We start from the raw sequence: 72,089 nt of genomic DNA, 5'->3' as shown, positions 1-72,089 counted from the left end.
GTTTGTGGATGTATTTCCTGATGAATTGCCTGGATTACCTCCAGATCAAAGAGTTTGAGTTTGCTATTGACTTGCTATTAGGTACTGCCTCAATCTCCATTCCTCCGTATCGCATTGTACCAACAGGAAATAAGGAGTTAAAAGTGCAGTTACAAGATTTGGTGGACAAAGGGTTCATACAGCCAAGTGTGTCACCCTGGGATGCGCCAGCCCTGTTTGTGAAGAAAATGGATGGTTCGTTTAGATTGTTTATTTATTACCAACAGTTAAATAAGGCCTACCATCAAGAACAAGTATTCTTTACCTAGAATGGATGATTTGTTTGATCAGTTGCGTGGGACAAGAGTGTTTTCGAAGATTGACTTTCTGTCAGGTTTGCCATCAGCTAAAGATCAAGGAGAGTGATGTGCCAAAGATAGTGTTTTGTACACGATATGGGCATTATGAATTTCTGGTCATACCTTTGGGGTTGACTAATGCCTTGGCTGCTTTTATGGACCTACTGAATAGAGTCTTTAGACCATATCTCGATAAGTTTGTGATTGTCTTTACCAACTATATTTTGATCTACTCAGCAACTAAAGAAGAGCATGCGCAGCATTTGCATACAGTATTACAGATCCTTCGAGAAGAAAAGTTGTATGCTAACTTGTGAAGGTGTGAGTTTTGGTCACAGGAAATGGCCTTTCTTGGACATATGGTACCTGGAAAAAGGAATTTGTGTGGACCGAAAGAAGGTTGAAGCAATCATTGTTTGGGGTGAGAAATGTGAGAAGTGTTTTCAAGAGTGATAGAGCTGCCTAACTTCAGTGCTAGTGCTTATTCTGTCTACCAGTGGCAAAGAGTTTGTAGTGTTTAGTGATGCTTCACAATAGGATCTTGGTTGTGTATTGATGCAAGATGGGAGAGTGATGGCTTATGCTTCTCGACAGTTGAAGAAGCACGAGTTAAATTATCCTACCCATGATTTGGAGTTAGCGACAGTGGTTTTTGCCTTAAAGGTCTAGCAACATTATCTCTATGGAGAGAGATGCTTGATTTAAACTGATCATAAGAGTTTAAAGTATTTGTTCAGTCAGAAGGAGCTAAACTTGAGGCAGTGTAGATGGCTGGAGTTGATCAAGGATATATAGTGATTGACTACCCTCCAATTCTTCCAGACATTAATGTCAGGATTAAGAGTGAGCCAAAAGGGGTTCTGTTGTCAACTTTGTAGTAAGACTGTCGTTACTTGAGGAGTGTCAAGAAGCTCAGAGAGTAGATGAAGAGTTAATGAAAGAAATACAAAGGTTGGAAAAAAAAGGTGGTCCTAGTGAATTTAGGCTTCGCAGTGATGCTATTATTGTTTTTTAGGGAAGGGTTTGTATTCCAAAGGACGCAAGACTTAGTAGTACCATTTTAGAGAAAGCTCATTCCTCAGCCTACGCAGTACATCCAAGCAGCACTAAAATGTATCACACGATCAGGGAAATTCTTTGGTGGTCTAGAATAAATTGTGAGATTGAAGAGTTTGTAACAAGTTGCTTAGTGTGTTAGCAAGTAAAAGAGGAGCGTCAGCAACCAACGGGACTATTGCAACCTTTGCTTGTCCTAGAGTGAAAATGGGAGCATATTACTATGTACCGCGTACTCTTTAGGGGTATGACGCTGTGTGGGTAATTGTGGACCATTTGATGAGATCAGCCCATTTTCTGGCCATTCATAAGAAATATTCTTTGGAAAGGTTAGCGAAACTATTTATAAGCGAAATGGTTAAACTGCACGGAGTACCTGTTTCAATTGTGTCAGATCATGACCCAAAATTTACCCCTCAGTTTTGGCCAAAGTTTCATCAGGCTCTTGGGACAACTTTGAGACTCAGTACTGCATACCATCTTCAGACGGATGGCCAATAAGAGCGTACAATCCAGACACTTGAGGATATGTTGAGGGCTTGTGTTCTCGATTTCCAGAGAAGTTGGGACAAGCATTTACCTCTTGTGGAATTCGCTTACAATAATAGTTTTCACGTAAATATTGGTATGGCTCCTTATGAAGGAAGCTTTATATAGCCGTAAGTGCTGAACATCTCTTTGTTGGAGTCAAGTCGGTAAAAGAATGTTGCAAAGTGTGGTATTGATTGAAGAAACTACAGAAAAAGTGAAGGTAATTCAAGACAGGTTGAAAGTAGCCTAGGATCGACAAACGAGCTATGCTAATAATAGGAGAAGAAATTTAGAGTTTCAAGTGGGTAATAGACATTTTCTGAAGATATCACCTTGGAAAGGGATAATACGGTTTCATAGCAGGGGAAAGCTAAATCGTTGCTACATTGGGCCATTCTTGATACTTGAAAGAATTGGGCCATTGGCCTATAGATTAGAGTTGCCACCAGAGTTAGAGAAGATCCATAATGTTTTCCACGTCTCGTTGTTGAAGAAGTATGTACTAGATCCATCACATACACTTGAAACACCCTAGTGGGACTTCGAGAAGATTTGACATTTGAAGTGAAATTTGTTTGTATCCTTGATCGGATTGAAAAAGTGCTTCAAGGAAAGGTGGTGCCATTAGTAAAAGTCCTTTGGAAAAGTGATCGGATTGAGGAGTTGACCTGAGAACCTGAATGGTTCATGAAAGAGAAATATCCTGATTTGTTCATTGAGTCTGGTGAGTAGAAATTTTGAGGACAAAATTTCTCTAAGAAGGGTAGAGTGTGGTACCTTGTCCTGATTTTTGACCTCATGCCTTTTTAGATTTTTGTGCATGCATTAGGGGTAAAATGGCCATTTTACACAATAGGTTATTGTGAAAAAACAGGCCAAAAACCAGGCACAGGACGTTCTTTTGGACCCTTTTTCATTTTATTTCCTCTTATAAGGCCATTTTGGTAATTTCTCCTTTTCTCCAAAAAAATTTTGAAAATTTAAGGGATAAAAAGCAACGCGACTGCTCTCCCTTTCACTCATTTTCACTTTTCTTTCTTGTTCCTCTTGCTTTCTTTCTTCGGCCAAACACTTGTTTTTGAAAAAAAAATTCATCGGCGAGCTTTTTCTTCGAATTAAAGCCTCAAACTCCTTCCTCCCAAGCTCGTGTGGTAAGGCTTCGATCCAAGGTTTTTCCTTCGTATTTTCCTCGTATTTCATTGTTTTTGAAATTTTCAGAAATCCTAAACATAAACTTTGCTTTGAGTTGTTTTTGGGCTCAAATCGAAGCTAATGTTGTTGATATTCAATTGTGTGTATGTTTGTTAAGAAATTTTGTGTTTTGATGTTGTTAATCGACAAGAAACCATTGAAACAAGGATGGTTTACTGTAGCAAATCTGTGGTGCCGTAGCAAATCCGAAACTACTGTAGCACAGACAAACCTTGGCCTTTTCTTGTATTTCTTTGGTCCAAATCGAAGCCCTTCTTTCTTGGAATTCATTGGAACTTGTTTTACTTTGATTTGAGATTGTTTGGTTCCAAAATGACATCGTTTTCTCCTAAAACCCTTCATTCTTGTGTTCATTGGTTCTTGAATTCCTTGTTTGACTCTAGGGGCGAAGCTTTCTCCAAGGGGAAGGAAATTGCCGACCTATGAGCGCGTCCCAAGGCGAGCCGATTGGTTCAGTGGGTGGTTTACTTGTTAATTGCATAGATTTAATAAGAGTATGATAGTATTTCTTTATATGTTTTATATCGTAAATTTTGATGATGGATCAGATTTCATTCGATATAAATATAGAGAGAGGTATTTTGAATAATGAGTTATTTGGAAAAATGATTCTAGTATACTTATGCATATTTATTTTGAAAAAAAACATGTTTACATGTAAATGTATTTTACATGCAAATGAAATATGTATTAATGTGTATTTCCATATTTACACATGTTATGCTTGATTCCTCGAGTTGAAATTGGAAAGAATTGCATTGTGGCATTTAGATTTTGAAGGTGACAACGGACTTAGGTCCGACACTGCAATGTGAGGTTCTACTGTCCAGCCTAATGGGAGGCAACGTGGTCATCCTGAGTTTAACCTGGTCAAGAGGTGCACGAAGCCATTGACAGGGGGTCACCACACGGGAATCTTAGTGGCCAACACCAAGGAAGGCAGTATTGTAAATTTTAAAAGTCTTAAAACACCTTGGTGGTCCCGTAGCTAGTTACAGCCACGATTAGCTGGGGAATTGTTTGAGTCCAGCCTATATTTTGAGCGGTGCTCAATGTGTTGGAAAATGTTGTGACTTGTACCATTTATGAATTATTGTGTTATCTATTCACTCGTTGAATACTTGGATCTACTTTTATATGTTATACTGGGTGATGTTGGGCAGGCAGTAGATTGACTGACCCTTTTCTTCTTGTCTAGGTTAGTTTGCAGTGTGGATGTAAATTTTATGGATCCACTAGACTTGACCTTGGTGTACTATTCTTGTATTTGTACTTTCTGGCTATATTTGGAACCCCGGCCGATTCTATAGTGGAGGTGTATCCCTATTCAGTAAGTTGTGATAACGTGTTTGTTTTGAGCCTTACGATGACTAGGAGGTAGGATACTGTAGGGTGCACTCCTTGTTGTCGTAGTGATTGCCACGTGCTCGGCTAGGGTCGGGGCGTGACACAACACCTCACACTGTGTGGGATTTCTTGGATCAAACCCTTTGGTCCAAGCGAAAGATCCCTAATCACAATTAAGCCCCAGCACTAAAGATTTCTGAACACTTCACAATGTCGATCACGCCACTAAGCTCCAATGGAAAAGATCTATTAGCACTTCACTCTATCATGATTGCAAAGAACCCTTGGAATATGGAGGTAGGATAATCACATTGGAAGAGAAAAGGGTGTTCCGCTACCTCTCGACTCACCCTCCTAACTCTCTTCAATCTTGTTGAGTCTAATCTAATGCAGTGTCACTCATTGAAGAGATTACCTAGATAAATTCTCAACCCTAGTGTCACTCTAAAGGAAAATTTAACCAACAAGTACACAAGATTGAAACTCAATAAAAACATCAATTAAAGAAACATAATAGAAGTTAATGAAACAAGATCATCCAAGGGTTTACAAATCCAAGTACCCACTAGGGGTTTAGCTCTTCATGGAGCAATACAAAATCAAAGATGAAATCAAAAGTGAATGCAAAAACTCCATATAGATAACCCTCTTGCTTTCCGTGGTGATGATCTTGAGGAGCCGCTTCTTCTTCTCCGAAGATCCCTCCGTCGAGCCTAGGGCACACACCACTGAATCAGAGCATCGGAAGCTCCCCCAATAACTCTCCTTCAAAGGAAATCGATGTTGAATGCCATAAAAATGCTCCAAAATCCCAGCAAAAACCTCTCCCAACCCGAGCTGCCCTCTCTAAAAAAAATAGGCCAAAGATCCCCAAAACAAAACATCAAAGCGGTATTTAAAGGGCTGAAATTAGGATTTCCAGGTTCTTCATTTTCTGCGCACTGTGAATAGTAACTTTGCAAAAGATCCCCAAAACAAAACTTCAAAGCGGTATTTAAAGGTCTGAAATCAGGATTTCTCACGCCCATGTGGAAATTCCACACGGGCATGTGAATTTCTAGGTTCCTCATTTTCTGCGCGCTGTGAACGGTAACTTTGCTACAGTAAATTACTACAGTAAACTGCTATAGTACTCTCAAAATCTTCTTCTTCCACTGAGGCCGCATGGTTGGGCACACATCCACGTGGTAAATCATGTCACATCTTCACTTTCAAAAACATTGACGAAGCTCTTGAGAATATTACACAAGTTGGAGCATATGTTTGTGACTGCCTTTTTGCCTCTCCAATTTGTAAATTCATTTACACATTTTGGAGGTTGGCACACACCCATATGCCTATGCTTGATCCTTGTTTGGTACAAGAGATTCCTCAAAAATCATGTCCATGATTTATTTTTTCCTTCCTTTCTTCCAAACTTGTCTTAACAACCCTAAATGCACAAAAGAACAAAAATACACACGAATGACCCATAAAACCTAATGAAAGTGATAGTAAATGTAAGAAAAGTATACTCAATAATACTTATTCACGATCACTTGTCAGTGATGCACTCATCTTTTCTTTTGTGAGCGACGTGAGACTGCTTGAGGACAAGCAATTATTCAAGTGTGGGGGTATTTGATGAGTGTAATTTATATCATGTTTTATGTACCCCCCAATTCATAATTTTCCTCGTCATTTAGTATATTTTGTACACATTTGATGCTATTCTAGGTATGTTTCATTCATGGTGCAGGATTTTATGGTTCAAAGCAAATAGGAGTGAAATCAGGGACAAAACCAACTAAAGAAGATAAGTTTTCTAAGTGTTCAAGCAAAGCATAGCTAGAGCACGGGAGTGTTCTATGGCCATGATTATTACTATTTGAAGAAGCTTGAGTAGCCCACTGAGCATGGGGGTGCTCTCAAGGGGAGCATGGTTAGAGCATGTTCGTGCTCCCTCCCCAAAGTTATCACTAAATTGGAGCCCCATCTGCTCACAAGGAAAGTATGGTTTGCGTGCTCCTTGCACGAGCCTACTCAAGCTAAGCACGGGCAAAGCACAACCGTGCTTTCCCCATGATTTTCTCTGGAGGACACTTAGCCAATTCGCTTAAAAGTCCCAAGAAGAGCACGGTTTGAGCACGACCGTGCTCAAACCATGTTGAGCTTGAAAAGTCCGTTTTATTTCCCAGATTTAGGTTTTTGAGGGTATCTTTTGGTTGCAGGTTTTCTTCTCCACTTGGAGAGTATTGAGGAGGATGATGATTAGCCTTCACCACACCATCTAAGGGTACCAAGGTCTAGTCGAAGTCACTAGAAAAGTGGAGTTAGATCATCCACAAAGCTCTTGAAGCACAACAAAGGAGATTTAGAAAAGGTAGTCATGATTTCTGACCTTAGTGCATTTATTTCTTCTTCTTAGTTGTATGAATTCATGAGGGGCTAACCGTTCCATGGTGCCCCGAGAGCTTGAACTATGAAGCTTAGTGTACTTTGAATTACTTGTTTTTAATGTTTACGGAGTTCTAATACATTCTTCTGTTAATTCATGTGTTGCATAACTTGGCGTGCTTGATTTGCGCAGTTGTTTGTGTAAAATTTGGCGTGCATGGATTACCATAGTTGTGCTTGCCTTGTGTACTTGCAAAACTAGGCTTGTATGAAGCCCGTAGTTACACTTGCAAAACTTGGTGTATTTGAGAGCCGTAAATGCAACATTGCTTTTGAGAACCCGCAAGAATCTTAGGATGTACGTGGTAGACATTAAAAGTAAGAAAGAACATCAAAGCACATAAGGACTCTCCCAGGGTATTTCTCTCTTGTTGTTGAAAACTCCATCCTAGCCTAGTCTTCCTATTAGTTCCACCATTTATCTTTTCATCTTTTTTTGTTAATTTTCTTATCAACCTTTCCTTAACCTACTAGAGATTAGAAGATTAATTAGTACTAGAAGTCCAGTCCTTTTGGCTCAACAACCCTACCCTCATAGGGTACCACTCTATTACTTGTTACGATATGTACACTTGCAGATAGTGCTAAGTAGGGTTGTCGAGCCTCATGGATTGGAACTCCTAGTACTAATTATTCTTCAAATATCTAGCCAATCAATAGTTGTTTGGAAATGATTAAACTAGAGTAAGAAAAGGGAGAAAGATTAAAAGGACAGGAGGATAAAGGATGAATTCTTGCAACAAAGAGAAGTAATGCCCCGGTCTAATTTCCAAGTGCATTAGTGTAATGACTTGCTTCCAATAACCATCAAGTACATTTTACGGTTCTTATGTGTGCTAATGAGCAATGTGATATCTATGGCTCTCAAATACGTCGAGTTTTGCAATTATAACTACAAGTCTCATACATGCAATAAAACTCCATAGCCATTGAAAACAAGTAAATCAAAGTACACTAAGCAACATGGTTCATTAGCCCGGGGTACCATGAACGGTTAGCCCCTCATAGGTTCACACAAATGAGAAATGGGAAGAGATACAAAACAATAAGAATTCATGACTCCCACTTCAAAGCAAAATCCACACAAATGTGCTCCAAGGAACTTCTTCAGTATCTAAACTTCACTTCTCAATGTGCCTTCAATTCTACCTTGATCTCCTCCCTAGAAAGTATGGTAAAGATTGCTCATGGCCTCCTTTGATTTTCTAGAAGTGAAAAAGAAAACCTTGGCCAAAGCTTCCTCAATTGTCCTAGATTTGGTCTTAAACGCACTTTTCTGGCTGAGCACGGACTAAGAACAGCCAGACCTAAGCCATGCTTTTCTCATAAATTCAATAAAAAATTACTAAGTGTCAGACAGTGAAAAGCACGGGTAGAGCACGGTCATGCCAACTCATGCTCTCGAGAAGCACACCCATGAAAGGAGCAGAAAAACCGTGCTTCCCTTTGGAGTACACCCATGCTTGCTTGCATTGTTACTCAATCCTCCTTAAACCAGCAATAAGCATGGCCAATAAGCACAATTATGCTTAGGCCGTCCTTAGGCCATGCTTATCTCAAATACTTAGAAATTGATGTTCTTTTACCAATTTTTTCTTTGAAACCTCTTCTATTGTTCTAAAACCTGTCATTCTCCACAACAACAACTAAATACTTGGAATAGCACCAAAATATACACAAATAATGCTAAAAGATACAAAAAATGTAAATTAGAGGTAAATAAAATATAATATGAAATGAACTTGTCAAATACCCCCACACTTGAATCATTGCTTGTCCTCAAGTAATTTCTGTCAGCTCTCTCAAAAAGAATATGAGTGCATAACCCCTGATCTCATAAGAATAAAAAATTCCATAGTAAACATGGACCATTGGTGGTTAGTGTAAAAATCAAGAATGCTCAAATAAAAGACATCACTCTTATCTCTAAATCCTTGTGTGTGTGTGTGTGTGATAAACCCTAAGTTGTGTGCCCCATGTATTTTTGGATTGACCCAGTCCAAACAGACCTTATTCCTAACTCACTAAATGAGTAGTAGCTTAGTACACCCTAGAGGTAGCCATTTCTCCCAATAGGTCATCAAATGTACACTTGTAATGCCCAAAATTCGAGTACTAAAGAGTGTTTTCACTATTCTAAGGTGATAGCCCTTTCTACCATCTTTTACACAATATTTATAAAAAACTATTAGGGCATCCTTAAAGGAATCCGACTTTCCATTTTTCTTTTAAACATAAAAGTACTCAAACCTAGGTCTCTAAGCTAGGTTTTATTCCTAAATACAAGTAGCTCCAAAGTTTGTGTGACATGACCGAACTTAGGTTTTCCAAAGCAAGAGGGAGTCTACAATTAGGTTGAAAATAAGGACACTAACACACACATGTCCCCCTAGACTTAGGAATTTCTATCAAAACCAATCATAGATCATCCTAAATCCTGTAATCACCATAATAAGCAAAAAGAAAAACCCTACCCCATACTTGAACTGTACATAGTCCTCAATGTACAAATAAACATGCATGATAGAATAAAATTAAGGACTAATAAAAAGAGGAAGGAGTTTATTGGAACTTCCTTTAACGTGAGAGTGATGTTGTTGCTCTCAACTTGTGTTCCAAATTCCATTCATCCACACAAATCCGAAGATATAGAATAAGGCATACAAGTAAAGCTCAAGCGAAAGAAGATAAAATAAACACAAACAAAATGCAAAAAATAAAGACTGAAATCAAACAAACCAAAATGTCAGTTTAGTAGGGGGATCCCTTTGCTAATTGAACCAAATACATGTCCAGAAATACAAGTCTTAAAATAAAGTACATAACAAAGAATGTAGTTGAAAATAAATCAAAATACGTTGCTCTCAATGTTAGTGGCAGAATCGGATCCCTCAAGGTCAGCTGTGTCGACCCCCACGTGAAGAGGAGGACCAACTTGAGATGCTGGTAGGGGTGACAGATGAACATCGAGGTGCTCGGCGATCTAGACCACACTCCTCTGTAGGCACCTGAAAGAAATAGTGCAGCATGTGGCATGTGTGGTACAGCTAGAGGAGTCTCGGACTAGAGGTGTCCGAGGTGATCTCTAACAGGCAGCTGTAATAGGTGATGAGTCAAGGGCAAAGGCAGTGGTCGTAGTAGGCTTACGAATGCGGTTCTGAAGCCCGCGAGCTATAAGAGTAGCCCGTACCATCCTTATCCACCGGAAGAATCTTACAAGAATGAATAAAGCCATAATAGGTAACACTAGCATGTAAACATTGGCCCTAATAAATGAAATACACCCATCCCCATCCCCTAATAAAGATGTAATGACTGTAGTTAAGACCTAGAGATCTCTTAAATAGGTTAACCCCAATCTCTTGGCTGCTAACCCCTAATCCCATACGAGTGTTAATCAGAATTCCGGATCAAACCACCTACGATTGCAATGAACTCAAGGAAATCTCTAATAGGAGTAAACCTACTATCTTCAACTTAAACCTAGCAATAGAGGGCTGCCAACACCCGATCTCTTGACATGTAGGCACAAGTATCCCCTTTCAATCTATGTGATGTGTTCTATGCAAGTGCATGGGTTGCCCACAAGTACTAAAGTGGTACCCCGTGAGGGGTAGGGTTGTCGAACATCAGGGATTGGGCTAAAAATACTCGCTTAACATTGATCTCTACTGAAAAATGAATAGGTGATAGAATTGAATAAAATAAAGGAGTACCTAAAAGGGAAAAAGGAAAAGAGAAAAGATAGAGATAAAGGCAATTAATTAGATAGAGTGTCAATAGAAGAGAACAACACCCCAGGATGTTCCCTTTGCACTCGATAATGCTCACTCACTCTCAAGGTTTACCAGGTACATTCTTGGGTTCTAGTGTGTGCTCCAAGGCAATGTAGAATCTATGGTTCTCAAACACACTGAGTTTTGCTAAGGTAACTATGGTTTCATGAACATCGAGTTTTGCAATCACACAAGGCAACTACAACTATGGCAATCCACACATCGTTTTTTACCTCAACAACTATGCAAATTAAATACATCAAGTTATGCCAACACAAGACTAAACACAAGAACCAAAAAAACTTTGTAAATCATGAAGAGTGAAAGTGCTTAAGCATACAAAGTACAAAGTTCCCACCCCTGGGAACCGTGGCCGGTTAGCCCCTCATGGGTGGGTACAACAAAAAGGAGATAAAACTAGATCTAATGAAAGAAGACATGACTCCCTTATCTTTGAGATTTGCCTCCAATGTTGAGGTCCGTGTGCTAACATCACTTCCGTTATGTCTCCAACTCGCTCCTTTATGCCTTAGAAAGTGTGGATAAGCTTGCTCTTTGCCCTCGTCAAAGTCCTCCTGGTGGAGAAGAAGATCTCTGAACAAAGATGAAGAGGAAACCCTAAAAACTGGAGTTATAAAGAGGGATATAGTGCTCGACAAGGTCTGTGCACGATCGTGTCCAGACCGTGTTATGTCGAGGGAGAGAGTAGTGAAGTGGAGTGTCTCTCCCTGGAAAGTTCCGTGGAAGGGGCACGATCGTGTCCTGACCGTGTAATGATGTGACATGATCGTGTCAGAGGCACCCAACGCGTGTCAACAACTATTGGCATACGATTTTCGGAGGCATGGACACGATCGTGTCATGACCGTGTCATGCCTGAATGTGTCCTTCTACGTGGAATTCTTGCTGGATCACATTGGGCTAAGAACTTCGGAGGCTATAACACGAGCGTGTCCATCCCATGCCAAACTTGAGTACTTGAACTCCTTTTGAACATCTTCTTGTTTTCTTCCCGAATTCATTCCAAATTGTATTGAGCCCCCTATTTCTGCACATATAACAAAAATACCCATAATAGCACTGCTCATGTATAAAAGTAAACTTGAGAACAAGCAAAATGATGAATTTAGGTTATGAAAACATGTATACAAAGTGCACTCATCACTATGTATGACCTAGTACAAGCACGCTTTCACGTCGACAAATACAATTCAATAATGAACTACAGATTTCTCCATTTGTATCTCAATATTTGCAAAGCACAATAGATTGAATCTTAAACAACCATCAAATGAAATAATGACACATCCAAGGTTTTTACACAAGATGAACCCTAGATTCCATCCAAATTCAAACAATACAATAAGTTAATCCCTCATGATGAGAGATACTTATACAACATACAAGGAAATAAAATACAATAAAGAAGCAAGAAAACTCCCACTATGATCTTGGTCTCCTTGAATGGATGAAACCTCTAATGGTTTCCGATGATGGCTTATCTTCACTCCAACTCCTTCTCCTTTGCTCATTTCCCACTTGGTGATGATGTGTGCTCATTTCCCATAAGGATCTTCACCGAAAGATGGCTGGAAGGCCTCAAGAAGATGTGGTGGGGGCAGCCTTAAAGGCCAGGAAAAAGTCCCTTTATTTGCCCTAGAAGAAGCTTTAAATACCCCCAAGTTCCACAGCATACTGGGGTCCATACAAGCTTCATGCGACCCCGTATGGAGGGCACACGAATTAGGCAAAATTTTCTGTCTCGAAAAACATCCAAGTGCTACCGTAGCTACTACAGTAGTGCAAAATCTGGTCCTCGTGTTCACCGTGGCTTCTCTGTGTCCTACAAAGTAAATAACACACTATTAAGTTAAAAAAGTGAATCAATTCTTAACGAAATACATGCTAAGTGTATAAAATACATATGATAAAACACATATATTTAGACACTCATCAAGCTTCACCATGGCTCATATAACGCCATGGTGGCACCTCACCACAGTCGTTGTCCATGCCTAACACTGCCGTTATCAAGTCGTGCCAACATGGAACCATTGGAAGCAACATAGAAGCCACAATGGCCTCATAACGGCCATTGTGAAAACCTATCATGCCCGTGATCTTGCCACACAACGCCTAGAGAGCTGTGCTAGGACGTGACTTGGAGCCCAAGTAATAACTTACTCACCACAAGCATCACAATGTCATGGTTAGGTCATGGCAGACTCAATCCTATAAAGACCCTAGGTTTCTCCAAATTAAGGGAGATTCTTTTACCGAATAAGATAGGGCGGCGAAAGTTCTGGAGGTTTGAGCGGCTGGAGATAACTTTCAAGCATATTTTAGCAGATTCCAGTGAGTTTATCAAGTAAAATCCAATGATCATCATTAGAGGAGGGTGCACGAAGGCGTTCGGGGTCATCTTGTCAAACTTGGGATTCTTTTACCCCAACCTTCGGAGACCTATTAGAGGGAGTTAGTTTAGGAATTCTTTAAATGCTTATTTATTCTTTGGTATTATGGCTCTCTCTTGCTTTAATGCTTTATTTTATGATCCATAAGAAACTGATTCGAGAGGAATTGTATGTTTAGGTCCCTCGATTATTGTTTTTGCATTTTGATTGATAATTCAATAAATATTTTTAGTCTTTTGTGAATCATTGCATGTTTGCTTGAATGATATTCTTGTTAATGTGAATGAGGAAGATATGCCCCCACATTAGGAGCCACATGCTCTGTTAGATCTATACATGCTCTTAAAGGTTAGGTATTGCTAGATCTCTAGATCAGGGTTTGATTAGATTTCTGGATTAAAATTTAATTATCCCTTCTAGTGGATTTCTCGAACTTAAGGCAAACATAGGAGGTTGGGGTGGAAGAGATTCCGTCTTAAATTCTTAGTGTTTAGACCTGGTTGCTAAGAGATTGGGACCAGTACGCCCTTGAATTTCCCCAATCCAATACTAGAATATGATTATCATACTCAACGCCTATCATAAGTAATAATCAAGATAACTATCATACAATCACCCAACTCCTAATTGTGCTTAATGATTCTCCAATTGTATGATGTAATAAATTATAGAGGTAGATTAGAGAAAGAAAATAAACGTTTAGGCTATTCATTAAGTGAAAAGGAAGTAATAGTAGCCTCTCACCGTTCATGGGGAAATTGACCCTTGTGCTCACGCATAGTTATTTCACTCACACACCTTAGAGGTATGTTAATGCCCATTGCCCGAACGAGCCTGGTGATGTAAAGACCGATAAAGAAGACACCCACTCGAGGGTCGGTCCCCTAGTGGGCGATGGATATAGCTACCTCACAAACCAACTGAAGGTGGAATCCATCCACCATGCTAAGCACAAAATCAAAGTCATGGCAGCTGATGACATCATTGCTGTCTCCTCGACCTGTCAGAGTATGGCTAAGGAAGAAGTGAATGTACCTGAGCGCTTGGGATCAGGGGAAGTAGCCTTTAACCGCGTGAGGGTCATATGATCGATCAGTGCTTAGTCTCCTCTGGGCCTCCTTGGGACTCTACACCTAATTGAGCTATCAACAATAAATCATATGCAAGAGTTCGAGCGAACTCCACATTATATAGACCCAACCCGATGGAGAACTCGGTGATGCTCATCCGATGTAAGGTGACGAACACCTGGAAATGAATGGTGTCGGTACGGTGGAAGCCTACCATCTCCCGTAACAACTCAAAAGTGGCTAACACCTCGAGCGGAAACTGTTTGTAGGTGTTGTTGGTGATGAGGAATAGTTAGCGCCTTGTCCATACATTGATGGACCCCTGCTGGAGGTCCATCTCCGTCAAGACATCTGAGTAAATCTCCCTCGACTCGCTGAAATGACGTTGAAAGAGACATGTGTAATACTCTTGATGTGCCTGGGTGTGATATATAGGCACCAAATCAGTGTCCTGAGAAGGACCCTCGCCTCAAGGCCTCTTGGAAGAGGGCCTAGCTGAAGTATTCTACCTCGGCATACTCTATAATTTAAACAAAACCAAATCAGATCAAGTTTTAGAGAATCAGGCGCAACACGGTCGTGTTGAAGAGAAAGCACAATTGTGCTTTACAAAGGAACAAGCTCATGCTTTCCCCAAGAAGTGCCTGGGTAAGATAGTGAATCATGGTCATGCTTAAGAATAAGCACAATCGTGCTTTGGGGAAGATCATCTTCCCCTAAGCTCTTGGTTCTAGATCATGGTTTCTAGCCCAAGATTCGATCGTATGACTTCTAAAATGGTCATAAAAAATAAATGAAAACATTTCAAAGCATTTAGAACATAATTTAGCAAAAGATTTGCAAAGAATAAATAGAAAATTGAGGTATAGCGATGATGAGGAAGAAAGAAGAAATGAGCGAGAGAAATGGCTATCCAACGGCAAGAAATAGGCAAAATACCCTAGAAACCATGAGAAAACAGAAAGGAAAGAAGAACAAAGAGAGTAAACAAAGTGGATAGGCCTGTGGCAGCCGAAGATTAAAGTAAAAGAGGTGCAACACAAACGGCAGCACTTGAGCATGCCAGGACTTCAAGCATGCTCAATCCGTTCTATTTAAAAGAGGAAAGCTGATTGAAGTCAGCATAGTCGTGCTTCCAAGCCATGCTTTTCACGGGCTTTGAAAGGAATAGCAAAATTTGAAAAGCACGACTGTAAAAGAAACGCGCAAACCGTGCTCTCTAGAAAGCATGGGTGTGCTTTGCCTGTGCTTCCTGATATGCTTTAGAAATTTCAAAATCATAGAATTACACGGCTTAAACATGAGCATGCCTTGCCTGTTCTTAGTCTGGAAGCATTCCATAACTCTGTTTCTCAACTTTGCAAGCTAAATAAGAAGCACAAGTGTTTTTATTAATAAAAGAACAACAAAATCAATAAAACTTAGAACTACAAAACCAATAAAACTCTGAACAAAAGCAAGAGAAACACAAATTTTCAACAAGCACAATAGCTACCAACAAAAAGAACAATAATACCATGAAAACAAAACACAAACTAAACCAAAAAAATACTAAATCTTGGGTTGTCTCCCAAGGAGTGTTTGTTTAACATCACTAGCTTGACATACTTTTCTTAATCATCAAGGAGGTTTGTGAAATCGAGACATCTCATGGCCACCTAAAAAACAATTGTACGAGTATGGCACTAGATAAATGCCTAAATGTGTGTATTTTTTATGTATTCTTATCATACTATTTATGTATAAACCGATAAATTGTTGTTGTTTATGTGGTTTAATAGGTCTTATTCATGTTACAGGTCTTGAGGATGCCTAGGTGAGCTCGACAACACAAAAGAGAAGGAAAACGACACCAAAAACGGCATTTTAGAGCCCCCGACTATAGCAACACTTGTAGCAGCTACTGTAGTACGAAGAACTTGAGAAACGACAAAGTCTCGGGTTTCGTTGAAGTGTTTGCTGACGGGAATAAAGATGCCCATGAACTGGATGAAAAATGCATAGTACTATGCAGTCTACTGTAACAACCAATGTAGCATTTTACTGTAACACTTTGCAAACTTTTGGTAAATTCCCGAGACTCTAATAGGCTTCTTCACGCCCGTTAAGAAGGCCGTGAAGCCGACCCGAGAACATTTTTAAAAAGGGGGGTTATGGATTCATTAAAAGGGTCTTAGACACCCTTTCTCCACCATCATCACCTAGGGCTTCAAGGCAAGAGAAGAAGGTAGATCTAAGGCACAAATTCAAGGGAAGAAGAGGAATGCAATCAAGGAGAGCATCAAGGAGTTTACTGATGCGGATTCGACAAGCTCTTATCACCACCTCCTAGTCAACATTTCAAGGGGTTGTCTTTGGTTTTCTTCATGTTTCCTATGTATTTTGATATTTCTCTCTTATTTATGTTGAACTAGACTCCCAGGGTCACCGGGTATCCAGTGAACCTTGGGATGAACTCATTTGTATGGATGTTGTGATTTACTTCCAGTGCATTTGGTTTGGTTTTTGGTTCGAGCTTTGTGATCATTGATTTTTTTTTGGATGAGAACTCTGCGATGCAACTTCTACGTTGTACTCGGTTGTGTGATCATCGCCCTTGTACTAGACTCACTTAGCTTGATGGGGATTCATGTATAAATATGCATGACCATTGGGTATTTCATACCCTTCCAACCATTAGGGCTGGACCTAGGTATTGAGTATCGACCCTAATTAGAGATTTTCTTAGGTGTAATGCAATCATATGAGGATTTGGGCGGAAGCGATTCTGGCCCAATACTTGTATGGGATTAGGGGTTATCACCGTGACCATCGGGGAACCTACTTTAGGATGTCTTTTAGCCCAAAACTACTATTGCTTGTATAATTCTAGCATCCTTCTAGCTTTAGTAGTCCTGAGGGGATCCTAGCCGGAGCACCTCACTCTTTCATTGTTAATTGCTTCCTTAATGTGTTTATGTGGTGTGCCTTAGTCCGATTGTTTATAGTTTTGCCTTCTGTTAGTTTTCTTATTTTCTTTTAAACTTATATTGGGTAGACTAGATAGTACCGTCTAAGGGGAAGTAATAGCAGTTCTTGGGACCCCATGGAGTACTACCCTCTCGTGTTTGCGAGAGAGGTATTACTTGACGACCCATGCACTTGCGGATCTCACCAGCACTAAAGAATCAATTAAATAGATCTCACCAAAAATTCCTCAGAGTTAAGCGAGTTGAAGTTGATGGTGAGATAAGTAGCTTCTTATTTTTAGTGGTAACTTGTTTCCACTATTTCTTTGAGCGGGAAAACATTTTCTTGGATGGTTCCCAAGTTAAAGGAGTGTCAGTAGAAACACATTCTTGGTGGAACATTTCTTCCACAAATTCATCTAGCTCTTAAAGTTGATGGTGAGATAAGTGGCTTCTTCTTTTTGGTGGTAACTTGTTTCCACTATTTCTTTGAGCGGGAAAACTTTTGTTTGGATGATTCCCAAGTTGAAGCTGTGTTAGTAGCAACACATTCTTGGTGGAACACTTCCACCAATTCATCCAGTTCTTCGCTAGGAGGGTCATATTCTAACAGCTCAGAAAGTTCATCTTTCAACCACGTGTCCTACACATAGTCAGAAACAAAATCATCAACAACATCCACATAGTAGCCTGTTTCATCGAAGTCCATGGAGTGTCGCATAGAGTTCCAAAGATTGAATACAATTTCTTCTTCCCCTACACGCAATACCATTCGACCATCTTCACATCCGTTAAGGCTTGAGATGTGGCTAAGAATGGTCTTCCAAGTATGAGAGGAACCACCATCTTATCGTCCAAATCAAGAATAAGAAAGTCAACCAGAAAATGAACTTGTCCATCTTGACGAATATATCTTTAATGATCCCTCTTGGTTATCAGGTGGACCTATCAGCAAGTTAGAGCATCATCTTGGTGGACTTTGGTTCTCCAAGCCCAAGATTCTGAAAGATTTTGTAGGGCATAAGGTTTATGCTTGCCCCTATTAGGTAATATCTCAAAAAATTAAATAACATCACCAAAAGCATGTGGAAATAATAATAAATTTGTGATATATTCTAATTGTTTTAATGAACACCGTAATTTAATTAAAAGACCTAAAAAAATTACCCTTTTAATGATTTTACTTTGATGTGCCGAATTTGTCCCTCGGATTGTCGTAAATCTCTTAGCGCGAAACGAAAGTCCTCTAGATCATACGCTGGAATATAGAAACAATCTCCTCTTCTTCTCCAAATAACAGCTAGGGTTAGAGAGAAAAAGAGAACTTGGGGATTTTTCTTACTAGAGAATTAATTGATCGATTCTATGGATAGAGAGGAGTCATATTAATAGAGATTTCATAAAACATGATGAACATTATTCAATTATGAGTTTTATTCGAAATATGAACCTTCATAATATGATAAACATCATTTAATTATGAAGTTTTATTCAAAATATGAACCATCATAATATGATAAATATTACCATAGAAGTTCTATTAGAAATATGAGTCATAATGTAACTAAAACCACTTTGTCTTTGAGTCCTTATAATTTTGATTATCTATTCCACTCCATCGAATTTAAATCAAAATTTAAACTTAAGACAAAAACCCTAGACCAATTTACAATTTCACTCATCCCATGAAGTAAAATTATAAATTGGCAATTTTACCACTGCAGTCAAAACTAGACTGATTCTTTATCTCTTTAAGAGCGACTCCTTAGGTTCATTCCGATTGGCAATGGGAGGTTACCAAAGGACATGGGAGACACCTAGCCAGTCTCGTGGCCCCACGTTGTAACCCAATTGAATATGAATGAGTAGATCATTACGAATCTTTCTGATTGTGATTACCATATGTGTAAAAACCTTTTGTTCTTGTATCCCAACCGAGTGAGAGTCATGGTAATTGTCAAACTCACTGAACTCGATCATATGCAAATAACTATAATGGGTGAGATTACCAAACTACCCTTCATGTCCCACACAATTAGTTCGACTGCCTTGGCCAAGGTATTCTGATCTCATATATTTATAATCACATGGGATACTAACTTGTTTACTACCAAGAAAACGAATTTCTTCTTTGTGATCACTCACAACTGCTACTTATCTAACATAGTCATACTTCGAGGTCGGCCCTATCAAAAGGTAAATTGAGCCTAACGACTCTATTAACAAACTAGACGTCACAGGTACATTAACTCATGTCTAAGGTCCACTCATATGATCATAACCAACAATCCCTATCACTGACTGTCAAAGAGTAAAACCCATGTGATTGGATTGTTGCGAGTCATATTCGAATACACCAATCTAAGTGATATATTTATGACATATTCTCTAACTATTCTATTATGTTCAACTAGAACTCTTTGTCAAAGTATGTACCATATAAATCCTTACGAACCTTTAAGGCATAATTTAAGATTCTCCCATTTGCGAACTATTTTAGTGTATAAGTACCAAACCCTTCTTGTGCTCTCCTCTTTATCCCATAAAGAGTAGAAGGTTTAACTTAATACACATGGACTATGATATTCAAAACTAATTATTATACCATCACAAGATTTATATGAACATCAAAATAAATGCCTATTGATAATAATAACAATGTATAATATAATGTATAATATAATATAAATGAAATGCCCTAATACAAGTATCCTTATTGGCATTGAAAGGAATAAGCCCAACAGCCCCAAGATCGTCAAGTGTCTTTTCATCTACAAGGCTGGAGTGCAAGGACAATAAATCCCATGAGATCTTTTTTCTTCTTTAGAAGCTTGTTCGTGCTGATTGCCAAACACTCTTCACTAAGTGTCATAGTGGACACTTCTTCCAGTTTTCTCTTGTTTGTGAGCAATTCCTTCAAAAATTTCACATATCTCGGCATCTATGCAAGAGCTTCAATAAATGGAACATTTATGTGTAATGTCTTGAACACATCGAGGAATTTCTTATATTACACCTCTTGTTGATCCTTTTTTTACTTTGGCGGGATAAGGGAGTTTTGGTTAATATGCAGGAAATTTAACCCCTTTTCCATTGTCTTCTCCCGCTATCAACCTTAGCATTGGAATGATTGTGCATTGATTGCTTTGCTCTTGGTTGTGGATCAACAACGTCAACTTCGGGCTCTTTCTATAGGAGATGAGAGTTCCTTGCCACTTCTCAAAGTGACAACCTTCAAAGACTCCTTTGGGTTGATTTCAGTGTTGCTAGACAGGGAACCCGGAAGTTGCTCCGAAATTGTCTTGGCCATTTGAGCTATTTGATTTCTTAGATTTTTTATAGTGGCATTGGTATTCCTCATCATCTTTTCATGTCTTGACAAATGCACCTCATTATCCTTGATGTATCAAGTAAGAAGCACCGCAATGGATGGAGTAGAATCGTTTGAAGGGGTTGGAGGCGAAACCTGAGGCTGAGGTGGCCTTGGCTGTTGCCGTATACCCTGATTCAATCCTTGCTGACTCCACCAAAAGTTGGTTCCTCCACCCTGTATTGTAGGTGTTGCTGTACGGATTATTCAAGTACCAACTGTTATGACCAGCATAGTCAATCTGTTCTGCTTGCCGGGCACTAGAATCAGTAAGAGGATAACTTGGACCTGCTTGGGAACCCCAACTCTCACAACTCATCAATGGAGGCTGAGAAGGTGAGTGTAATGCATCCAATCTCTTCGTAATTGCCAAAGTGATGATGGCATCCACTTCATAAATACTTGCCGCCTTAACCGGCTTGTTCCTCTCGGAATATCATTAATACTAGTTAATTGTCATCTCTTCGATCAATAGTTGTACAGCACTAAGTTGCTTACTGGACAGAGAACCCCCGAATGCTGCATCAAGCATATGCTTTGTTGAAATATTTAGCCCATTGTAGAAAATATGGATTTGCATCCATTCCGCTATACTGTGTTGTGAGCATTTTCTCAACAACTCCTTGTACCTTTCCCAAGTATCGTATAAGGACTCGGACTCCATTTGCCGGAAGGAGGATATATCACTTCTCAACTTTAGGTGGTTTTCACAGGTGGGAAGTAGTATGTTAGAAATTTTTCGGCCAACTGTTTCTAAGCAGTGATCAACCCATAAGGCAAGGAACTTAGCCACCGTTTGGCTCTTCCTTGCATAGAAAAGGGAAACAATCTCAGACGAACTGCATCGACAGACATGTTGCTCACCTTGAATGTGTCATAGATTTCAAAGAAATTTTTCAAATGCTCATATGGGTCTTTGTCTTGAAACCCATCAAATTGGCACATCTGTTGCACCATCTGAACAAAGTTTGGCTTCAATTCGAAGTTTTTCGCCGCGACAAGAAGACGAATAATACTAGATCCAGCTCCTTGTTGTTGATTCCTGGTAATTTCTTCTTCTTGCTCTACCACAATACTCACTTCCACTGACCCAGTATCTCTTAGATTAACATGCCTCAACTATTTATAAAAAAAATTGAGGCTTACCAATGGAGATGAGGAACTCCCTCAGATAATACACTTGTTCCTTCAAAATTGAAAAGTAATAACATGAACCAAAAACCAGATAAGAAAACAAAACAAAGGATATATACAAAAGAATGATAATACGAAAAAAAAGATATTCACAAATTATGAACAAAATAAACAATGGCTAGATCACTAGATTCTTAACTTTCCGAAAAGTTGCCAGCCCCTAGTAACGGAGCCAAAAACTTGATTTATACTTTCCGCAAGTGCACGTATCATAACATATAATAAAGTGGTACCCTGTGAGGGAAAGGGTTGTTGAACCTCAAGGACTAGGACTTCTAGTAGTAACTACTCTTCTAATCTCTAGCTGGTCAATAGTGGTTTGGAAATGATTAAAACAAGAGTAAGGAAAGGGAGAAAGATGGAAAGGATAGGTGGACAAAGACTGAGTTCTTGCAAAAAAGAGAAGTAATGCCCCGGACTCATTCCCAAGTGCATTAGTGTACTAACTTGCTTCCAATGATTATCAAGTAAATTTTACAGTTCTTAAGTGTGCTCATGAGTAATGTCATATCTATGGCTCTCAAATATATCGAGTTTTACAATTGTAACTATGACCCTCATACACATCAAGTTTTGCAATTACATAAAGCAATTACAAGTATGGCAATTGACACACGTCAAGTTTTACAACTACAACTACGCAAATCAAGCATATCATGTTATATGACATAAGATTTAACATAAGAATGAAATAAAACTCCATAGCCATTGAAAACAAATAAATCAAAGTACACTAAGCAACATGGTTCATAAACTCGGGGCCCCGTTAATGGTCAGCCCCTCAATAGGTTCATGCAAATGAGAAAAAGGAAGAGATACAAAACAATAAGAATTCATGACTCCCTCGCCAAAGCAAAATCCCCATAAATGTGATCCAAGGAACTTCTTCAGCAACTAAACTTCACTTCTCAATGTGCCTTCAACTTTGCCTTGATCTCCCTAAAAAGTGTGGTGAAGATTGCTCATGGCCTATTTCGATTGTCTAGAAGTGGAGAAGAAAACCTTGTCCAAAAGCTTCCCCAATTGCCCTAAATTTGGGCTTAAAAAGCACTTTTCAAGCTAAGCATGGTTTAAGTATTGTCGTGTTCACGTCGTGCTTTTTTCGGGAATTTGGTAGAAAATGACTACAATAAGCACAATTGTGCTTAGGCCGTGTTTTTCTCGAACACTTAGAAATTGATGTTCTTTTGCCGATTTTTGCTTTGAAAATTCTTCCTTTATTCTTAAACCTGTCATTCTGCACAACAATAGCATACCCGGAATAGCTTTGGAATATACACAAATAATCCTAAAAGATAGGAAAAACATAAATTTGAGGTAAATAAAATACGATATGAAATTCACTCATCAGCCTCAAATCTTTCACGAAGTATAACTCGCATTTTCTGAATTATTCTTGAATCAGAAAACTTAAAACCAAGCAATCTCACCTTGTTCCTATGCTTAGAGGCCTCTGACAACGCCTTTTTACGTGTGTACCGCAAGTGCACGGGTTTATCAAAGTAATAATACCCCGGTGAGTGGGTAGTCGAATCCTTAGAGAATAGTGATTACAAACACAAAGATTGCTATTTAGCTAGAACGAGAATGAATTAATAGTGATGTGAACAATAATCAATGCAAATAGAATTAAGAAAAGAAGAAGGAGGTGCAAATAAAAGATAAGAGAGGCAATCGACGAAAAATGGGGCACCCGGACATTACCCACCCTAGGATTGTTGTTTCAAGTGCAAGACCAATCATTATGTTTCCTAACTAATAATGTATAATGAGTCATGGAGATCCTTAAACACATGGTCCCAAAACTTAAGGTCAACCGTGACTAACCCTACACTATGCCCCGGTGGAGAAATCTCTCAATCTCGACACCTCACACTGTGTTAGGTTGCTTTAGGCTCTAGGGATTCCAAGTGATAAACCCTATTCCCTAAAATAGATCTAACCCTTTGGTCCAAGAGAAAGACCCCTAGTCATAATTAAGCCCCAGATACTAAGGATTACTTCAACGCTTCACTCTCTTGCTTGTGCACTAAGCCCCAGTGGAGTTCGTCTCTTAGCACTTCACTCTACTGTGACCGCAATGAACTCTTGGAACATGGAGGTATAAATCACACCGGAGGGGAAATGGGACATTCCGCTACCTCTCGACTCACCCACTCAACTCTCTCCAATCCAGTATTGTCTAACCCTCATTGTGTGTCACTCATCCACAAAGATTACCAAAATCGATTCTCAACCCTAGTGTCACTCTAAGGGAATATCAACTCAACAAGCATTCAAGATTGGAACTCAATTAAAACATCAATTAAAAAAAGCATAATAAAAGGTCAAAGAAACAACATCATCCTAGGGTTTACAAGTCCAAGTACCCACTAGGAGTTTAGCTCTCCATGGAGCAAAATACAATCAATAATGAAATAAAAAGTAGAAATATGCAATCCATGGATAAAACCCCTTTGGTGTTCGTGCCGATGGTCTTGTGGAGTGGTCGCGTCTTCTCCAAAAATCCCCTTGTCAAGCGTAGGGCATACCTCACCGGATTGGTGCCGATGAAAGCTCCCCCAATAACTCTCTTCCGAAGGAAAAACGATATCGAAGGCCGTACACCCCTCCAAAAGCCTAGCCAAAGCCTCTCTAAACCTTAGCCACGGGCGCCTCCAAAGATGGAGAAAAGATAGCCAAAAGTTGGGAAAATGGATCATTAAATCGGGCCGAAATCGCGACTTAAATAGGGCTGGAATCAGGCATCCACACGGGCGTGTGGAATTTCCATGCCCATGTGAATCTCCAGGAAATCAATTTTCTATAGCCTGTAAACAGTAACTACTACAGTAAATTGTTACATTGATTTGCTAAAGTACCTGCTCAGTCTCCGCCAAAAAATATTTCTGAATCCACACTCTTCATTGAGGCAACATAAATGGGCACACATCTACGTTGTAGATTGCGTTGCATCTTCAAATAAAAACACATTTGACGACAATCTTGATAGCTTTGCAAAAGTCAGAACACATGAGTGTGACTGCCTTTGTGCCACTCCAATTTGCATATTTCTTTAAACACAACAGAGGTTGGCACACATTCACATGTTTTTAAGCACAACTTGTGTCTTCACGTTTGTTTACTCGGATTAATTTTTTGATAGGTCACTAAGTTTTGAACTTATTTTTTTCCGGTTACCAAGTTTTAATTTGTATCATTAAGGTTACTAAATTTTAATTTTGTTTCATAGGGAGGTTACCCGCGAGTGACCACATCCATGCTGCTAACGTGGATGCCCTAAAAAACACAGTCAGCATGCCCAGCCACGTCGTCAATCTGAGTTGGAGACTCCACGTCAGCAGACTTGTCCACGTCAGCCTGTCCACATCAGCTTGTGAATAAAAGCCCTGTGTTCAGTCGAACCCTAACCCTAAACCCCATCGTCTTCTCCCACAAAATGGCGGCCACTCATCTCCCAAGCCAAACTAACGAGACACTAACCCTAACCCCACCATCTTCTCCCACAGAGCGGCGTCCACTCATCTCCTAAGCCAAACCCTAACGAGACCCTAACCCTAACCCCACCGTCTTCTCCCACAGAGCGGCGACCACTTATCTCCCAAGCCAAACCCTAACGAAACCCTAACCCTGACGTCACCATCTTCTCCCATAGAGCGGTGACCCATGCTCATCCTAACCCTATAGTCATCTCCCAAGGCAAGCAGCTCCCCGCCTTCTTCCTCTTTTCATGTTAAAGCCCTTGTAGTATTCCCCTAACCAAACACTTCTTCTCCCTTACAGGTCCCCCATACTCATCTCCCAAGCTGAGCAGCCACCTACTCGGCCAACACTTCTTCTCCCTTGCACGTCCAGTTAGGTTTGTCTTCCTTCGACGGTCATTAGTTTGGTGAGTTGTTTTCCCCGTACCCTTCGTGCAAACACTAATGTCCTTCTTTTAATCTTTGCAGCTCTAGGAAGCATCTTGCATACCAAGAAAGAGGTTCAAGGAGGTTCAAGGATAAGCTGGGACTGATGTCGATTGACTGTGAGGTTCGGGCTGCGGGAGCAGAAGCACTAGAATATTGTAAGTATGATGTTTAAGTATTTATTTATTTTATTCTGGATGCAGTTTTGAAAGGTTTCAATCAGTGTGAGATTTATGTTTTAAAATCTCTTTTGCTTTATCTGGGATTTAATTAGAATTTGGAGTTCAGAATTTGATTTTTCCACAGTTTTGTTTGTTAAATAATAAGTTTTGTATTGAATTTGGGGGTGAAGGTTTCTGTTTTCCACTGTTTTGTCTGTTATTTGTTAAATAATCAGTTATGTACTGAATTTGGGGTTTAAAGGTCTCTATTTTTCATCCGTCTGTAATGATTTGTCTATTTTCCTTGTGATGTCTTTGGTTTTATTTTATGAAGTGTGTTAAATTATAATTATGTCAATTAATTTTTATTCTGTCTTTAATTGAATAGAATGTGCAGTTTAAGCTTAAGCAATGTCTTTGCTGAATTTATCTTTTCATGGCATTGTATATGTTCTTTTCATCCGTTTGTTATTTAAAAGTTTAAGTTATGTATTGAATTTGAACTCGAAAGTTTCTGTTTTCTACTGGTTTCTCTGTTTTCCTCTCTTTACATCTTGATAAGTTTGTAATGGTTTGTCTATTTTCCTTGTGATGTTTTGGTAATGATTTGTCTATTTTATAAAGTGTGTGGTGTGTGCATTGTTTTATGTTGTCTTTAATTGAATAGATTGCGTTTTAAGCAATGTGTTTTCTTAATTTTGTTTTCATGCCCATTGTATATGCCTTTTTTTATTGTGTGTGCTAACCTTTGAATGTGTTAGGATGGTACCTTCCCATTTGTTGCTTACGAGCAACCTGAACCATGGGCTAATGAGGCTTTTGAGCCCTAAAGCCAGTCCTCAAACCGTTCGGCTTCTAATGGGTTGGTGGCATTCATAACACATTTAAAGAGAATTTTTATTTGCAGGGTTCTTAAAATTTTTTGTGACCTATCAATGTTGATATGCACTTGGGATGGTTTAAATTTAATTTATAAAGTGTGTGGTGTGTGCAGTGTTTTATGTTGTCTTTAATTGAATATATTATGCAGTTTAAGCAACGTGTTTGCTTAATTTTGTTTTCATGCCCATTGTATATGCCTTTTTTATTAAGTGTGTGTGCTAACCTTTGAATGTGCTAGGATGGTACCTTCCCATTTGTTGCTTAAGAGCAACCTGAGCTACGGGCTAATGAGGCTTTTGAGCCCTAAAGCATGTACTCAAACCGTTAGCCTTCTAATGGGTTGGTGGCATTCATAACACATTCAAAGAGAATTTTTATTTGCAGGGGTTTTAAAATTTTTTCTGCCCTATCAATGTTGATATGCACTTGGGATGGTTTAAATTTAATTGTGTATGTGTTCTTGTATTTTAATTTTTGTAGTTTATGTAGTTCTGTTCATTTAATTCTTTGATGATGTTCATGTGTTCATTGATGCTAAGTGATGATTTGAACAAGGGTTTATAGTTCATATAAAGTCACCGGTTCGATTTGCCTGGTCCAGCTACTTCATACCTTTGGTACAGAGAACATTGCATTTGACTTGGAGAACACGAACCTAAGTTCTATCATCAAAACCCTTTTGAAATTTTATTCTACAATGAGTTTTATGTTCTTATTGAAGAATGTGAAATTAGGGATTTATTTTAATTGTACATGTGGTGTTTGAATTTATTTCTTCTGCCTTTAGTTATGTACTTGTGTTCATTTAATTCTTTTTATGTGTATGTCCATTAGTATGCCCAAATGATGGATTTATTTTAATAGTGTATGTGTTCTTCTAGTTTATTTTTTGTAAGTTATGTAGATCTGAATTTTTTTTCAGAATTTTTTCCTTCTTGAAAACCCTTCTGAATTTTTCTTCTACAATGAATTTTCTTTCATGCCCATTGTATAATGGGTTGGTGGCATTCATAACACTTTCAAAGAGAATTTTTATTTGCAGGGTTTTTAAAATTTGTTGTGAATGTCAATGTGGATATGTACTTGTGATGGTTTAAATTTATTTTATGAAGTGTGTGGTGTGTGCAGTGTTGTTAAATTATAATTTTGTCAATTGATTTTTATGTTGTCTTAAATTGAATAGAATGTGCAGTTTAAGCAATGTGTTTGCTTAATTTTTATTTAGTTCTATTCATTTAATTCTTTCATGATGTTCATGTGTTCATTGATGCTGAGTGATGATTTGGAAGAGGGTTTATAGTTCGTATAAAGTCACCAGTTCGACTTGCCACTAGTTTTGAGGCCTGGCCTGGTCCAATTACTCCATGCCTTTGGTACAGAGAACATTGCACCTTGACTTGGAGAACACGAACCTAAGTTCCATCATCAAAACCCTTTTGAATTTTTATCCTACATTGAGTTTTATGTTCTTATTGAAGAATGTGAAATTAGGTATTTATTTTAATTGTGCATGTGGTGTTGTTTGAATTTATTTCTCCTGCCTTTAGGTATGTACTTGAGTTCATTTAATTCTTTTAATGTGTATGTCCATTTGTATGCCTAGATGATGGATTTATTTGAATATTGTACGTGTTCTTCTAGTTTAATTTTTGTAGGTTATGTAGTTCTGAATTATTCTTCTACAATGATTCCTACTTGAAAACCTTTCTTTTTATTTTTCTGTTCATGGCCATGATTTATTTTTTTTATCTAATTGAGTTTAGTATGCAACTATGGGACTTTATCATCTAGGTTAAAGCTTGGAGTGCAAGTAACTTAAGTGATTTATTGGATTTAATTTCAGTACCAGAAGCAGACTTATTTACAATTAAGATGCATTACATTTCTAAATGGAGTAGAGAGGCATGTAGGGATGTAGACTTTGCCTGTGCAGATTAGATATCAAAGATTGAGATCCTAAACATGGCTCAACAATTGAACATAGCTGTAGAAGGGTGTAGCATATGGTGGATGGATGTAAATAGTGATTGTAGGAATTTCAAGGAAATTATAACAGACTTAGATGCTCTCACAATGGCCATGTCCATGGATTCCTCAAGAAATACTCATGTCCGCATAGATGTTAGAGATAGGGGGTGCCTACATAGAGCAAACATGGGTATGGATGGTGAAGCTGGTGGTAGCACACATGGGACAGGTGGTAATACTGCTACATCAGTAGAATTTTCTGATGAGGATGAAGTTCCTGAAGAAGATGACTTGGAAGAGATATTGATGGGGAGTTTAGGAAAAGGGAAAAAGGTTGATGACGAAATTGATTTTGATGAATCAGACTACAACTTTGATGATGATTCTGATGATGAAACAAATGGAGGTCAATGCCTGTCTAATGCTCTAGTAACTGTGACTAGTGAAGAACAACCAGATTTGGGTGATACAGACACATTACAGTTTGATAATGAAGACTCTGATGTGCTACATTCATGTTCATCAACTGATTCAGAAGGGGTGAGATCATCAAGACCATCATTTGCAGAGTTTAATGACGAAGTTGACATGAGAAACCCTCACTTCAAGATTGGCATGAAATTCAGAGACTTTAAACAATTCAAAGAGGCAGTGAAAAATTTTGGGATTAAAAACAGATATGTCATGAACTTCAGGCCCAACACAAAAACCAGATGCAAGGCTTATTATGCAAAAGGTTGTCCATTCTATTTGCGGGCCTCCCCAATGGCAAAGAATGGAACAACTATTCATATTAAATCAGGTGTGTTGAAGCATGAGTGTGGGAAAGACCATAAGAACAGTCATGTGAATGCCAGTTGGATTGCAAAAACATACATGGAGCAATTCAGGGCTGACCCTGCATGGAAGTTAGCTGGGATTGTACAGGCCGTGAAGATTAACCAAGAGGTTGAAATAACAAGGCTGACAGCATTTAGGGCCAAAAGCATTGCCTTAAGGTAATTATCTATAGGATGATTGGATGGTAGGTTGGTTAATGGGAAGTGGCTACTAAACATTACATTCTTTTTAATAACTTTTTATATCTTTTCATTTTTTGTATGCTTGCATGTGTGTCTTAGGGCAATAGATGGGGATGAGGAATCACAGATAGTAAGGATTTATGATTACAGACTAGAGCTACTTAGGACCCACCCTAGCTCAACAATTAAGTTCAGATGTGACCAAGGCATGTTCGAGGCAATGTATGTGTGTCTGTCACCTCTTAGAAGTGGGTTTTTAGCCGGCTGTAGGAGAATTATATCTGTGGATGGGTGTTTTTTAAAAGGGTTATATGGAGACCAGTTATTGATTGTAGTGGGCATAGATGCTAACAACTCCATTTATCCTATAACATGGCCTGTTGTTAATAAAGAAAACATGGAAAATTGGGTATGGTTCTTGCAGCTGTTATCTGAAGATTTAATGATTACAGACGGTCAAAACTGGGCCTTCATGAGTGACAGATAGAAGGTATGTGTAGAAGCTGGCAACTGATATTGTGTTTCATTAGTTTAATCACTGACTACTGATTCATATATTATTTTGTTTTTCTTTTCTTGTGGGGATGGTGTGTCCAAATTAGGGATTAATTAGTGCAATAAATGAGTTGTTTCCTGCTAGTGAACATAGATTTTGTGTGAGGCACATCCACAGTAACTTTAGGAAAATCTTTAGAGGAAAGTCACTTAAAGACCAAATGTGGAGATGTGCAAGGGCTACTTACCCAACAGCATTTGATAGAGAAATGAATACTTTGGCTATTATGTCTCAAGGAGCCTTTGATTACCTTAGAAAAATAGATCCAAAGCACTGGTGTAGGGCATATTTCCAGCCTAAATTTAAGTGTGACATATTATTGAACAACTTATGTGAGTGTTTTAATGGCCAAATTCTTGAGGCAAGGACAAAATGTATAGTATCATTGAATGAAATGATTAGAACTCAATTGATGGTTAGAATACAAAGGAGGAGGGATTCTATGAAAAATTGTAAAACCACTCATTGCCCTAAAATTCTAAAAACATTAGAGAAATACAAACAACAGAGTTCTCTTTATACTACAACTTGGTCAGGGGGGTCCAAGTATCAAGTCGTGGGCATTGGGGGACAGTTTGTTGTTGATAAAGATGAGTGCAACTATTCTTGTAGGGTTTGGCAGCTAACAGGTGTGCCTTACACACACGCAGTGTTTATGATATATCATAACAAAGGAAAACCCGAAAATCGTTTGCATGAGTGTTACAGTGTAGGCATATATTTAGATACTTATGGGCACACCTTAAACCCCACACATGACAGGGTTTCCTAGCCTACAGCTGAACATCAAGCCATGATACTACCTATGCACGTGAACAAGAATAGAGGAAGGAAAATATTACTAAGAAGGAAAGAGGCTGATGAAAATACCATTCGGTTCAATAAGGGAAAGGTGGCAAACAGGGGAGGCAAAGTCACTTGTGGGGTTTGTGGAGCAAGAGATCATAATAGAAGATATCATGGTAAATAGGTATAAGATGTTGTGTTTGTGACACGTCCGTATATGCGTGTAAACCGCAAGTGTACGGGTGTCGAAGTAATAATCCCAGATGAGTGGGTATCGTATCCACAGAGAGTAGGGAATAAAGACACTTGAGTTGTTTCTTAACTAATATGTAAGATGAATAGTGATATGTGTGACAAGATTCAATTCTCAAAAGTAAAACAACAAGAAAGAGAGCATAAGTAAAGGAGAAGGTAAGGCAATCGATAAAGATGGGGTACCCTGATATTGTTCCGCCTAGGACAATCGTTTTAAGTGCAATAAACCTCTATTATGCTTTCCTAATTATTGCATTAGTGAGTCCTGGAAATCCTTAATTGTATAGTCCCAAATCTAAGGTCAACCATGCCTAACTCCATACATGTCCCGGAGGAGAAATCGTATAATCTCAACACCTCGCACTCGTATAGAATTGTAATGAGCTCTAGGGATTCCAAATGATAAACCCTATTCCTATGTATAGACCTAACCCTTTGGTCTAGGTGAAAGATCCCTAGCCACAATTAAGCCCTAGATGCTAAAATCACTTCAACGCTTCACTCCGTTGCACTCGTAACTAAGCCCCAGCGGAAGGTCATCTCTTAGCCCATTCACTCTACTATGGCCGCAAAGAACTCTTGGAACGTGGAGGTAGGACAGATCACACCGGAGGGGAAAGGGGACGCTTCGCTACCTCTCGACTCACCCTCTCAACCCTCTTCAATCTAGCTTTGTCTAACTCTCATAGTGTGTCACTCACTCACAAGAGTTACTAGGAAGAACTCTCAACCCTAGTGTCACTCTAGGGAAGTATTCATAGAGTCAAACATACAAGATTGGAACTCACAATAAACATCAATTAATTGAAAGCATAATAAAGAGATTCAATGAAACGAATACATCCTAGGGTTCACAAATACCCAAGTACGGACTAGGGGTTTAGCTCTCCATGAAGCTAGATACAATCAATGAAATCAAATGTAAAAACAAAGCATCCATAGAAACCCCCTCGTTAGTCATGGCGATGGTTTTGTGGAGAGTCCTCTACTCGTCGCAAAGGTCCCTTTGTCCGGCCTAGGATACACCTCGCCGGATCGGTGCCGAAGAAAGCTCTCCCAATAACCTTCTTCCAAATGGCGCGCGATGTCGGAGCCGTAGAACCTCTACAAAGCACTAGCCAATACTTCTCAAAATCCTAGCTGCAACCTTTTCTCAAGTTGGGGAAAAGATGGAGAAAAAAATGCTGAAATCAGGGCAGAAATCGGCTTTTAAAGGGATGGAATCGGGATTTCACACGCCCGTGCGAGCACCCCTGTGGATTTTCAAACGAGCGTGTGGAATTTCCACACACCCGTGTGGATTCTCTGTTTTCCTGTTTTCTCGGCCGGCTGTGACCAGTGCTGATATAGTATTTTTGCTACAGTACACCCAAAATACTCCCGAATCCATGCTTTCATCGAGGTAACGCAAACGAGCACACGTTTACGTCGTGGATCGCTTTGCTTCTTCAATAACGGACATGTTAGTGGATATCTTGTTCTATATGCCCAAATCAGAATGCTTGAACGTGACTGCCTTTGTGCCCCTCCAAATAGTTGTGCTAACTCGAATACGAGGAGGTTGGTACACATTCCCGCATCTCGAACCCGACCTGTGTTTTCGCGTTTGAACCTTAGGAAGATTTCCTTCAAATTGGTGCATTACGACCCACATTGGCTTCTTTCTCTCATATTCGGCCTCACAACCCTACCTGCATGAAAGTAACATAAATACACCCATATTAGCGTTAAAACCCAAGAAAAGTAATGCTCAACACAAGGAAAGAACGCTTCGCATTCTTATCGCACAAGCACTTATCAAACTCCCCCACACTTAACTTTTTGCTTGTCCTCAAGCAAAAATCAAAACATTAAAGCATAGACGAAGGAAATATTGGAAGTGCTTGGCCTTAGGTTCACCAACGCATACAAAGAGTGCATTCTACAAGTACGGGAAATTTTAACACTAAATACGAAAAATCAATGCTCTAGCTAAAAACTTGAATAAAAAAGGACAACAAATCCGAAATCGTGTAAGTGTGTGAACCCACTCAAGTCAACCCAAAGTATACTCCTCAAACTTCTACGTATAAGGGACTTATTTATCTACAAAAGGTAACAAAAATTCAAAAAGGTTAGTAGCTTCACACATCCTCTAAGGTAGCCCTTTCCAAAGCGACCACTAAGGTGGTTTTCACACTTTTAAGGTGGTAGCTCTTTCTACCGGGGTGGTAGCTTTAACACATCCCATGAGATAGCTCTTTCTCTCATTAGGGCATAACTAGTATCCGACTTATGAGAGTAGCTTCATACATCATAGGTTGTAGCTCTTTCCACCCAACAAGCACAACTAAACAACAAAACTATTTTGTTCTTTCTTTTCATTTTTCCATTTTTTTTTTCAGAATTAACACAAGAAACAACTAAAACTAGTCCCTTATACATCAAACATGAGTTTCCAAAAGAGTTCAAGGAGTGAGTAGTGCAACGAGTGTCAATCGGGCAAAAATTCCTAGAAATTCAAGCAAAAACTAGAGCATGAAAACATTCAATGTTAAAAATTCTCCTAAACTCAAGAATACAATCAATGCAACTAAGGTGAACCGCCATTGGCTATGTAAGCATGTATATCAATCAAAACTAGTATAAAAGAGATGTGTGCACTATGAAACTCTCCTCCACACTTAAGTTGTACATTGTCCCCAATGTACACATGCAAGCTCATTCATAATGTAAATCAATCGGATTCAAATGTGGGAGAAGCAATCAAAACAATACTCCCATGACTCCTAGTGTTGCATTTGATGGAGCTAAGTCCTTGGGAGTGTTGTTCCAATGGGTTGTAAAGCTCACACGGCCAAGTGCCGAAACACCATGGCCGTGCCCATAAGAAAGTCTCAATTCCCATGATGACAAGACCATCTGCACGCATACACGAGGTGGTTCAATGAAGCTCACTAAAAACAAAAATATCTCGAGTATATAAAAGATGAGACAATGAATACAACTCGAGATACAAAATAAACTCAGAAGGAAAGTCCTTTCTGAGTACACAAGTCCAAAATAAAATGCGGAAATAAAAGATGAGGAAAATAAAATCAAGTGTCGATGTCGCGCTCTGGGTCTGCTGCCCCTGCTGCTGGTGATCAAGTACATGGTCGGTCATCTGGTGCCGGAATAGGGGATGGAGGTGCTGGAGAAACTGAGGGGGACTGAGGAGTCCTCGGCCGCAGGACAAATGAAGAGCCGACGTCTCGCTCTAAGATCTGCTGTAATATGTCGAAATGTGCCATGAACTCCGTATATTGTGCGGTGTGCAACCCTAATGTCAGCAATCTCTACTCGGGCCTCTGCTACCTCTGTCCGTATCACCCCCACAGAGCTCTCGAGGCTCTCAAAGCGATCCTGGGCTCGAGATGGTGAAAACATCCGCACGGGGGGTGGGTCCTCTATCACCAGAGGTACCTCGGTCTCCATAAGTGCTGACTGAGGCTCAGGGGCAGGCTGGGAAGCCTCGGCATTATCGCCCTCCTCCTCGGCTATCTCTGGGACCAGTAGAACCAGAGCATAAACCCCTGTCTGAGCCCTATGGACCATGCCCATCAATCTCATCGTCTCCAGGCTCAGGGGCGCAGGTGTACTCGTCTTCTCAGCCCCACGAATCGCGCCCAAGAGACCCATACCCAGAGCTAATCTCGTAATGTATGGACCTGAGAAGATAGCTCCCAATTTGGCATACTGGCCCTGATGTCGAATGTACTCAGCGACGATGTGCCCTAGATGGATTGGTATGCGATGCATCATCGAATACAAGTACAGAAGCTCCTGCCGGCTAAGAACGCCAGTGCTATCACCACGGTCATTCACCGACCTGCTCATGATGGCATGTAGATATCGGTAACCAGGTCGGGAAAGTATGTGGCCTTGGACACCCCCAGCTCATACTGGCGCTGACCACATAATGCTCTGTAAGCTCTCTGTGGGGTCAGAGCTCCAGGATAATATGTCGGTAACTAAGAGTACTCCTCAGTGTCTGTAAATGCCTCCTCGTACAAACCAAGCCGAACTAAAAACTGAGTGATACTCAGACTATAGTGATGTCCAAGTGCTATGAACTGAACTACGTCGAGGTCGTCGAATCTCGTATAGGATCTGTCAAACTCGAATGTCGACAGAACCTCCAGTGTAAGCTCCCGGATGGCTGCCTCTCTAATCGACAATAATTGCCTCCAACCACCCACTGAAATGAGATCCTCAACCTCATCAGCGAACTCATCCCCCTGCTGCAAATCTCTCAATATATGCGTGTCCAAGTACCAAGTCTGTCCGAACCGAAGTCTCGACAGACACTCGAAACGAGCCTGATGCTCGGGGATAGTTAATCTCATGCTCTCGGACTCAGGAGACGAATCTCGCGGAGGCTTACCAGCTTGCTTCTTTGACCTGGGTGCCATAGTCTGCAAAAATTGAAAGAGAATTAATCAAACTAGTTAATTAAACATAGCTGCAGAAATCCACACGATCGTGCGGAATTTCCGCACACCCGTGTGGATCCACAGGCCGTGAACAAACGCACGGCCACGCATCAAACTCCACAAATTCACCATTACAACGCTTTTATTTCGTTCTAAATATAAATAATCATTCTAATTGAAGAAACGAAGTATTATTGATTACTTTTATCGATGAAAATCATGAATTTGCTAAGGAAATCAAAGATAGGGCTTACCGTCGAGTTGAGATGAGAAAGCTTTGAAAACGGCCGAAAACCAAGCAAAATCCTTCCGAATTGGCGATATGAGGTCGGGAAACAATATAGAAGTGCCCTCAGACAACTAGAGGATAGTAGGGTGAAGAGAAACGATAATCCTTTTAAAAGGACTCGCACGTCTTGGAGTTCTGTACATCCGCACGGGCGTGTGGAAATTACACACGCCCGTATACCTCCACAGGAAAGCTTCGCAGGGGCAGGTGCACGCCCCTGTGTGCTCTCGGGAAAATACACACTGCCTCTGAATGCAAATACACGGGCGTGTGAAAAATAACCACGCCTGTGTGCCCGACCCACAGGGGCAGTCGCACGCCCCTCTGGATGCTCTGGACATCCGAGAAAAATTGCTAAGTGTTCTGCACGCCCGTGTGGAAATTCCGCATGGGCGTGGGCATTCACAAGCCCAACTCACAGGGGCAAGCGCACGCCCCTGTGACTTCTCGGGATGAAGAGAGCTCCTCTGTAGAGATTCGCACGGGCGTGCGGAAATTACCCACGCCCGTGCAGTTTTCACAAAGTCACCCACAGGGGCGAGTCCACGCTCCTGTGTGCTTTCGGGAAAGTCTGCCAATCTCTGCAGGACTTCACACGCCCGTGTGGAAATTCCGCACGACCGTGCGATGATTGCATGGTCGTTCACAGGGGTGAGTCCACGCCCCTGTGCCTTCTTTGGATGAGCTCGCAATACAAAACCACGGGCGTGTGTTAATTCCACACGCTCATGTGTTATCTCTGGATGCCTTAGAAAATTCTGCATGCTCTGCAGAAAATTTCTAAACATGTTTACACACCTCGAGCCCCGCCCTAATATGCAATTTATACCAGTGAAAAACATGAGAAATAGCTCAAACGACCAAAACTTCGCCAAACTCACATGAAAACACACGATGAACTTGAAAACCCACGATAAAATCACAGCAGAAATATAAAACATCAAGACACCAACACTCAACAATTTATTCAAGCAACACTAAACTACCAAATTAAGAAAACAGTAAACACTTGGGTTGCCTCCCAAGAAGCGCTTGTTTAACGTCACTTAGCTTGACGTACCTTGTCTTACCTCACGGGGCCTTATAAATGAAAGTTTCCCTCTTACCCATGGCTTGGAAACATGATGAGCAAAATCTCTTAAGGATAGAGAGTGAATTGTCGGGCTTGGAACTGCCTAGCAATGATTCACCCAGTTTGTTCAGTTCACGCACGTCTCAAACAGCCTTGGAGCATTTCCGGTGGCGTCTCCTAACCCTCTTCAATTTCCGGAGCACCTTCTTCAAGATCCCCGGAATAGATGGTACTTCTTCCGTCGAACCAAGCATCATGATTTCTTCATTGTCCTCCTCTTGGTCGAACAAGTCTTTGTATGGATCCGGATTGAACATTTTCTGTATGTATTAATCAACAATCTCATCAGTAGCGTCTAGAAAATACAAAGTATCATCGAAATCAAGAGAATGCCGCATGGCTTCAACAAGGCGGTATGTGAGCTTGTCATCTCCAACTCTCAAAGTTAGCTTTCCGCCGTCCATGTCAATCAATGCTTTTGAAGTCCGCAAAAATGACCTCCCAAGTATCAAGGGTAATCCGCATCCTCATTGACACCTAGCAAAGGATTCCAAGAGGTGTATCCGATTCCTAAAGATTGATCCAACCCTAATTCCTGGTGAAGGATCCTAACCCCCCTACAAGGTCCCCGCGACGAAATCTCTCAATCTCACGCCTCACACCAAATATGGTTGCATAGAGTTAGGGAACGGAGATAGAATACACCAATCGGAGGGGAAAGGGGATGCTCACTATCTCATGACTCGCCCTCTCAACCCTCTTCAATCTTGAGATTCTAACCCTAATGGAGACCTCTCCCTCACCAAGGTAACAAATCAAGCAAACCAAATAACCAAAAGATCAATAAGGCAAGCAAGCATTAGACAATCAAGGTTAAAACTTAATCAAACTTGGATTAAATAGAAACACTAAGCAAAACCACAAAAGATGAGAATCCTAGGGTTCACAAGCCCAAATACCCTCTAGGTTTTAGCTCTCCATGGAGTAACATACAAAACACACCATCAATGAATGAAAGTACATTAAAACCATAGAAATAAACCCCCTTATATATGAACTGATGGCCTTGATGGAGAGCTTCGACGTCTTGAAGGACCCACTCCAAAGCTAGGTTCACCGGTGGCTTTCTTGATGCTATGACGGAGGAGGAATCGATCAAAGTTGGTGACGAAGCACCTCCAAAGCTGCAAAGACCTCCTCTCCAAACTCTAGCCGTCTCACCACTCAAGAGCAGCATAAAAGACGAGAAAGAATAGGGCAAAACGGCTATTTATAGGCCTTAGACCGCGTCTGTCACATGCCCCCACGCGCCCATGTGGATTTTCCATGCGCCCGCGTGGGTTGCATCAATTTCCACGTGGGCGCGTGAACAGTACTACAGTCCGGGCACATCAAATTACCACGCGGGCGCATCAAATTACTACATCGCTTTGCTACAGTACTTTTCACAAAACGTGGTCCAAACACTCTTCTCTTGAGGCCACATGTCCAGGCACACGTTCATGTGGTAGGCTATAAAACTTCTCTTCATCGACGTATCTTTGAGAGGTCTTGCAATCTTCACAAAGAGAAGGAACATGAAGATGTGGCTGCCTTTGTGCCCTTCCAACTAGTGAATTGACTTGAATCTTCTTGGAAGTTACCACACATCTCCACGTTTATGAACTCCTCTCATGTCTTGGTCCTTGAATTGAACAAGAACTCCCAACATTGTGTCTTTATAGCCTATCTTTGCTTCCTTTTTACTCTTCAAGGCATTCACAACCTATATGTATAAAAGAACACCAAATACACAATATGAGACATAAACCATGGTAAAAATGATGCTCAATGCATGTAAAACATATATAAAAATATGTCTACTCAAGCACTTATCAAAAACTGGCAAGCAAGATGCATATAAAATCACTGAAGCACTCTCCTCTAACTTCCTTTTGTTGGTCAACAAGTCTTTTAAGAATTTTGCATACTTAGGCATTTGGGCCAATGCCTCAACAAAAGGAATATTAATGTGGACTTGTTTGGACAAGCTCAGAAACTTCTTCTACTGTTCATCGCCCTTGGTCATTCTTCAATTTAGAGGGATAAGGGATTCTTGGCTTCAAAGGTGGGGTGCCACCTCCTTCTCTTTGCTTGTTCCCTCTTCAACCTCTATAACCTCGGGTGCGTGTTCATTTGGCTTCTCACTCGGAAGCCTACCGTCGACCTCACGACCACTTCTCAAAGTGATCGCCTTCACATGCTCTCTAGAGTTGATCTCGGTATTGCTCGGCAAACTTCCATGTGGCCTTTCTGATAAGGACTTCGCAATCTGCCCCACTTGATTTTCAAGACTATTTAAGGAGGCAGTATGGTTGCGAAGTGTAGCCTCAACTGATTCAAACCTTGTAGTTGACGATTGCACAAACCTAGTCAAGGCCTTCTCCAAATCGGTCATTCGGGTCTCCAAACCTGAAACTCTGTTTTCCACATTTGGGCCTTGTTTTTGGAAACCCGGTGGCCCCATGGCCTTTTGTGGACCTTGGTTGCTCCACGAGAAATTGGGATGACCCTTCCAACCCGGATTGTAGGTATTGCTGTATGGATTTCCTTGATTCCTTATACCATTACCTACAAAATCGACGTTCTCAACCGAAGATGCATCACCAATAGATATCGGGCAATCGGAGGGAGCATGTCCTCCATCACACCTGGTGTAAGTAATCACGGCCGCTACTCTGTTCGAAGTTAGAAGATCTAACTTCTTACTCAATGATTCCACTTGAGCTGCCAACGAAGTCACTGCATCTATCTCATGGAGACCGGCCACCTTTTTCTTCTCCCTGGCATTCCATTGGTAGTTGTTTAAACCCATTTCTTCAATTAATTGACGAGCCTCATCGGGGGTCTTGCTACCTAAGGTACCTCATGCTGCAGCATCCAAGAGTTGCTTTGTTCTCAGATTTAGACCGTTGTAAAAGGTCTGAATAATCGTCCACTCTGGGAATCCGTGTTGCGGGCACTTACTCAGTAGCTCCTTGAACCTTTCCCACGTCTGAAATAGAGACTTCAATTCCAATTGTATAAAGGATGAGATCTCTTTCCTAAGCTTTGCAGATTTTTCGGGAGGGAAATAAAGGCCAAGAAAAGCTTCTACCATCTCCTCCCATGTGGTAATTGATGCTTTAGGTAATGAGTGTAGCCACTGCTTCGCTCTCCCTTTCAAGGAAAATGGGAAGGCCCTCAACTTGATGGCATTAACCGTTACCCCATTTATCTTCAACATATCACATAACTCAAGAAAGTTCTCTATATTACTGTTCGGATCCTCATCGGCCAAACCATTAAACTGTGTGGATTGCTGCAACATGTGAATGAATGTCGGCTTCAGCTCGAAGTTCTGAGCTGTAATCGGGGGGACGCACAATGCTCGATTGTGTCCGCAATACTGAAAGTCTAGCATAATCGGATAATATCCGCTGCTGTTCATTCTGTTCTGCTATGTTTTCAGATTCTTATACTTCCAAATCAGCTAGATTAGACTGTTCTTGCACAGGTTCTTTCCCTTTTCTTCTCAGTGTATGTTCGAGCTCAGGATCTCCTTCAATCAGTATGGAGGGGTTCCCTCGGGTCATAACCTGGAGCTGCACCCAAAAAGAAAGAAAAAGAAATCAGAACGATGATAGAATAAGAAAATATGAAATATAATGAATAAATGAATAGCTAAGAAAAACAAAGTGCAAAGTATCTCTAAACGCCTACTCCTAGGCAATGCACTTGACACGCTCAGTATATGCATGTAAACCCGCAAGTGCACGCGTGTCGAGTAATAATCCCGAGATGAGTGGGTATCGTATCCACGAGAGTAGGGAATAAAGACATTTGAGTTGTTTCTTAACTAATGTGGAAGATGAATAGTGATATGTGTGACAAGATTCAATTCTCAAAAGTAAAACAACAAGAAAGAGAGCACAAGTAAAGGAGAAGGTAAGGCAATCGATAAAGATGGGGTACCCGGATATTGTTCCACCTAGGACAATCTTTTCAAGTGCAAGAAACCTTTATTATGCTTCCTAATTAATGCATTAGTGAGTCGTGGAAATCCTTGATTGTATAGTCCCAAATTTAAGGTCAACCATGCCTAACTCTATACATGTCCTGGAGGAAAAATCGAATAATCTCAACACATCGCACTCGTATAGAATTGCAATGAGCTCTAGGGATTCCAAATGATAAACCCTATTCCTATGTATAGACCTAACCCTTTGGTTTAGGTGAAAGATCCCTAGCCACAATTAAGCCCTAGATGCTAAAATCACTTCAACGCTTCACTCCGTTGCACTCGCAACTAAGCCCCAGCGGAAGGTCATCAATTAGCCCATTCACTCTACTATGGCCGCAAAGAACTCTTGGAACGTGGAGGTAGGACAGATCACACCGGAGGGGAAAGGGGACGCTTCGCTACCTCTCGACTCACCCTCTCAACCCTCTTCAATCTAGCTTTGTCTAACTCTCATAGTGTGTCACTCACTCACAAGAGTTACCAGGAAGAACTCTCAACCCTAGTGTCACTCTAGGGAAGTATTCATACAGTCAAACATACAAGATTGGAACTCACAATAAACATCAATTAATTGAAAGCATAATAAAGAGATTCAATGAAACGAATACATCCTAGGGTTCACAAATACCCAAGTACTCACTAGGGGTTTAGTTCTCCATGAAGCTAGATACAATCAATGAAATCAAATGTAAAAACAAGGCATCCATAGAAAACCCCCTCGTTAGTCATGGCGATGGTCTTGTGGAGAGTCCTCTACTCGTCGCAAAGGTCCCTTTGTCCGGCCTAGAATACACCTCGCCGGATCGGTGCCGAAGAAAGCTCTCCCAATAACCTTCTTCCAAACGACGCGCGATGTCAGAGCCTTAGAACCTCTCCAAAGCACTAGCCAATACTTCTCAAAATCCTAGCTGCAACCCTTTCTCAAGTTGGGGAAAAGATGGAGCAAAAAATGCTGAAATCAGGGCTGGAATCGGGTTTTAAAGGGCTGGAATTAGGATTTCACATGCCCATGCGAGCGCCCGTGTGGATTTTTCACACGGGTGTTTGGAATTTCCACACGCTCGTGTGGATTCTCTGTTTTCCTGTTTTCTCGGCCGGCTGTGAACAGTGTTGGTACAGTATTCTTACTACAGTTTTTGCTACAATACCCCCCGAAATACTCCTGAATCCATGCTTTCATTGAGATAACGCAAACAGACACACGTTTACATTGTGGATCGCTTTGCTTTTTCAATAACGGACTTGTTAGTAGAGATCTTATTCTATATGCACAAATCGGAATGCTTGAATGTGACTGCCTTTGTGCCCCTCCAAATAGTTGTGCTAACTCGAATACGAGGAGGTTGGCACACATTCCCACATCTCGAACCCGACCTATGTCTTCGCGTTTGACCTTTAACAAGATTTTCTCCAAATTGGTGCATTACGATCCACATTAGCTTTTTTCTCTCATATTCGGCCTCACAACCCTACCTACATGAAAGTAACATAAATACACCCATATTAGCGTTAAAACCCGAGAAAAGTAATGCTCAACACAATGAAAGAACGCTTCGCATTCTTATCGCACAAGCACTTATCAGTTTGCATTGTAATGTTGACTAAATTCATTTGTAAGTTAGCTACTAATTTTCATTTTTTACTTTTCAATGCCAGGGTAACATGGATAGTGCAGAGTCAAGTGACCATCAACACAGGCAACAAGATGGTGATTTATGTGCTGACATATCAATACAACTGAATCCACTGGTATTGTGGTCACATTTAATGTAAATCAACATAATTGCTTCCATACATTACACAATAAAATTTTTTTTTCTTGCCCTACTTAAAATAGGATCCTGAAGACCGTCAGCAACCTTCTGATGATGGTGATGGGCCAAATAATAGCATGCAAGATAAAACTAGATAAGAGGTAATTTATGCCATGATATAATATAATATATTACATATATTTTATGAAATAAAGACAACTTGGTCTATTGAAATTAAGATCTGCTCTATTCCATGTGTTCAAGGTGCATTGTGCAAGGCAAGGCAGCGAGATAGAGGAAGGCACAACACATCAAGTGTTCACCCAAGAGTCTGTATCACAAGTAAGTATCTCTTCTCTTAATGCTGTAGATTTCACTTTCGCTTACATCCCTTACACCCCAGAGCAACCTATACTTCTTTCACACATGGCAGGTAATTTCCACGCTTGAAGAAACTATCCTTGCTACTGTTGACACTAATACTGACAGAGGGAATTTGATAAGGAGGAGAAAGCTAGGCATCAAGAAAGGGACTGATAATACCATCTCATAACAAGCAGATAAAAGCACATCTGCCCATGAAAGACAGTACACAAAGAAACCTGGAGGAAAAGGTAAAAAGGCTGATGAGAAAGCAAAAGAGGGAGATAATGGCAAAAAAAAAGAAGGGTGTGGCTTCCCCCAGGAAAGGGGTTCCTGTAGGTGGTGGTGTCGCACAAGGAAGACCAACTTGACAACCTCGTTTATGGATTTGGGGGATTGTTACCCTTTTTTGTAATTTTGGATGTGCTTGCTGTGGTTTAATGGACTTGCTACTGATGACGATATCCATTTTGAGTATAGTATTTAACACTATATATGTATATAAATAGTTACTGATGTAAATGTGATGATGTTAGACTTTTATTTAACTATTCTATGCTTGAATGAAGTTATTTGAATGGTAGACTTGATGATGTTAGATTTGAATGTTTTTTGAATGTATTAGGACAGCTGATGGATGAAGTTTGCTTAATTCTTCTTCGATCATAAAATGTTTAAAACTGTGAAATTTATACACAGATCAACATAGGTTGCAAAATGTTACATAAGGAAACTTTCCAATTCCATACAGGATTAAAATTTTTATAGGTCACATAATCAGTTTTAATTATTACATTCCCGGTCACTAAGATTTCATTTAGTATCAAAACAGTTACTTAACGCTGACGTGGACGGGATGACGTCGACAAGTCTACTGATGTGGACAGGCCGGCTGACGTGGAGGCTCCAACTCAGATTGACGATGTGATTGGGCATGCTGACTGTGTTTTTTTAGGCATCCACGTCAGCATCATGGATATGGTCACTCGCTGGTAACCTCCTGGTGAAACAAAATTGAAATTTAGTAACCTTTATGATACAAATTAAAACTTGGTAACCGGAAAGAAATAAGTTCAAAATTTAGTGACCCATCAAAAAATTAATCCTTGTTTACTCCAAGATTTCATCAACTAAGTGCACTCGCAATCTACTTTGGCTTCTTTTTTCTATATTTGTCTCCATAAACTTACATACACAAAAGAACACAAATACACATGTATTAGCAATAAAATCTGAGAAAAGTAATGCTAATCGTAAGAAAAAAAATACTCCGTATTACTAATACACAAGCACTTATCAGCCTCTCAGCATATTCTTTAATCAACTCTGACTACTTCATTTTCAGCGCCACAGATTCTCTCAATAAGTTCAACACTTGAATTCCGTTGACTCTTTCATTTCCTTCATATCCATTCTTGAGGAAATTCTAGATTTCAAATGCTAATTTCATATACACGATGATCTTGGTGAAAATTGTTGGTGAGACAGCAGCAAGCAAAGAAGCCTTTGCCTTTGACTTCCTTGCTTTCCTCTCCTTCCGATTTATGAGTTGTGCCAAGGTTGGATTATCTGCTAACGGTAGAACTTCGTAGTCTTGTTCAACAGCTTCCGAGAGATCACTTGCCTCTAGATGTGCCTCCATTCCAGCTGCCCAGATATGTTAATTATCACCATTAAAGACAGGTGGTGCTAATGCTGAGAATGACATTTCAAGATCCATTTGTTGAACGGATTGAAGCAAAATGTTTATGTTTTTTGGTGGGATTCACTCTTTTCACACACAAGCACTTTTAAGAAGAGGGCTCTAATACCAATTTGTTGGTTTTAAGGCTGAACTTTCTGGTTGGAATTAGGAACAAGAAGATTAAGAACAAAAGAATGGAGAAGGTTAATCTTTTATTGAATCATAATCTGCTTAAATACATAACATTGCAACTGTGAAACATCAAATGGAAGTAAGATAGCATCCTAAACTTTAGCACCAACTCCACTAAGCTTAACAGCTACTCGATAACAGAAAGTAAAACAGACTCCTAAAAACTTGGTCAAAGAAAATATGATGTTGCACCAAAAACATTAAATGTAAGTTTGTTATGCAGTAACACATAATCCATCTGAAATCAGTAATTCTACAACTGCTGATGCACATATTTAACATAATACCAAGAGCTTACAAATTCAATTGGCTGGCATTCCCACAATCATCTGAAGCTAACACATAAAATATTGAATTCCTCTAAAATTGTCCTTTCTTAGTGGAAAACTGCATTACTCGATTGAGATGTTAAAAACAATGCCTGAGCCGTGCAGAATGCCTAGTACGTCAGGCGACATTAAGGATAAGCAATTCATTGTACCGGAATGGCTCCATCACCAACTCACAGGCTCACTTCGATTCCCTTCTAGAGGCCCTATGAAACATGTCCTTGATGTTTTGTGAATCAGTTTCACTTTTGAGCTTCTTTGATTTTTTCCCACTACTAGATGTATTCTTTCCATTCTGGTCTTTCATCTGAAAATTGAAGTCAACCACGCTAAAGTACAACCGAGGCGAAAACGAATGGCAAATTTAATAGCATACCTGTGTAGGATGGAAAGTATTTGGGTTGTTACTCCCTGAAGAAATGAGATGAAATTCAGTTTTGGGTTCTTTTGAAGATACTTCGTCGAAATTTAACCTATAAAATTAGTAAACCAACAAACATGAGTATTTTGAAAGTTTTCATTGTTGGGCCAATCTTTTCCTAATGTGGCATATACTTAATATTCTTACTTTAGATGACCGCACAACAACTGGAACAAAGGCTCCTCCAGATATTCCCCCAATAGAAAGACAGCATCCCTTACTGTGGTACCATTTGAGATAATGAATAATTAGAGCATTGATAAATATAACAAAAACAAAAACAAAAAGAAGAACATAGAACTTGGTGAAGGAATACACTAATTTTAAAATAAAATGTATCATTTTACAATTGAAAATTATATGTGGAAGAGTACTTATTTTCATTGTATTCAATAAATATGACAAGAAATTTTACTTAAGAGTAAAGGCCCGGTAGAATAAAAAGGCTGATAAGTGCCTTCATTCACAACCAAAAATCGCAGATTAAACTAGACATCTCCAAAGCCTATGGTAGATTGACATGGGTGTTGGATGAAAACCATACATATTATCCTACCATACATATTATTCTAGTCCAATTCAACCCAAAAGCTTAGGCTTATATATTCAGATATATACAGATCTCTTATGTCCTATAATTAAGCTTATCTGTATCTCCTAAATCAGATATTCTTTCTCAATCAGGTAATGTTGGACAAGTTAATCCCCCGGAGTGGCTTGAGACAGAAAGACTCTATCTCACCCTACTACCTTTTGTTGCATGGGCAAGTCCTTGAATAATATGCAGAACTACAATTCTTGGGTGTGATTTTAACCAATTTGGTTGGGAAGTCACACATGTTTCTTATGCTGATGTTTACTTGTTGTTTAGCATGGCTAATACAAGGAATATCACGCATGTAAGACAATCTCTGTAGGAATTCTGGTGCATCACTGTTGACAGATTAATGAGCAGAAGAGCCCAATCATCTTATAAAGCAGCACTTAGTTACTACAAAAAACAAGAGTATCATAATGTAACTTCTGTTTGAGCTGTGTAGCTCATCATTCAAGCACATTTGCTACTCCATCTGAAGAATTCAGGTAAACCCAACAATCTTCACAGGAATCATTGACAAAACTACATGGCAAAAAAAGAGCCAGACTGCAAAATCCCACTCTTGGGCAAATAAGATTGCTCTCTGCCAATCAGTTCTCTCTGCAACACTAATCTAATATGCTGGTTTTCAATCATAAATCTAATATTGTCAAAAGAAAGTTAGAACACATCATGAGAAAATTATTATAGAGGAAAAGCTAAGCCTGGGCCCCACACCTTGCAACTTAACCAAAGATGTCCACCCCTAAGGATTATGGGTCTGGCGGCATTATGGATCTTGAAAATATGCACAATGCCATTATGATGAAACAACTCAGTATCACAGTGAAGCATGCCCCATTGTCAAAAATTTTATTTGGAAGGTTGCCCAGAATTGCTTTCCTACACTCCAGTTCCTCCAAAGTGAGGAAGGTACTGCAGAAAACTACCTGCAACTAATTCAATTACTGCCAGGAAGAAATTGTGCACATTTTTCTAATGCCTTGCTAAACAAGTTTACACAACAGGAAAGCAGTAAGGACAGCATGTGGAGCCAGTAAGCTAATCCACAACAGAAAAACAAAAGATGGAAAACTAAATCTTAATGCCAGAAGAAAAAAACCAATCCCCATCATCCAATGAGAAGCTCCAAGCCCTGATGAAAGAGTGAAATGTTTCTACAACAGAATGTGGAGCCAGTAAGCTTATCCACAACAGTTAACAGCTTGCCATATGACCTCTGTACAGACACCAGGAAACTTTACACAACTAACTTGATAGGTGATTGAAAACGCTTGGTACTCCACCTAGGAGCTGCAACCACTATACAATCACTTCCCAGGTTTTAGGGTTGGCCAGGACATGGATTGTTATCTGAAATAAAACATTTAAAATGGAGGGGATATACCCTAAGGCAATCATTAACTATCCTGTTCATCTGGTGCAGGTATCACAGTTAAAGGAAATGCCTTTCTTGTAACAATTGCCACTGGGCAGTGAATACTTGGAGCCCTGGTAGCAATTGTTGCCATTGACTTTAGTAACTGACAATAATTTAATGGTGCTGCAATCATTTTTTCCACCAACATATTCATTTTGGGCTTCCCTCTGAGAACTAACCCAAATCTTTCAACACAAACCATCATACTTCCTGCAGCCATTAACGTTCGTAGTCAGATTGGACTTACCAACCCAACATGTTCTCTTACTGCAGAAAAACACTTGATATCTTAAATATGGAAGACTGTGAATCTATGGAAATTAAAGAGGAGATAAACCATCTCAAATGTTTACCATATTTCAAAGAATTAAACACCATCTATGGCCAAATAACCAAACATAGGGTCAAAACTGGAGCAACCTACAGTTGGGATAAAGAACTTTCACTACATGTGTCAAAGAAAAAATGTTATATGCAATCCAATTTAAGCCTTAATTTGCACCCAACTTAGGGAAAGAAAAGGTTGATAAAATTCCAAGATATATCAACATAAATAAATAAAGGACAACACTATAACAAAGTGCCTAATGGCTCGGTTAGAAAATTATGGCAATTCTAGTATTTCCTCAAAAACTGCATTTGAAAATTAAGCGGGCAGCTCTTGTGCAAGGTTAAAAATTGCTCATTGGCAAGATAGTCATCACCAACACCAACAACAATCACAGATGACCATAATGCACCAATGATGATGTTGTATGCATGATAGAGGCTAAAAATGTCATACATTTAACCATAAACTGAACAGCTTCAAACATATATCAATTAAATGGCACATTACTATAAGAGGCTATTATTTTTTCTCGCGAAAAGTTATTTAACACCACACATCTTGAGAGACTGTTGGGTACTCAAAATACTTCAAAATTTAAGGTTTTCAAGGTAGCTTGTATAGTCTAGATGACATCCATCAGTTCAGACATACATTTTGACTTTTAAAACATATAAAGCCAAGAAAAGAAATAAGAAGGATCAGTTTTAATTGAGCTGTTAAATCTATATAGGTATACATATACATTGAAAGAAGATAAAAGAATCTTAACTTGAACCATTAGTTAACAATTACTCATAATTACTGGAAAATGGACCAAAATCTCAGCAAATACCACTTCATGAAAAACCATATGACAATGGTCAGATCTATCATAATATTAGCAAATAGTTATATGGAAGGTTGGTTTCACTGAACTACTAAGATAACAACAAATTAACATAAAAAGCTTGGCTCTAGAGCTGTCAAACAAGCCAGGACATATTATAATTTAATGACATTTTAAATTATATGAACTATGATATAATTTTATTTGCATTTAAAATTTTATTTTTAGTTTTGTTAGTTCATATAAATTTTTTATCACATTCTTATGTAGGGAGATTTTTTTCCTAGCAGCTGCTTATCTTCGAATCCTATTTACTGCAAATAATTGAATTTTTCTCTTGAGTCTCCAGCAGAACTTGGCTGGGCTTGTCTTGAGCTCAAATGAGCTCAAATTACAATGGCATGAGCTCAAACAGCTCAGACTAGAGCTCAACCTGGTTCAAAATTGGCTCAAAATGAACTTGCCATGAAAGTTCTTCTCTCCCAGAGAGATAAACTTCTAAATCTTAACCGCACCATCCAAACCCCCAACTAAAACATACCCTGAAAGTTCACCTCCTTTTCCTTCAAAGAAAATAATCATAAAGGAGATAGACTCTCTCCCACCCACACCCAACAAAATATAAAATCTTTAAAACAAATGAGTAAATAAAATATCAAGAACAAAAAATAATAAAGTGGGATCCAATTTCTCACTCCCACTTTAATAAGGAACACTAAAAAGGGCTGCCCTTTTTAATGATCCATCAGTTTGAATCACTGAAAAGGCTGAGTAGTGAGAATTGTCACTTCAACACTCTTTATAAGTGTGATAAACATTTTATTTATTTACATTTCAAAACCACACATCTCCAACATACCACTAGCTTCCGTCTTTCATTACTTGGGCAACTATCTCAAATTGGGAACTCTCTTTTTTCAATAAATCCTCAATTAGAAAGACTTTAAGCTCATGATAAACATAGTTCATCACCCTTTTTAAGGTTTCTCACTACCACATTACAACATTTTGCAATAATTGTGGATGAAATATCTTGACTAGGGGTTTTTTTACATCTCTGTTTTTTCTCATTAGAGGTTCGTAATATAGTAACTTTTCTTTTCTTATGCTCACATTCTTACGCTCAGCATTTTGTCCATATCTTCAATGATTATAAACATGCAGTTACTCAACTTATTGACTTTATAAATTGTTTTAGTTACATGAGCTTGTCTACCTTAAGCTTTCTATGAATTCAATATGGTCCTCATGGTAAGTGAATGGGGTTTTGATCTAGCTCTACTAATTTAGTAATGACAAATAATTCTTTTATCCTCATATATTAAATGTATTCATCGATATTTTGATGTTTTAATGATCCCGTTAACTTCTTCATTTTAGATATGAACTTCCTCATTATTCCACAAGCAGGACTGGAGGATCCATAGTTCTCACCAACAAGGGATGACATAGGTCTGGGTTTAATTTTTAGGGGATGCCCAGCTATAGGATCCTAGAGTTTTGAATAGGAATGTCAGAATTCTTACTTTAATTTCATTTTAGCAAATCTTGATCAATTCTATCGCATATTAAGGTTGGTTCTCCAGACATAGGAATCTAACTCTTCGAGTACAATTTGTGGAACATTCTAGGATACCCAGATATGAAATTTTATGAATTTGAGCAGGATAATTAATTCTCCTTGCCAAATTACACAACATTGGCATTGTTTCTCTAGACTAGAATACCCAGATATGAGATTCTAGGATTAAGTCTTTAGATCAATTGTATAGCATCTTGAGATTAGGATGCCCGGCTATGGGATCTCAAGGTTAGGATACCCAGATATGAGACTCAAACTCTAGTAATATTGTAGTAAGTTTTATGGGATTAATTAGGTTGCTTGGATATAGGAGTCTGGGTTTGAGCTCAAGAATTTCTCATTCAATCAATTTAATCTGGAGATGCCCGGATATAGCATTCATAGTTTGAATTAACGTCTTTAAAGAATTCAATTAACTCAATATGAATTCCATATGAGATTCTCTATGCGTTCAAATGAACTTTTGATGCCTATATACGAGATCGTTAGTTAAGTTGACATCTTTTCTAGAATCTAACCAACTCATAGTGAGTCCAATATTTGATGATCCAACCCTTAAAAAAAATAAAAATAAATCAAATCCAAATGCCTTCATAGCATAAGAAACCCATTCAAAAATCTTATTACATATTCTTTGTCTCTTTTTATTTCGTAAATTTTGAAAATTTTATTTCTTTCCAACAATCAATAATTCGATCTCTCAAATAACACCAAAATTAGCATTGTTTTAACTTTAGATGTCCTTAGCCCTAGTTGGGGATGGCATTCTACCCATCTCTTATTACTTGAACCAATAGTGCGTTAGCATCTAAGTTCGTCCCATCACCCACATAACTATGGCATAGATGCTCCTATTTATTCCTCACATGAGTTCGTCTAGATAACTTTGGTGAGTTAAATGTGCTTGGCCTGATTTTTGTGCTTCTGTTTGATTATTGCTAGTAGATATTATCAGTTTTATTTTATCAAAATTGAACATTGTTACATCTTCATAATACCGTCCATATAGCTTTGATTTATAACAATGATTTGTTGTTGGGTATAGTTGGGTATAGTTGGATATTGTGACTGCTTGTGAAATATTAGAAGACAGTTTAGTCTAGTACCCATTCATGCCCCTCTTGAGATACCCCTTCACACATATGAAGCAGATACAGCATCACTGGAGTATATTCAGACATGGGAGGTAGACAACAACCATTACTCATAGACAACATGACAATGAGGCTAGACCATCTGTAACAATAAATGAGATTAGCAAGGTTGGGCAGATTGAGCTTATGAGCCAGTTAACTTGAGGAGTGAGGTGTTGCAACTGGACATAGGCAACTCAGCAACAGAGTCCATGATCTTATTGATTTTGCTTATTCAAACCCTTATTTTGTACCTAGTATTATTCAAACCCTTAAAAAATATAAAGACCTGAAGCTACACAAACCAAAAATCGTGTTAAGAATCCATATAAGGTAAGCTAAAGAGAAGATGAAGAAGGATACCGTGATATCAATGTTTTTAGTACAGTACCATACAAGGCAATAATCTTTACAATATGCATAATCAAGTATTCCAGCATGTATTTAAATATAGGAAACACAATAATGGCCCTTTCGCAAAATCATCTAACTCACAACATTTGATAAATGCATATTTCCTGTACAAAAAATCAAGAAGGAAGAATTCAAGAAAACAGGGAATCTTATGTGGTTCCAGAAATATGCTAATGAAGATAAGATAAAGGAGCATGATTTCATACACTGATCTCCTTCTCGAACAGCATAATTTTTGTCCAATTTTGCTAGCACAGCTTCTAAATGATGAACCTGTAAAAGAAAGGACCATGAAAAAGAAATCAAATAGAGCTTCCTATTATCATGCATCTAAAATTCACTTGTCAAGAACATAACAAAATAAGTGATACTAGTAAGTTGAACAAGGATACTGAGTTAGGTTTGGAGGCATCTTGTTCCTCTGCATTCTTCCTTACCAGGCTAACCAAAATACAGCCAATGCCATAACAAGGCGTCATATCAATTGTCTAATTATGATATACACTTGGAAATACAGCTTACAATTGTAAACAAACCCCTGACTACCACTAAAATATCAAACTTTATGCAATATATTAAACTTTTGATGGATGCATCTTTCAGATGTCATCATGAATGGCATTTAATAATCAACAATTGAACTGTTCAATATGTCAGGTAAGTTCAGTAAAAAACTGGAAGGCAACTTTAGCAATTGTCTTGGTAGGGAAGCACTAGAAAATAGTAAGCAAAGCTGGAAAACCTTATGGCACAACCATGCTAGAACCTTTGAATTCTCCAGTCTATAGAATTTGGTTGATCCAATTTCTGCAATAAAGTTAAAGATAAAGGATCATTTAATAATGATAAAAATCCATAGTGAACCATATCATAAGAATATGCAATCATAATATTAGAGAAAAATATTAATGCAAAAAGATACATTCAAGAAAGCTAAATGAGAAGAGTCACTTTCACGGAAGTGGAGAAAGGGTTATGATCTATAAATAACTGAATCTATAAATAAAAGTCAGATTCTCAATGACATAGAAGCAAGATATAGTCATTGATTATGACTATGTAAAACAACTAGCTTGAAAAAGGGAGCTTAAGATGACTTCAGACATACATAAGATTATAAGCGCTGGATACCAAAATTACCTTTGAAAGCAGAAGTTATTCATTTGAAAACCACAAAATCTTGCACTGAATTTAGACGTATGAATAAGACATACTTAGTAATGTTATGCATGAACCAAACATCTCCATCTGAATTTACCAGCAATATGATCTCCATGACTAAATCCATTGGAACGGGAAAAATAAAACATGTAAACCATGAACTTAAATGGCGCTTAATGGAGGATGTAACTTGAAGGCTCAAAAGAAAGTACCTAACCTAGCTCTGCAAGGGAGATTTTTGCCGGAAAACATTTATAAAGGCACTTCAAAGTTAGTGACAAAAAGAAAGGAGCAAATACAAAAAGGCTTAATAGTTGGCATTCAACCTAGTTCCTTAGAAAGAGGGATTTCCTAGAAATGCATCACAAGAGGCTTCAAGATTAGCGTGGGATTTAACCTTGAAGATTCAAAACTAAGTGTTTGTCATACTTTAAAAAAGGCTTGAACATGAATTTCTCAAAATAATGCCTACGACCTAACATTTTATGGTAAGATATAGCTTTTAGTAAAGCTCTTTTAATAAAGAACATGACTGGAATGCCCGTGATGAACAAATTTACGCATTTGATTCAATCATATTGTTTGGAAGAAATTTGACATCAAAGTGGTTGAAGTGGTGGAAGTGGCTACCAGACAGTTTTAGTTATTTGCCTTGCTATTCCTCGATCTTGAAACTATATTATGCAACATCCATACCCCTACCAGACTTCTTTTACAAGATTTAATTATTAAAATAAATATATTCGATAACAATCTTAAAGTTTATTGATAGTAATAAATAAATAAATACCATTAGCTAGAAAAATAAATTTCTTAGTATTAAGTCAAAGTTTAGTTAAAATTTTTTTATTCAAGATAATTTCAAACCAATAACATCTGGAAAATGAGATGTCAATGATATAGTTTCCATATCTAACTAAGCCATCATAACTACCAATCATTGCAGCTATGAAGAGGTTGGGACACATTGCATATCTCAAATATGACAAATGTAATTTGATAATCTCATACAAAGACTTGTAAAATGTGGCATGGTTAATTATAAGAGCAATGGTAAATATGTCACGTAAATTGGATTTATTGATGGATTATTTTGAATTTTTGATTGGATAAAATGGTTATTGAAAGAGAGATTTGTTTGCACCAACATACTGTGTTTTCTATTTTCCTTTTCTTTCTCTCTTTTTTTTTTTCTTTTTTTTACCTTTTCTATTTAAGGTGCTATAGGAGGAAGTGTTCTACTATGATTATTGAAATAAAGATTTGTTTATTATCCTATTGAATACGTGTGCAAGTGTTTTAATGAAGATTGCTGGAGTACTACAGGAGCAAGTGATATTCCCTCTCTTAATGGACAGGATATCTATAATTTGAAAGCTAATTCTGGTTTTCATCACACAAAGAATGCTGCCTAATAGAGCAAAATAGCACAAAGAAATGCTACAAACACAGCCAAGAACATTAAGTTTTTTTGTAATTTAATATCAGACAAAATGGCATATAATTATGCTGCAATACATGATCTATTCATACAAAACGAGAAATACAAGCAAGAAGCACATTAAATTGATCATAAAGAGACAAAGAAATGCTAATGAAGGATTATTGTATAAAAGCTATGGAGCAGTAAAACCAAAAAAAATCAGACCATCACCTTTTATTTCACAAACAAGATGCATGCAGTTCTCTGCTGTAGGCATCAGGTGTTGATAACCAGGGTAGCCATCAACAAATAAAATTTCTTCCAACTGCCTAAACATCCCGGCATCATTACCTTTCTGCAATTAGAAAAGTTTTTGAAAACATTCTAATTATACAACTTGCAATTGATTAATTCTAATGTGCTACTACAATTAAAGTAAGCACCATAAAAATTTTAACTGATGAATAGAAAGAAAATATATTTATCCTGAAACCTTTATGGGTGACAAAGTTCAGGAAGCAAGCTAAATTACAGCATCTTCAAATTCAAGGTATAGATTTATATCATATTCTTCATTAGGATGTTGGCCTGTAACAAGTTAGACTAGGTAATTATCACTCAATTTAAGCTAAGAATCTAACTGATGGATATAAATACACTAAAGAAATTGAAGAAAATTTATAAATAAAAGAAGCCTGAACCTAAGCATAGTGTGTTCCTTCAAATTTTGATGACATCAATTTAGATTCTATAGTTTATTGTGATGTGAAGCTTCCTTTGAGAATTTTATGGAATCACGCTCATATAACCTCATCAATCTTAATGCGAAAGGAACTGAGGACACACAAATGATTTAATAAAAATAAGATACCATATAAAGTAACAGTAAAAAATCATGAAACATATTTAAGAAGATAAGATAACACCAAAGAACTAACACTATTTAACTTATGGACAAAGCACTTGAATTACATCATTTTTAATGTACACATTTTGAATCTCAATTCAATCATAGGCTATCACATGGCTCATAATTCACCTTCAATACACTAAAGGATTTACAAACTATTTTACAGCTCAAATCAAATATTAATCCAAAAGCACATTATTGTCACCTGGGTGACAAAAGAGGTAACAAGTCTGGTCAGCATATATTTAGTTGGTTTGAGACAAATGACCATAATGGCTTTAGAAGGCAATTTGAGGAAACTTCTTGCCAAATCAAGGTCTGGTCTCTAATTAAATTTAAATACATGTTAACCATGTGGTGATTACTATAATGATTCATTAGGTTGAATTATCGAAATACCATAGATTTAGAAGAGGACTGACTAACACTACATTCCTTTGAGGCTAGGGTAAAAATGTCAATACATCATCCCTGTTCCACAGGCTTGAGTTCAAAAGCACTCGAAATGAAGTGTTAACCAACAAACATCATGAATATTCCCATAAAACTTTTCTCTCCTAGATAAATTTGAAAATTAAACTCTTGACCAGACTGACTTCAACCAACCAAATACAAACTTCATGATCTCCCTTGGTATAGCCTAGTCCAATAAAACTTCCTTTATTTTTTAATATCTTAATACAAATACATGTGCAATTCTACTACTACTTGTAGCCCCTATGCATGCGTTAAACCATCTTACTGGAACCTGTATCAAAGTGCTATGTGTGGAATAAAAACTGGCACGTGTGACCTAACCTTAAATTAAACCGTAAAACATTAACTGATATACAGGTTTTAGAGAACCTAGCACCCTAGATGGCGAAGCCCTTGAGCACAGAATTTAATTCCAGCCTTTACATAATAGGCACAAATGCCCTGATAACACAAAGCAATACCAAATGGATTCAGAGAGCAGCTCGATTATAGTGACCATAACGCAAAAAACTGAGAGCCAACCTTATAGAACCAAGCACATAAGAATATGAATGGTCTAATTATCAGTAAAATTCTTTCTCCTGGATCAAAACAATAGGATTTCATGAGAACAAGCACAGTAAGTTTTTTTACTAGTCACCAGAGGTAAGACTATTTTTGCTCAAATAGAATATGAGATAAACTATTGGATAGGTGCCTGTTACATCTAATCAATATAGTGAGAGCCACCAAGTTATTTGGAATGGCATAGCTATTGCAATTGTTTGATCTTCAGAAATCATAGTTGTACTTCACATTAACACAAATGAAAGAAAAATATTGATTAAATCTCTTTAACACTAAACGAAACAACTTGGAGATTGCGCTCAACCATTAGGTGCCCTCTTTCTCTTCTCATGCTAGCCATATCATAGCTCAAAGAATGAAAGTTTTTCAAAGAATTTTTCAAGTTATTAGAAAGATGAAAAGACAATTTCATAAGAAATCAATAACTAAGGATATTTTGTGTAGACTGCTTACAGTAGACAAGGGTCATGAATTTAAAGGGTACAACATGAGTGAATTTAATAAAACTAAACAAAAAGATAAACATAAATGCAGTACCTTCATTCGAGCAACCTCAAAAACTGGCAAGAGAATGAATACGGTGTCAATTGGAGTGGCAATATACAAACTTCCATCTGCTTTACCACAATCATGAATTAGCATATCCAATTACAGCAAAAGAACAGAAGGCCATCATAAAATGTTGAGTTTTGCATTGACGATGTATCTCATATAGGCAATACTTCATAACTATTGTAAACAAAAAAAACAGTACTCACAAACAGCTAGTACATTTTATCACACTACAAAATGAGTTACTGCAATTGTGTTTATCATATGCAGAAAAGGTGATATTTCAAGGTTTAAAGAGTTTAGACTTGTTTTGAAGGATTGGTGGTATATGCATGCCAAAAAAAGGAAAAAAAAATTGCCATTAAACTATTGGTTTTAGTAATAGATTGTTACATTTATGGCCTTCAACTGCACTCACTTACTGCCATGTAATAAAAAACAGAAAAATATAAAATGGTGAGTTGACCTTAAATAACAAGCTCCCCATGAAAGTGGTTCTCCCAACAATATCTTTGGGACTTGTCACAAACTTTCCAGTCTGTCCTTATTTTACAACATCCAGATCTTAAGGTCTATTATACTAATACTAAATCATGCGATGTACAAAAATATAGTCCAGGAGTGAATTTGGGTGGCCAAAGGAGTATCAATGAGGAAAGCATGCAGTTATTGCATCAAACAGGTACTATAGCTTGATCACATGGTGGTCAAACCACCACAATTGGAAGTATCATCTCTCCCTAATAGTCGAGCATTATTACACCCCTCATTAAGAATTCTACAACAGCTGTGGGTGATGGCTAATTGGTCGCTTGATGATGTCATAGCTTGAATTAGTAACCGTTGAGATCATAATATAAGAACAAGAGATCATGTCAAGGCAAATCAAATTCCTAGATTATAAAGGATATAGATGCCTTAACATCATAAGTTCCTAAAGCAGATATGTCCAACTCTATAAAATCCTGAACTAGTACATCAGGAAGGTCACAACTGACAAGTATGATGATATAGCAAATAGTTGAAGGTACAAGTGCATGTAAGACCAACAATTTTCATATCTTAAGAGTTAAGAGAATTACACTTTATATCTTTCATATTAGATTAGCTTTTGTAAGATAGTTCCTAGTCAAACCATTAATGAACTATCACAAAAGATACAGATTAGAACTGGTCAAACAAGATAGTTTTCAGCCTCAACATGGTGAAGTTGGCATCCAAAACAATCAAGAAGTAGAAATCCTTATGAAAAAAAACTGAAAATAGGCTATTGGCATCTTCTAATAAACATAGGATCTGCATAAACATTTAGAAACAAACTTACAACTATTCATTCTCATAGAATGTCCATAGAAGGAATAACTAGGACAATAACAAAACATTAAACTAAAGTAGTCATATTGATTCAGAAAACAAAAGCATCACAAAATGAATCATAATAACATATAGAAGATATTTCTAAGACTACCTTTACAAACATAATCTCCTATGAACCAAGAGCCATAAGATTGCTTGAACCATTGAAATTCTTGAAGAGATCCATCAATTAACATATAACTTGTCCTTGAACCTGTTCAATTAGAGATACAATACAATCAGGAACCAAGTTTCCAAACACAGAACGGGCCCTTTCAATGACAGTTTTATCTCAATAAAATCAAATGTAAACAGATGGTTGCAATATGATGAATGAAAGAATCATGATAAAGTCTATATTAATTTCAGACAAAAGAAGAGACTATTATTTAATTTAAGCGCAAGATATTTGTCAGGATGATAGTTTAAAGCATAAAGAACATGCACTCATGAAATTAACAATTTTGATGGTGAAGTAACAACAAAAAACAAGACATACTCATGACATTATCCTTATATAGTTAGGCACTAATTCAATTATTTCACAACAACCTAGGATGATAAGGATAAGGGTGCCAAACATGAATGGTGAATTAAAGCTTTTACCTTCATACAGGCTTAAAAGCTTACCTTCTAGAGAAAGTCCTGTGTACATAGTTTAGATCCATTTTTCACCAAAATAGATTAACTCACACCATAGATTGAAAAAGTAATTGTCATAGCAAGTAGAGGACAGCTTTCAACCACTTAGAAATGGCAGGGTTACTCACAAAGGCACTAATTCAATTATTTCACAACAATCTATAGAAACTGATCTGTTCAATTTAAACCATGCATGCTATGCACATAACCATTGCCTCTTGCATCAATTAAAAACATAAAAGAATTCTAGTTGTCTTTATTATTGAGTATTGGGCCTTATATATCTCCTAAATAAAAAACTACTAATTCTCTATGCTAATAAAATGGTTCACCCATTCTACAACGATAAAAAAATCGAATACGTCAGAAATGAAGTCATCGAGACTTCGATTCTCCAACAATAAAAAAATCTATATTGCTTTTATTATTGAGTATTAGGCCTTATATATACTTGAAATCCTTTATTATTTCTTCCAAAACTACAAAATATCTTGCTTTTAACACAAGCAATCACCACTGCCCTCACAAACATTTCAAACTTCCAGAACTATATTACGATTTAAATAACTAGTTCTTGTCCATCAAGTTTCTCAAATTGATTCTATATTTTTCTGATTTGTACAATAAACATAACTTGTATATTTCCACAACTTGACATTGACTTCTTAATATTTTGTAGTTTAACTACAGTTCCATCCATGATGGCTTCCGTTGACAGCCAATATATAGATACAACATTTTAAAAAATGGTTAATAATTTTCAAACTTAAGTGACTAAGATGCCAAAAAATGAAAATTAAAAAAATGATTATAAACCTGATTTTGGATGTTGCAAAGACAATATACGTCCTTTCCCACCAACTCCTGTGGCATCTTTTCCTATAACTGAAGCAGAGGTCACATCAAGAAAGAACAAATTACAAATTAGCATACCAAATATAGCCGATTCACATAATAGTTTTAAACAAATGCAAATAAGACATGCAAGAAGGAATGTGCAGAATATCATGAAAATGTTAATATAACTGAATTTTTTATATCGTTGCTGCACTTAGTAATTTGTCTGGGTTAGTTTTGCTTCAGAAATTAAAAAGAGCTTTGTTCCAGATCACCTTGTGTGTCAAATCAAGGATCTCAAGAATTCTTTAATTCAAATAGAGGTAAAAATTCAAAACTTGAAGAATTCAAAACTTGTGAACAAACTAACAAAAGATCCAGTGAGAAACATCCTCTACAAGGGAGAGGCTAGGAGTTCAAGGAGCGCTCATGCTTGACAAGTAAAGCAGCTCCCCCGCATTTCTCAAATTAAAGTAGCTATGAACCCTAAGGCAACTGTACAAGGTGAAAGTTAAGCTAAGTAATATTCTTTCAAAAGGTTCACTTTCTGAGACATCATTCAACTTCAACAATTAAAAATACGCCACCTCATAAAAAGATATTAGAACATTATGTTGCAGAATAGAATACCACATTGGAGCACCGCAAATTCAGGGCCAAAGTTTATCTCCTTTATTTAATTTGTTGGTGTTGCAGAAGAAAAATATTTACACATAAATGTTGCAACCCCAAGTATAACATTATGACTTTTTCAAATACCATCCTTATTAAATAATCCCATGAAATCAGATTGGCACCATATTCATCACAAAATGGCAACAACAATAACAAAATTAACAACATTAACACATGAAAAGTATCATGAAATGTGCAATATCCCGCAGTGTTAGATGATAAACCACTCCCAATGCTTTCTTTTGGTTACAATCAGTAGCTCTTGCATCTCATTTGCACAAAAGAGGAACACAACCATACAAACCATCAAAATTTACAACAATGTTTCAAGGAGACAAGCATAAAAGCTAAAGCAGAACTAAGCAAGATTTTCATCTGTACTGTGATCTGAACAACCAAATGGCAAAAAAATGAAGCTGATAAATGGCCTTACCAGGAGCGATTAGTAGACGGGTCGCCTTCATCTCCTGGTGGAAAGACAACATGTTTGGGGATTTTTCCAACACGCTAAGAGAAGCGGGGGATTTTATAAAGAAATTGTCGGCAGCCTTGCGCACAGAATGGTGGAAGTGTGGAACTTCTCCATGCCAGACAGGCTCTCTAGACTTTGCTTGCGAGCGGGACAGACGAATGTCCGTTGTAGGGCTTATGATGGGCTGGGCTTGTTGTAAAGTTGGGTGTGCCCAAGGTCCGTGTTATGATTCATATTTGCTTTTCCAAACAATTTTATGCATTTCGAGTGAGAGAATCAATACCATTAGTACGGCACCTTTCATGTTTTTTTAAGCCTTTGTTTGGTATCTCAATAATGACGTTTCAGTCTCTCCCTCTTTAATAAAAAAAAAAAAAACTTAATTTCTATTTATCATCTAAACCTTTAAACTTTGAGTATATACGTAAACCTTGAATTATAAATCACAAGAGTTTAGGGCTTAGAATGTACGTTTAGATTTTTTGAATTTTTAGTATAAGATTTTATAATATTTGAGTTTAAAATTTTAGGGTACTAGGCTTTTGAGTTTAGTATTAATCCCTCAAATTTAAAAATTATAAAACTGTTTATATAGACTTTAGAAATAGAAGATTAGAAAAATCAAATAAAAAAAGATATATGAGGGCTAAAAAAACCGTGCAGCCTACAAATTGTCACGTGAAAAAAATAAATTAAATTAAAATCAAAATTAAAAAAATAAAAATAAACAAGTGAGAATATAAATAAAAAAGAAATAAAAAGAAATGGATAAGAAAGGATTTTGAAATAAAATTTGAAATTAAAAAAAAAAGTGAAGAAGAAAAAATCTCTCGGGGGGTTAATGATTTTTGGGGGAAAAGTTGAGGATTTGTGGAAAAAGAATAGAAAAAGAAGAAAAAAATGGAGAGAACAGAGAGGAAAAAACAAGAGAGACAGAGAAAAGAAAAGAAGAAAAGAAGAGAAGAAGGAGAGACTGAGAAGGAAGAAAAAAAGAAAGAAGAAGAAGAGAAAGAAAGAGAAGAAGACGAAGAGAATTGGCGTGGTGATGGTTGTGGCGTCATCGGAGACCTTGCTCCTCCTCGTCTTTATCTCTTTTCTCCGATTCCAGGTTCTGATCTTCATTCTAAGGCATTGAGGAGATCAATAATGACCAATTCTTGTGAAGAGAAACTTGAGAATCCAAACATCGTCTGAGTCTGACAATGGTCCTTCGGCTCTATTAGTTCCTCTCCCACTCTCTTTCTTTCTCCAAACACTACCACGAAGATAGAGGACAGCTTAGTGGTGGTGGTGACGATGTATATGGCTTCTGCTGACGTCACCACCCTGGTAGAACCTAAGAAGCCTCGTTGTTTGTTCTCTTCTCCGATCCCAGATCTCAATCTCCATCCCAAGGCAATGAGAAGATCAATGGCGAGAGACAACATTCAAACATAAAAAAAAAGATCATCGATGAAGTTCTTCATCAAATTGACTTGTTGGCATTTTGATGTTTCCCTAAAATAAAAAAAGGAAAAGATCAATTGCTCCACTATGGCAAGCAAGATGATGTTTATAACCCTAGCACAAATCTCGAGGCATGCTTGAGAAGCTCGTCAAGTGCTTATAGCTTGAAAGAGGTAGATGCTCTTATAGAGTTCCATCCAAAATATATATGCTTATACATGTTTTGGTTGCATCTATGCTATAAAGAAAAAATGTCTGGATTTTATTTTACAAAACAAAAAATCTTCATTCACTCCCATGTCAATCCATGCCATGGTAGGATCCGTAACTTGGATTGCTTTTACTAACCATGCACTCCTTGATTAAGTGAGTAATGAATTGTATATGTGGCAACATGCTTTTATGTATCCATGGTGGCATGTTTTCTCAATCAAGATCTCCATCTCATGCCTTGGCTTGTAGATTTTCCTCTAGTTAGTTTTTTTGAACTTTTAACATGCTGAGTTCAAACATGCTTAGAAATGTAATTGTTCGATTATTTGAAAAAGAGAGAAGAGAGAGGGCTCGTCGTGGTAAAAAATACATTTATAGAAAGTTGGGCTTTTTATGCAAAAATCCATGGAGATGATGAAACAATTGAGGACATATATGCAAAAAATGTGAAAATGTGTGAAAATACGAAAACTCGAGGGTTTAATTGCAAAAAAGTAATAAATATGAAAAAATATGAAAATGTGAAAGTTTGGGGGTTTATTTGCAAAAATTTGATAAAATGTGATGAAAAAGATAGAGGATCTAAATGCAAAAAGAGAGAGAAAAAGAAAAAAAGGATTTTTAGCGAAGATGAGGGGTATTTTGGTAATTTCACCGTGATGTCTAATGCATGTCGACTGCTTTCTTTTGGAGGGCCTCTTCATTGCCTCTTTAACAGTCACGAAAGCGAATGGGCTATTGAAGATCCTTTTAAAACTCTCTTTGAGTTCTTGGACTCGGTTTGAGGTCATTGACTCTCTTTGGTGTGATGACAAATCTCTTTGAGTTGATGGACCTTGTTTGAGGCCATTAACTCTCTTAGAAGTGATAAAAAATTCCAAAACCCTTAAAACTCTCTTTGAGCTGATGGACCCTGTTTGAGCCCATTAACTCTCTTTCAAGTGACGAAAAATTCTAAAACCCATAAAACTCTCTTTGAGCTCATGGACCCTGTTTGAGGCCATTAACTCTCTTTCGAGTAATGAAAAATTCCAAAACCCATAAAACTCTCTTTGAGTTCATGGACCCTGTTTGAGGCCATTGACTCTCTTTCGAGTGATGAAAAATTCCAAAACCCATAAAACATTTTTTGAGCTCATGGACCCTATTTGAGGCCATTGACTCACTTAGGAGTGGTGAAAAATTGCAAAACCCATAAAACTCTTTTTGAGCTCATGGACCCTGTTTGAGGCCATTGACTCTCTTAAGAGTGATGAAGAAATTTCAAGATCTTCAAAAGCCAAGCATTCTAAAACAAAAAAAAGAGAGGAAAAAAATCAAATCAAAATCAAGGATTTAAAAAAAATGATGAATCAACAGATGAGCTCAACAACCTTAAGATTACAGTGTTGAAGAGTTCATAAGTTACAAAGAGCTTCACAAGCATGAAAGCTGAAAGCTTTATATCAAATCAAGTTTCAAATTAAATCCAAGATGCAAGTTCAAAGTCCAAGTTTCAAGTTTCAAACAAATCAACAAATGAGCTCAACAACCTCAGAGTTAAAGTATTGAAGAGTTCACAAGTTACAAAAAGCTTCACAAGCATGAATGCCAAAGCTTATAAAAAAAATCAAATCAAGTTCCAAATCAAATCCAAAATGCAAGTTTCAAAGTTCAAGATACAAATTTCAAACAAATCAACAAATGAGTTCAATAACCTTAAAATTAAAGTGTAGAAGAGTTCACAAGTTGCAAAAAGCCTCACAAGCCTGAAGGGCGAAGCTTATAAAAAATCAAATTAAGTTCCAAATCAAATCCAAGATGCAAGTTCAAATGTCCAAGTTTCAAGTTTCAAATAAAACCAACAAATGAGCTCGACAACCTCGAGACTACAGCGTTGAAGAGTTCACAAGTTACAAAAGTTTCACAAGCCCAAAAGCCAAAGCTTATGAAAAGTCAAATAAAATTCCAAATCAAATCAAAGTTGCAAATTCCAATATCCAAGTTCCAAGTTTCAAACAAATCAACAAATGAGCTCAACAACCTCGGAGTTAAAGTGTAGAAGAGTTCACAAGTTGCAAAAGCCTCACAAGCCTGAATGCCAAAGCTTATAAAGAAATCAAATCAAGTTTCAAATCAAATCCAAGATGCAAGTTCAAAGTCCAAGTCTCAAGTTTCAAACAAATCAACAAATGAGCTCAACAACCTCAGAGTTAAAGCGTTGAAGAGTTCACAAGTTGCAAAAAGCCTCACAAGCCTGAAGGCTGAAGCTTATAAAAAAATCAAATCAGGTTCCAAATCAAATTCAAGATGCAAACTGAAAAGTCCAAGTTCCAAGTTTCAAACAAGTCAAAAAATGAGCTCAACAACCTCAAAGCTAAGGCGTTGAAGAGTTCATAAGTTGCAAAAAAAAGCTCCACAAGCATGATAGCCGAAGCTCATGAAAAGTCAAACCAAGTTTGTGATTCATCAATATAGGGAATCCACAGCTTGAAATCCAAATCAAAATCTAAGATGCAAAATCAAAGATCCAAGTTTCAAACAAATCAACAAATGAGCTCAACAACCTCAAGGATAAAGCGTTGGAGTGTTCACAAGTTGTAAAGAGCTTCACAAGCATGAAAGCCGAAGCTTATGAAAAATCAAATTAAGTTTCAAATCAAATCAAAGATGCAAGTTCAAAGTCCAAGTTCCAAGTTTCAAACAAGTCAACAAATGAGCTCAACAACCTCAAGGATAAAGCGTTGGAGAGTTCACAAGTTGCAAAAAGTTTCACAAGCCTGAAAGCCGAAGCTTATCAAAATTCAAATCAAGTTCCAAATCAAGTCCAAGATGCAAATTCAAATATCTAAGACACAACTTCACCAATTTCTAAGTTATGTTCAAGATGCATATTTTCGACCGTTGACGAAGACCAAAAGCCAACAAAAGTCAAAGCGCGATTTTCGGCGAAATAGTCGGAAGGAGATAAAAGGCTACAATTATTGTTGCGTCAAGATGATTAAATTCCAAACTTCTTGTACTTTCAACGAAGTCTATGAATTCATGAATAAAAAATTTATTTGTCAGAATCTGTTACTTTCTTCACACTTATTTTCTTAATCAGAGGTTCCCGTGACAATGCCCAGGGTAATTAACATTAGGGGCTTGCCCCTATTGGAAGTCATGAACCCACAATCCCTTGAAGTCTACAAAATATTAAAATTTGATTTGTGATCCATGCTTTTTATCCGGTCAATCCTAATCAAAAGGCCGGGTGGAAAGAAAAGAGCCCACAAAAACATTAACCCCTTGTTTGGTTCAAAAGATGAGAGGGAGGGAGGGGGAGTAAGGAAGAAAGAAGAATGAAGGATTTGAAAAAAATTTATGTTTAATTTAATGGGGAAGTGTGGAGGGTGATCTATTTTTTTATTTAGTTAGAAGGAGTGAGGAGAAGTGAAGAGAGGTGTGATGTCATTTTACTAATTTGCTCTCTTATATAAAATTGATTATAATAATTTTTTATACATATCTACGATTGGTTTGTACAAATTTTGTTAATATTAATATTAATATTAGTGATAATATTATTTGTATAATATTATTAATATTATACAAATAATATCAGTACTAAACTAATACTATAATTACTCATTTTTATATTTTTTTTATAATCTAAAAAAAATTATATTATTATTAAGGGAAAATTACTGTTTACCACTCATGAATTTCAAAACTTCCCAAACAGCCCCTGTGAGTTTTGAATATCTCAGACAAACTTATAACTACAAACAAAAGAATTTAGGTTAGCATGATTAAATTATAACTACAAACAAACTTATAAATACAAACAAAAGAATTTAGGTTAGCATGAAGAGTAATGCATGTACTCATTTCTTAAACAGATAACTCATTTTTTTAAACAGAAATCTCATTTCTTAAACAGATAACTCAATTTTTTTTTTAAACAAAAACCTCATTTCTTAAACAAAAACCTCATTTCTTAAACAAAAAAACTCATTTTTTAAACAGAAACATTGATATTTAAACAGAAAAACCAATATTTACGTGACAAATTAATCTTAGGTATAAAAACCAATTAATATTGGTCACTCGTACATATTTAAATAAAAACAACGATATTTAAGCACTTTTTTAAAGGTAAACACAATATATTAAAAAAAACATCGATAGTTAAATAAAAACAACCAAGCATAAAGACGGTCGTTCTTTATTATATGGATATAATGATATTTACATTAAAAATTTAATAAGTTTATGAAAAATAAATTAGGCTAGCATGATTACATTATAACTACAAACAAACTTATAACTACAAACAAATTTATATACCACAAACAAAAGAATTTAGGATAGCATTAAAAGTAATGCATGTACTCATTTATTAAACAGAGAACTCATTTTTTTTAAACAGAAACCTCATTTTTTAAACAAAAAACTCATTTTTTTTTTAAACAGAAACCTCATTTCTTAAACAAAAAACTCATTTTTTAAACAGAAACATTGATATTTAAATAGAAAAACCAATATTTACGTGACAAATTAATCTTGGGTATAAAAACCAATTAATCTTGGTCACTCGTACATATTTAAATAGAAACAACGATATTTAAACACTTTTTTAAATGTAAACACAATAGATTAAACAAAACATCGATAGTTAAATCACAACCAAGCATAAAGACGACCGTTCTTTATTATATGAAGATAACGATATTTACATTAAAAATTTAATAAGTTTCTGGAAAAGAATTTAGGTTAGCATGATTACATTATAACTACAAACAAAAGAATTTAGGTTAGCATGAAGAGTAATGAATGTACTTATTTCTAAACAGAAAACTCCTTTTTTAAACAAAACCTCATATTTTAAATAGAAACCTCATATTTTAAACAGAAAATCTCATGTTTTAAATAGAAACTCATTGCACCCAAGGACATTATGGCCAAACCATGTCACACTTGCCACAACTTCCCACGCAAGGGACAATTTCATCCAAAAAATTCCAAATTAACTCTATCAATCACTGTTAGATGTTTGGGGGTTTAAAAAATTCATTGTATTCAAAAGGAAGGGTTTTTATGGATATTCAAGTTTAGGGGGAGAATTTGTGCATATTGCAAATTTTGGGGGAGTTTTTAGCAATTTTCACTATTATTAATCTTAAATTAACACATTTAAAAATAAAAATAAAAATAATATGAGAGATGAAATTAGGTTTTTAAAGGACAATATGGTAATTTCTCAAATTGATGAAGGGTAATTTGGTCATTTCATTGTGATTTAAAATTTAAAATTTATGTTGAATAGTCACACCGCTCCAAAACAACTCCGATTTGGAGGAGTGGGATGTGAGGGCAGAACTCCTCCTACTCCTAATTCGGTAATTCCCCCAATCAAACACAGGTAACCCCTCCCAACTCTTCCTCACCCCTCAAAAAAACCCAACCAAACAAGAGGAAAGTTTAAATTATAAAAAAAATTTTAAAAGAGAGTTAAAGAATGACATGGATGCCAATTTGGCATCCACGTCATTTAGACTATCAATTCCATCTAAATAGCATTACTCTTGATATTTAAAATGTATATATGCTTTTAGAAAAAGAAAAAACTTTGTTGGTGATACCTAAAGATATAACGACAAAATTAGCCACATGACACGCCTCAAGCCACCATATTAGTATTTAATAAGGTTTTTACCATGTGGCCAATGAAGAATGGCGAGAAATTTAATTTAAATATTTGATAAGTGTTAGTTTAAAAAACAACAAAAATAAAAATATATAAAAAAATTGTTTATTGGAAGGATGAAGTTTAAGGATTGGTCTACAAAATTGATGTGAAAATGTAGAACAAAAGAAATACTTGATGCCTCATTTGCAAATTTATGTAAAGAAATGTAAAAAAAAAAAATCCAAGATTTGCAAATTTATAGAACCATTAGGACCCGGAAGATTTCTAAAGAAAATGTATAGTAAATAGAAAATTCTCGATCTATGTGCAAAATTATGAAAAATAAATTGAAAAAAGATTATCCAAGAGTTTACTTGCAAATTTATAGAACCTGAAAAAAAAATTAGGGGCTTATATGGAAGATTTGTTAAAAATGTATAAAAACAATAAATGGAAAATTCTAGATATATGCAAAATTATTAAGGGGAATTTAATAAAAATATCAAAAGCGAAAAGTTAGAGAGCCTAATTGCATAAGTTATGAAATTTAAAAAAAAAAAAATTTCGGGTTCATGTGTAAAAGGTAAAAGACATGAATTCTCGTAGAAAGTATAGATAATTTTTTTACCCACTAATGAGGTCTAATACAATGTGGAATGCACTCTTTGAGAGTCTCACACCATTACCTTTCATCATTTCTCATTCACAGTTATTCTTAATCAAAAGTTCACATGACATTGTTTAGAGTAATTAACATTACGGCTTAACCTTAGTTGAAGTCATGAACTCACAATCACCTGAGATATGAAATAAGTAAAATTTTTATTTGTAAGTCATTTTTTATGGCAGTCAATCCTATTAAAGGTCACACAAGAATAAAATACTCCACAAATTCGGGTACTCCTAGTGGGACATGACTTCTGCTCTTATCTTTTGAAATGAAGTGAGAATGAGAAACTTTTTCATTAAAGAAAATTAATTAATGTTGTTAATGTGATATCTTCTTGTCATGTTTTTACAATGGTATCTACAAAGCACATCAACGTTGCTACTTCATGCACTATCTTTCTAGGAGAAGGTACCCAGGTGAAGTTGCCTTACGCCTCCATGTCACTGCCCAGCTTGCGCCCGAGCATGTGGCAATTGCCACAATATCCCGAAATGTGTGTCATGAACACTCTGTACTTTCCACAGGGACAACGTTAGGCAAAAACATCATGTAACTTTCATCACAAGTAAATACAAATGCGAAAACTCACATAAAATGCTACTTTAAAATAATATAGCATTAATAATTGTAGCATTCGAGAAAATGTTGAAAACAAAGCAAGAATTAACAAGCTATATCAATATTGTTACAGACTAGAGGATCCAACAACTAGGGAAAGTGGAGCGACCCAGCACAACGCCCTAACACCATCGCACTATCAATCACTACCTGATGCACTCTTCGCAAGTGTACGGATCATAACAAGTAATAGAGTGGTACCCCGTGAGGGGTAGGGTTGTCAAACCATAGGGACTGGACTTCTAGTACTAATTGCTCCTCTAATATCTAGCAGATCAAGAATTGGTTGATAAAGTGAATTACTAAACAAGAGTAAAAAGATAACAGTGAATTTGTCAGGTAGACTAGGATCGAGTCTTCAACAACAAGAGAGCAATGCCCCGGGATGATTCCTATATGCTATAGTGTACTGACTTGCCTCTAATATCTACCAGGTACATTCTAAGATCATTGCGGGTGCTTTAAAGCAATGTTGCATCTACGGCTATCAAATATGCCAAGTTGTGCAAGTGTAATTACGGGCTTCATACACGGCAAATTTTGCAACTACACAAGGCAATCATAACTACAGTAATCAGCACACGCCAAGTTTTACACAAACATCTATGCAAATCAAGCACGCCAAGTTATGAAATTACATGAATAAACACAAGAACGCATCAAAACCCCCGTAGACATTAAAAACAACTAGTAAAAGTACACTAAGCAACATAGTTCAACATCCCGGGGTACCGTCAAATGGTTAGCCCCTCATGAATTCATACAACTGAGAAGATTGAAGGAATGCATTAAGGAGAGAAATCATGACTTCCCTTTTTACAAGATCTTCTTAGTTGAGCTTCAAAAGCTTCATGGATAAGCTAACTCAACTTTTCTTACGTGTCCAACTCGACCTTGATCCCTTTAAACGGTGTGGTAAAGCTTGATCATCGTCCTCTTGAGAGCTCCCCCTTTCAAGAAGAAAATCTCCCTAACCAAAGATGGGAAGAAACCATAAATCTTGGAGTTAAAAAGGAACTTTCGAGCTCAACATGGTCTAAGCACAGTCGTGCTCAAACCGTGCTCTTCTGTGGGACTTATGAGTGAATCGGCTAAGTGTCTGCCGAAGAAAATCATGGGGCGAGCACGACCGTGCTCCGCCTATGCTTCGCTTGAGCACGATCCTACAAGGATCACGCTGGGTGTGCTTCCCCTATGAGCATAGGGTGCTTCAACTTAGAGAAAATCACCGGGAGGAAGCACGACCATGTTTAGCTTGGAAGCACCCCCCTGCTTGGTCAGCTACTCAAGTATCTTTTGACAGTGATAATCACTGGGACAGAGCACGACCGTGCTCTACCTATGCTTGGCTTGGACACTTAGAAAAATCTACATTCTTTGCTTGTTTTGTCCTTGATTTCACTCCTAATTGCATTGAATCCTAAATTCCTTCACCATGAACAATTATACCAAGAATATCATCAAATATATCCAGGATATGCTAAAAGACAAGCAATGAATTAATTGGGAGTAAGAAAAATAAGATATGAATTGCACTCATCAAATGCCCCCACACTTGAATCATTGCTTGCCCTTAAGCAATCTACATCGTTTAATCAAAAGAAAAGATGAGTGCATCACTTCTGATCTCAAGAAACTAGAAAATTCTCAAGCATAGAAGGGACAACGGGGGTTAGGAGAAAACATGAATGCTTAACAAAAGGCTACACTCTTAGTTCGACGATGTTGTATATGTGTGTAACCCTAATTTGAGTGCCCCAAGATTATAAGGACTCAACCTAACAACAATGGACCTTAATTAGACAACACACAGTGGGTAGTAGCTTCATACACCCTAAAGGTAGCCTTTTCTTTCGGTAGGTAATAAGTGCTTGAGTAGGCATATTTTTATATATGTTTTACATGCATTGAGCATTATTTTTACCATGGTTTATGTCTCATATTGTGTATTTGGTGTTCTTTTATGCATATAGGTTGTGAATGCCTTGAGGAGTAAAAAGGAAGCAAAGATAGGCTATAAAAACACAATGTTGGGAGTTATTGTTCAATTCAAGGACCAAGACACGAGAGGATTTCATTAACGTGGAGATGTGTGCCAACTTTCAAGAGGATTCCATTCAATTCACTAGTTGGAAGGGCAGCCACATCTTCATGTTCCTTCTCTTTGTGAAGATTACAAGACCTTTCAAAGATGCGTCGATGAAGAAAAGTCTTATAGCCTACCACATGGATGTGTGCCCCAACATGTGGCCTCAAGAGAAGAGTGTTTGGACCGCGTTTTGT

General features: G+C 37.7%; 1 protein-coding gene and 1 non-coding gene across 2 annotated transcripts; one reads left to right on the top strand and one right to left on the bottom strand.

Moving 5' to 3' along the window:
* The first annotated feature begins 40,029 nt into the window (after positions 1-40,029).
* On the top strand, positions 40,030-40,136 carry LOC120262615. The gene has a single exon (XR_005536879.1). It is a non-coding gene; the product is annotated as a small nucleolar RNA R71 (small nucleolar RNA).
* A 5,115-nt stretch (positions 40,137-45,251) lies between these two features.
* On the bottom strand, positions 45,252-61,365 carry LOC120259840 (ribonuclease H2 subunit B). Its single transcript, XM_039267288.1, has 10 exons — positions 61,168-61,365; positions 60,039-60,107; positions 58,693-58,794; positions 57,210-57,286; positions 54,950-55,073; positions 52,877-52,941; positions 52,341-52,407; positions 45,978-46,050; positions 45,786-45,882; positions 45,252-45,716 (listed from the first exon to the last, which is right to left on the bottom strand). Exons 1-10 carry the CDS (start codon positions 61,217-61,219, stop codon positions 45,591-45,593), a joined length of 852 nt encoding a protein of 283 aa, XP_039123222.1. The 5' UTR covers positions 61,220-61,365; the 3' UTR covers positions 45,252-45,590.
* Between the last annotated feature and the right edge of the window lie 10,724 nt (positions 61,366-72,089).

The sequence above is a fragment of the Dioscorea cayenensis genome, chromosome 5 (genome assembly GCF_009730915.1).
Source record: "Dioscorea cayenensis subsp. rotundata cultivar TDr96_F1 chromosome 5, TDr96_F1_v2_PseudoChromosome.rev07_lg8_w22 25.fasta, whole genome shotgun sequence".
Lineage (NCBI taxonomy): Eukaryota > Viridiplantae > Streptophyta > Magnoliopsida > Dioscoreales > Dioscoreaceae > Dioscorea > Dioscorea cayenensis.
The sequence above is the reverse complement of the archived record's forward strand: the minus strand, read 5'-3'. Positions and strand labels throughout refer to the sequence as shown.

Bases quoted from the DNA above. Each gene is read 5' to 3' on its own strand.
- LOC120259840 (XM_039267288.1), bottom strand. From the start codon at position 61,219: ATGTTGTCTTTCCACCAGGAGATGAAGGCGACCCGTCTACTAATCGCT. The intron at 52,942-54,949 runs GTGATGGTCTGA...ACTTTATTGCAG, and splicing joins TCTTGTTTGTGAAATAAAAG to AAATTGGATCAACCAAATTC. The intron at 45,717-45,785 runs GTATGCTATTAA...TTCAATTTTCAG, and splicing joins ATACTTTCCATCCTACACAG to ATGAAAGACCAGAATGGAAA.